This window comes from Salmo salar, chromosome 03, assembly GCF_965601325.2.
Source record: "Salmo salar chromosome 03, fSalSal1, whole genome shotgun sequence".
In the NCBI taxonomy this organism is placed as follows: Eukaryota; Metazoa; Chordata; class Actinopteri; order Salmoniformes; family Salmonidae; genus Salmo; species Salmo salar.
In genome coordinates this window covers 62,378,615-62,432,500 of record NC_138293.1, presented here as the reverse complement: position 1 = coordinate 62,432,500, position 53,886 = coordinate 62,378,615, and the positions used below count along the sequence as shown (strand labels likewise).

Sequence of the window (53,886 nt, the reverse complement as noted above, 5' to 3'; positions counted from 1 at the left end):
GTAGTGCTATCTGCTGGGGTGTCTGTGGTAGTGCTATCTGCTGGGGTGTCTGTGGTAGTGTTATCTGCGGTGGTGTCTGTGGTAGTGCTATCTGCTGGGGTGTCTGTGGTAGTGCTATCTGCTGGGGTGTCTGTGGTAGTGTTATCTGCTGGGGTGTCTGTGGTAGTGCTATCTGCTGGGGTGTCTGTGGTAGTGCTATCTGCTGGGGTGTCAGTGTTTCACCAAGGTGAGAGAAAGGAGAGGAGACAGCTATACAGGAGGCAGGTAAACTGGATCTGGAAATAACATTGTGAGAAATGTAGTGAGGATGAGAAAAATGCCAGGTAGCAAACAAGCTCACATTACAGCCTGCATGTCCTCCTCCGAGAAATGATTGCTGTATTTATTTTTGCTGTTGCATTAAATCTCTCTGGTATTCTGTCACTATGTCAGTGAGGTGGTCAGGAGAAAGAAAACATTTGGAGAGGAGAGAGACAAATGTTTGTTGAGGTGTATCATTAATCTGAAACGAGGTGAGGAGGAGAGAGCGATGGAGATGGATAGAAATGGTCTTTGTAAACAGAAGAAAAGAAGAGTGAAAGTAATGGATAGAAGGAGAGGGTGAGAAGCAGAGAGGTTGTCTGGAGTATTTGAAGAGTAGACTGATAAATTAGGACAGAGAGAAAAAGGTAATTGACAGCGAGACAGAAAAAGGGCTTGATGTGTATTGTTCACAGATTTCAAAGTGTTTTTGACACCCTGGGTTGACTCCTCCTGTCAAATGTTGAAATTGCCCCAAACGTAAAATTGAGAAGGTTAAGGTTTGGGATAGGGTTAAAACATAAAGTTTAAGCACGGGTCTCCGCTGGGCCCCAAATTGATTCGGAAGAGCAGGAGGAGGCGAGTTTGATAAGGACTTTTTAACATGTTTTTCATGTCTTAAAATGTTTTACTTTTGTTAAATAATTTATACACATTTTAAATGGCTTTTACAGAATTGGATGTTTTACATAAAAAAGTACTCTTATTTATGGTTGTTTTATTGGTTTTAACAATATATACTTTTTAACAAACTTATTTGTAATATTCAAATGCTGTGTTTTATTCTTTTATGCTGTTTTTATGTGTATAAAATTATGTGCAAAAATATATGACCTGTTTTAAAGGAAATTAAACAATAAAATTCCAAATGGTTAAGGTAAGGGTTAATGTTTGGGTTAGGGTTAAAACAAACATTTTTAAAACAAGTGTCCACCACTGGGATTAAACACACAACCATCTGATCCAGAGTGATAGGATCACACCGTCCGCCACCGCTATCCACAACTGCCATAGCAATAACCCAAGCCTACCTAATGGTAATAGTGCTCACTGTTGCCCCTAGTGGCTGGGTTTAAAAGGCATTTCCTGACGACCTCAGGACATGGATAGACGTCCAATTTCGAAGTCACTCTTGAGCAATCTGCATGGTACGCTACAGCCCCACGAGGAGGCTGAGGCTGAAGTTCATGTTTCATTAATACAGCGCAGCATGCAGGGAGAGAGGAGGCCGGGTCACCTCAGTTAAATTAGAGGAAATGTGTTGAACAAATTCTATGCAGGGTAATAATGACAGACCTGAGACCTCCAACAACTAACCCTGCCCCAGGACACCACCACTACTGATCCTGAACCAGTCTGTATCAGACCTCCAACAACTAACCCTGCCCCTGGACACCCCCACTACTGATCCTGAACCAGTCTGTATCAGACCTACAACACCTAACACGGTCCCTGGACACCACCACTACTGATCCTGGACCAGTCTGTATCAGACCTACAACACGTAACACGGTCCCTGGACACCACCACTACTGATCCTGGACCAGTCTGTATCAGACCTACAACACCTAACACTGTCCCTGGACACCAGCACTACTAATCCTGGTCCAGGGACAAACCTCAACGAACTAGGGTTAGGGTTAAGGGCTTAGGGTTATGGCTATGGTGAGGGTCGAGCTGGGGTGTGGACAAAAAAACTGACTGAGCTGATCTGTATCCTTACACTGAAAACAATTGACATAGATTACACTTAATACTTGTCTTTCGTTATCTGATCGTCACTGGATCAATTCAGTAGGTAGGTTGATCTTGAACTTATCAAAGGTCGTGACAGACCAAAAAAAAGCCACCAAACTGAAACCACAACACACCGAGCCCAGTCACATCCAGGCAGGATGTCTGATATAACCTGTGACTTGTGTCCATCTAAGGTATGACTTTCCCCCTGGCTACTGGCCTTGGTGTGACTCCTGCTGTTCACAGCAACAGCGGGAGTAAAAGTCAAAGGGACAGTCTGCCATGAGACATTTGTGTTTCTGTCTGTCTGTCTGTCACACAATACTACCACCACCACATACTCTAACATAACATTGTTAGACTGCAAATATATATATCTACTGTCTACAGAGTATAGGGTGTCTGTGTGGCTGGTACGGAAATAGACAAAATAACGTATGCACTATAATCTGATCTGTTTGTTATACAGTTTCAGTGTTGCTGTGTAGCTGTGCTGTGCCTCTCCCTGTGCGACACTGAAATTGGTCCCTGCGGCGTGTGCTTGGAAGTCCGGTGTCACAGCCATTTCATTCCCTTTGTCCCTTGCGGCTTGTCTCTCCTCCATAAAGTTAATATATCCTGCTGATATTTCTCTTTGATCAGAAATAGATGCACGACAGGACCAGGGGAGAGGGGAGGAAGAGCCACGATCAAAAGATACAACTATCCCTTTCTTCCACTCACTGAGATGAGATCTGATTACTTTCACTGACAGATTCACTTATTGGAGAATTAAATTATGGTTGCATGTGTGCATGTATTTGTGCGCGCGCGCATGTGTGTGTGCATGTGTGTGAGAGAGAGAGAGCAAAAGAGAGAGAGAGATACAGGATTGTGAGAAATACACATACTGCATTGCATGAGAGCACTGCATTGGATGTGTTACTGTGTGGGTGAAATATGGGGATAGCCTAATGGTATGTTGTACAGGAAGAACTAATTATAGTTCTGTCAGCAGGTGTCAGCCATACAGGCCTGTTTGTGTATGTGTGTATGTGTGTGTATGCCAGTGTTTGTGTGTGTACGTGTGTGTGTGTTTATGCCTGGGTGTGCCTGTGTGTGTAACCTCTGATTACCTGCTATATTTAGAATAGAAACTAATTTTACTAGCGTTTCATTGTTGCGTTTGCTTTGAATCTCTGACAATTACCAACTACAGTTGGTAGTTGTTGTTTCCATTGTCTATTTATTGTGCTTCCTCCTTTTCTGAGAATGGAAGAAGAGGAAATTGCGACAAGGACTATTAGCTGCACCATGGAGGACTGTAGTTGATAATTGCCCATTTTAAAAGGACTCATGAGCACCAACACGTGAAGTTCATAGGAGCATGTCAAATCTGGTGTCAAATGAAAGCTAAGAGTACATATTTTTGAGAAATTAAGGCATACACACATTAAACCTCCTAAAGTCGAAGAAATCCAATTAGCATAATACAAAAAATCCCCATAAAAATCCATCCGTTTAAGCTAGAGATATCTGTTTTTTTGCATTGGATGCGTCTCAATCCACTGCATCCTCCTATGTCGCACTTCCGCATCTGTGATGAAAGGTGACAGAGCTAGAGCAGTGTTGATCAGACCATGAGGCATCCCGAAAACCGGTCTTCTCACAAAGCGTCTGAATGGTGGCCTACAAACAACTATGACCCCTCTGTGCAAAGGTGAGACTCTCACAGACATGTACATGCCAGTTATTTTGCTCTAGGACCCCCACAGGCATCACAAGACTTGTCTGAAGTTCCCCCGGTACCAGTTGAAAAAATGAATGGAAGTACACTACTTCCAATTATTTTATATGGCTGTATATATATTTTTTTTTTTGTGCGCGGGATACTTCAAGGGGTCTTAAAATTCAAAATCAAATAGCAAAATGATCCTTGGTATGACCTTCTTAAAACAATTCCACAAAGCTTAGTAGAACCCCACCCCCTTCCAAAAAAATCAGTCATGGAATTTCAGCAGTTGAATTGTCTACAATGGGAAATCATAGTAGTCACAAACCACAATTGGGTTCACAAGTTTGGACAACACAGTACAGTAGAGTAGAGAAAAGTAGAGTTTAGTTCAGTACAGTACTGAACTATCACAATTTTGTTATTGTGGAATTTCCCAGTTGTATTGAGTTGAATGGCTGTGTTTGACACTCAATTCCATTTAAGAGACAGCAGAGAGAGAGAGAGAGAGAGAGAGAGAGAGAGAGAGAGAGAGAGAGAGAGAGAGAGAGAGAGAGAGAGAGAGAGAGAGACGGGGCACTGCTTTTTTAGTCTCTAATCACTCACTATAATAAACTAGAGAGAAGGAGAGAGGAAATGTACTATACTGTATAAGCACAAGATAATAACGATGACACAACACTACTGAAGTCCCAGAGAGATGGACACTTTGACTTTAACCTTGTAGGTCTAATGAGTGTGTTGTGTGACCGTGTACATGTGTTTGCAGTTACGTGTCTCCGTATGTGTATTGGAGAAAGTTGTATCAGTTAATACCTTCTCCTCCCTTTTAGCTCTGTCCTCTCACTCCTCTCACTCCTTATCTTGTCCTCTGGCGTTTGATCTGCTCTCCCTCCTCCTCTGTTCCATTTTCACGGGCCCCTTTCTTTGGTGATGAAACGTTTCTTCTGGTGAATGCAGAGCCCTGTGATCAAGTCAGTGTCCTCAAGTCCTCCATTTTGTCAGTGTCCTCAAGTTCTCCACAAACACACACACACACACACACACACACACACACACACACACACACACACACACACACACACACACACACACACACTCTCTAAAGCAACAGTGTGGAGGCTGAGAGAATTGGAGCAAATGGGAAAGGATAAAAAGGTGAAAAGAGAGTGTTAAAGACAAACAACATGCCACACCACACCAGATGATGCGCGATCCGCCAGTTTGTCCAGGCTCTCCAGCATCTAGGACAGGACAGAACAGACACAAGCACACAAACAAGCTATTCGTCTGTCCAGTCAGTCAGTGCCAAAAGGTTGTCAGACAGTGATGGTAATTACTGCATGAGGCTTTTTGAATAACGATTTCAGACATTTATTCAGGGGCCACAAGCAATGTGTGTCACCCTGAGGACCAGTCTGTCTGTGTGGGGCTGGCCAATACTAACACCACCGTGCAATGTCTCAGACACAACCAGATTCATAAAGCCCGATAATTGCCACTCGCTGTCTGTTTAGTACCTTTAGAGTCACACATTAGCCGAGTTGAGCCTGAACAGCATCAGGAGATGAGCTATTATTAATGAATAATTTCATATTCAGTGCCCTCTCTCCTCTCCTCTCCTCTCACACCCTCCTCCCCTCCTGCTCCCCCTACTCCTCCCCCTCTTCTCATCACCTAATGTGTTGGGGTGAATATAGATGAAGGCTTAACGGAGAACTCCTTTCAATAACTCCGATCACAAGTCCCATCAAGAGAAGGACCATATTAACTATGAACAAGAGGGAGTGAGTCAGTAGTTCACAGTCAACAGTGATGAATCAGAGAAATAGAGGGAGAAGGGAAGAGAGAGAGAGAGGAAGGGAGAAAGAAGGAGGCTGATGTGAAGGAGAGAAACAGACATTGAGAGAGAAGAGAGAGAGACTGAATGAGACAAAGTGAGGGATAATATGCGTGAGAGTGTGTCTGTGAGTGTCTGTTTGTTCGAGACCAGGGGCGCAACTTTCACTTGGGACAGGGGTGGGGACACATTCCCGAAATTGCATTTTTGTCCCCCCCCCACAGTTTTATCATTGGAATGTGATACAACATGAGTCAATTGTATGCTTTAGGACCATGCGGACGCCACCTCCAAGTGGTCAGGTAGGCTGTTTGGAGTGTTTATCCTACTGAACAAAAAATATATATGTCCCCCACACTTCTAAAACCAAAGTTGCACCCCTGTACGAGACAGTGTGGGAGGGATTGAATAACATCAGTGTGAGAGACAGGCAGACAGAGACAGAAAACAGAGGAGAGAGGTGGAATTGTTTAACTACAAGTTTCTGTCCAGTCATCCCCCACAGCAGAGTAGCACAGTTCATCAGTTGGAGGAGGACACAGAGGGCCTTGACTCACAACAGATGGGAAGCAGGCGTCACAGTAAAGTGCTTATAGAAGCTGGTGAGTCAATGATGATGAATTACTACTGTAGTGGTGGCTCTTCTGGGTCAGGACAGAAACTTACACTGAGTGTACAAGACATTAAAGGAAAACTCCACCCAAAAACTATATTTTGGTATTTGTTTCATTAGTCCATTTTTGACATTGTTCCAAAATGTTTTGCTTATCAGCAATCAAGTTTTCAAGAAATGTAACTTTCAAAATACAGAAGTCAACCCTATATGATGCATTTTGGGGATGATTTCTGTATTTATAATGTTTTTTGTAGTTTAACTTCTTTGGGATAGGGGGCGGTATTTTCACGGCCGGATAGAAAACGTACCCGATTTAATCTGGTTACTACTCCTGCCCAGAAACTAGAATATGCATATAATTAGTAGATTTGGATAGAAAACACTCTAAAGTTTCTAAAACTGTTTGAATGGTGTCTGTGAGTATAACAGAACTCATATGGCAGGCCAAAACCTGAGAAGATTCCATACAGGAAGTGCCCTGTCTGACAATTTGTTGTCCTTCTGTTGCATCTCTATCAACATTACAGCATCTGTGCTGTAACGTGACACTTTCTAAGGCTTCCATTGGCTCTCTAAAACCGCCTGAAAGTGGAATGGCGATGGTGTGTCTGCTGTCTCTGGGCAAAGTACAGCAGCAGAGTTTGTAAGTGGTCAGCCTGGGGACAGTGAGACTGAGATGCGCGTTCACGAGACTTCTCCATTTTTTTCTTTCAGCCTTTGAATGAATACAACGTTGCCAGGTTGGAATATTATTGCTATTTTACGAGAAAAATAGCATAAAAATTGATTTTAAACAGCATTTGACATGCTTCTAAGTACGGTAATGGAATATTTTGAATTTTTTTGTCACGAAATGCACTCGCGCGTTACCCTTCGGATAGTGACCTGAACGCACGAACAAAACGGAGGTATTTGGATATAACTATGGATTATTTGGAACCAAAACAACATTTGTTGTTGAAGTAGAAGTCCTGGGAGTGCATTCTGACAAAGAACAGCAAAGGTAATCCAATTTTTCTAATAGTAAATCTGAGTTTAGGTGACCCCGAAGTTGGCGGATGTCAAAATAGCTAGCCGTGATGGCCGAGCTATGTACTCAGAATATTGCAAAATGTGCTTTCGCCGAAAAGCTATTTTAAAATCGGACATAGCGATTGCATAAAGGAGTTCTGTATCTATAATTCTTAAAATAATTGTTATGTATTTTGTCAACATTTATCATGAGTAATTTAGTCAATTCACCGGAAGTTTTTGGTGGGTATGCTAGTTCTGAACATCACATGCTAATGTAAAAAGCTGGTTTTTGATATAAATATGAACTTGATTGAACAAAACATGCATGTATTGTATAACATAATGTCCTAGGAGTGTCATCTGATGAAGATCATTAAAGGTTAGTGCTGCATTTAGCTGTGGTTTGTGTTTATGTGACATATATGCTTGCTTGGAAAATGGCTGTGTGATTATTTGTGTCTATGTACTCTCCTAACATAATCTAATGTTTTGCTTTCGCTGTAAAGCCTTTTTGAAATCGGACAATGTGGTTAGATTAACGAGAGTCTTATCTTTAAAATGGTGTAAAATAGGTGATTGTTTGAGAAAATTGAATTGTGGTATTTTAGTTGGTTTTGTATTTCGCGCCGTGCGATGCCATTGGCTGTTGGGTAGGGGTTCCGCAGGCAGAACGGGGTTCCGCTAGCGGAACGTCTGTCCTCAACAGGTTAACCCCTTTTTCTCCCCAATTTCGTGATATCCAATTAGAATCTTGTCTCATCGCCGCAACTCCTCAACGGAGTTGCGAAGGTCGAGTCATGTGTTCTCCGAAATTTGACCCTCCAAACCAAGTTTCTTAAAACCTGTTGGGGATAGGGGGCAGTATTTTCACGGCCGGAGAAAAAACGTACCGATTTAAACTGGTTACTACTCTTACCCAGAAATGAGAATATGCATATAATTGGTAGAGTTGGATAGAAAACACTCTGAAGTTTCTAAAACTGTTTGAATGGTGTCTGTGAGTATAACAGAACTCATATGGCAGTCAAAACCCTGAGACAAATCCTAACAGGAAGTGGTAATCTGATGTGTGGAATCACTTTCAAGTCTTTGCCATTGAAACACACAGGGACTTATTAATCATTTAGCACTTCCTAAGGCTTCCAATAGATGTCAACAGTCTTTACAAAGTGGTTTGAGTCTTCTCCGGTAAAAACTGACTGAACGAGAAGCCTGGAAAGTTTGTCATAGAGGGAGGGCCATTACTATTATGACGCATGTGCCCGTGGGTACTCTCTCATTCCAAAACGTTTAGTAAGACAATGCAATCGTCCGCCTTGAATATTATTGAAGTTCTAATTGAAAAAGGCCCTAAAGATTTATGTTATACAACGTTTGACATGTTTGAACGAACGTAAATAAAAAAAAATGTGCACATTCGTGACGACAAGTCCCGCGCGCCTCGTACATTATGAGTAGCCTTCGGAACGCGCTAACAAGAAGGAGCTATTGGGACATAAATTATTAACTTTTTCGAACAAAACTACATTTGTTGTGGACCTGGGATTCCTGGAAGTGCCTTCTGATGAAGATAATCAAAGGTAAGTGAATATTTACAATAGTATATTTGATTTTAGATGAGTCCAAGATGGCGCTAACCTGTATCGCCTAGCCTATTTTTCTGAGCATAGCACCTCGTTTATTGCAAAGTCTGATTTCCCAGTAAAGTTATTTTTAAATCTGGCAATGCGGTTGCATTCACGAGATGTTAATCTATAATTCTTTGAATGACAATATTATATTTGACCAATGTTTTTGAATAGTAATTTTGTAAATTGTTGCGCTGATTCACCGGAAGCATTTGAGGGAAAATATTTTCTGAACGTCACGCGCCGATGTAAAATGCTGTTTTTATATATAAATATGAACTTTATCGAACAAAAAATGCATGTATTGTGTAACATGATGTCCTAGGAGTGTCATCTGATTAAGATTGTCAAAGGTTAGTGCTGCATTTAGCTGTGTTTTGGGTATTTGTGATGCATGCTAGTTGCTTTGAAAATGGCAGTGTGATTATTTTTGGCAGGGTACTCTCCTAACATAATCTAATGTTTTGCTTTTGCTGTAAAGCCTTTTTGAAATCGGACAACGTGGTTCGATTCAGGAGAGGTGTATCTATAAAATGGTGTAGAATAGTCATATGTTTGAGAAATTGAAGTTATAGCATTTATGAGGTATTTGTATTTCGCGCGACGCGATTCCACTGGCTGTTGATTAGGGTGGGACGCAAACGTCCCACGTTTCCCAGACAGGTTAACACCCGCTGGCTTAACTCTGAAGCATTAATGTGTCAGAGGAAACAACGTTCAACTGATGACCGCAGTCAGCCTGCAGTTTCCCGGCCCACCAAAAGGAGTTGCTAGAGTGCAATGAGCCAAGTAAAGCCCTCTCCTAACCCGGACGACCCTGGGCCAATTGTGCGCTGCCCTATGGGACTCCCGGTCACAGCCGATGTGACACAGCCTGGGAATTAACCCGGGTCTGTAGTGACACCTCGAGCACTGCGATGCAGTACCTTAGACCATTGCGCCACTTGGGAGGCCAATTTCTGTATTTTGAAAGTTACATATCTTGAAAACTTGATTGCTCACAAGCCAAAGAGTTTGGACTAATGAAACAAATACCAAAATATTGTTTTTGGGTGTGTAACGCTTGTCGTTTGTAGTTGAAGGAGAAGTGGACCAAAACGCAGCGTGGTAAGTGTTCATGATATTTATTTTCAAGAAACACTCAAACAAAATAACGAAAATGCACAGTTCCGTCAGGCACATAATCTAAACAGAAAATAACTACCCACAAAACACAGGTGGGAAAAGGCTGCCTAAGTATGATTCCCAATCAGAGACAACGATAGACAGCTGCCTCTGATTGGGAACCCTACTCGGTCAAAACAAAGAAATATACAACATAGAATGCCCACCCCACATCACACCCTGACCTAACAAATAGAGGAATAAAACATCTCTCTAAGGCCAGGGAGTGACAGTACCCCCCCCAAAGGTGCGGACTCCCGGCCGCAAACCTGAACCTATAGGGGAGGGTCCGGGTGGGCATCTACCCTTGGTGGCGGCTCCGGTTCGGGGCGTAGACCCCGCTCCGCCCGCTGATCCCTCCACTTTTGTGTAACCGGACCATGGATCATCGCTGGAGGCTCTGAACTGGGAACCCCCACCGGGGCTTCTGGACTGTCGACCGCCGCCGGAGACTCCGGACCGCGGACCGTCGCCGGAGGCTCCTGACCGGGGACCGTCGCCGCAGGCTCCTGACCGGGGACCGTCGCCGCAGGCTCCTGACCGGGGACCGTCGCCGCAGGCTCCTGACCGGGGACCGTCGCCGCAAGCTCCTGACCGGGGACCGTCGCCGCAGGCTCCGGACCGGGGACCGTCGCTGCAGGCTCCATGCCATGGATCGTCGCTACAGGCTCCGCGCCATGGATCTTTACTGGAGGCTCCGTGCCATGGATCATCACTGAAGGCTTCGTGCCATGGATCATCACTACAGGCTCCGGGCCATGGATTATCACTGGAGGCTTTGTGCCATGGATCATCACTGGAGGCTTCGGACCATGGATCATCACTGGAGGCTTCGTACGTGAAGCCGGAAAAGGTCTCACCGGACTGGGGAGACGCACTGGAGACCGGGTGCGTAGAGCTGGCGCAGGATATACTGGGCTGTGGAGGCGCACTGGAGGTCTGAAGCGTAGGGCTGGCACAACCTGTCCTGGCTGGATGCTCACTTTAGCCCGGCAAGTGCGGGGCGCTGGCACAGAACGAACTGGGCTGTGAAGGCGCACTGGCGACACAGTGCGTAGAGCTGGCGCACGATATCCTGGACTGAGGAGGCGTACTGAAGGCCAGGAGCGCTGAGTCGGCACAATCCGTCCTGGCTGAATGCCCACTCTAGCACGGCAAATGCGTTGCGCAGGCACAGAGCGCACCGGGCTATGAATGCGCACTGAAGATATAGTGTGCATCACAGCATAACAAGATGCCTGACTGGTCACATGCTCCCCACTGTCACAGGCGTCATTGAAGGTGGACCAAAATGCAGTGGGTATATTGATCATCTTCTTTACTTTATTAAAGAAAAAAACACTTAAACAAAACAAACGACGAAAACAGTCCAGTAAGGTGCACAGACTATACTAGGAACAACCACCCACAAAACACAAGAGAAAACTAACCCAACTAAATATGGCCTCCAATTAGAGGCAACAACAACCAGCTGCCTCTAATTGGAGGTCCTAACAAAACCCCAACATAGAAATAGAAAAACTAGATAAACACATAGAAATAGAAAATGTAGAAAATAAACCAAAAAACCCGAACCACACAAAACAAACACCCCCTGCCACGCCCTGACCAAACTACAATAACAAATAACCCCTTTTACTGGTCAGGACGTGACACCCACGGTAAGCACGGGGAGTTGGCTCAGGTCTCAACCCTGACTCCGCCAATCTCCCCGTGTGCCCCCCCAAATTTTGGGGGGGGGGATCTGCCTCATCGGGCTTCCGTTGTTGCCGTGCTAGTTCCGCATAGCGTCGCTGTTCGGCTCTCGCTGCCTCTATTTCCTCCTTCGGACGGCGATACTCCCCGTCCTGCCTCCAGGGTCCTTTCCCGTCTAGGATCTCCTCCCAGGTCCATTCCTCCTGACCACGCTGCTTGGTCCTTTGGTGGTGGGTAGGTCTGTAACGCTTGTCGTTTGTAGTTGAAGGAGAAGTGGATCAGAACGCAGCGTGGTAAGTTCAAGAAACACTCAAACAAAATAACAAAAGGGAAAAACGAAAACACACAGTTCTGTCAGGCAGGCACATAAGCTAAACAGAAAATAACTACCCACAAAACACAGGTGGGAAAAGGCTGCCTAAGTATGATTCCCAATCAGAGACAACGATAGACAGCTGACTCTGATTGGGAACCCTACTCGGTCAAAACAAAGAAATATACAACATAGAATGCCCACCCCACCCCACATCACACGCTGACCTAACAAATAGAGGAATAAAACATCTCTCTAAGGTCAGGGCGTGACAGGGTGGGAATTTTCCTTTAAGAACAACTGCCCTTTCCATGACATACACTGACCAGGTGAATCCAGGTGAAAGCTATGGTCTCTCCCTCTCCCTCCCCTCCTGGAGGACCTGAGCCCTGGGACCATGTCTCAGGACTACCTGGCCTGATGACTCCTTGCTGTCCCCAGTCCACCTGGTCATGCTGCTGCTCTGCCTGCGGCTATGGAACCCTGACCTGTTCACCGGATGTGCTACCCTGTCCCGGACCTGCGGTTTTCAACTCTCTCTCACTACCGCACCTGCTTCTCGAACTCTGAATGCTCGGCTATGAAAAGCCAACTGACATTTACTCCTGAGGTGCTGACCTGTTGCCCCCTCTACAACCACTGTGATTATTATTATTTGACCCTGCTGGCCATCTATGAACGTTTGAACATCTTGGCCATGTACTGTTATAATCTCCACCCGGCACAGCCAGAAGAGGACTGGCCACCCTTCAGAGCCTGGCCCCTCTCTAGGTTTCTTCCTAGGTTCCTGCCTTTCTAGGGGGTTTTTCCTAGCCAACATGCGTCTACATCTGCATTGCTTGCTGTTCGGGGTTTTAGGCTGGGATTCTGTATTGTACTTAGGTTTATATGTTTTATATATGTTTTATTACATTTAACCTTTATTTAACTTGCCAAGTAAGTTAAGAACAAACTCTTATTTACAATGACTGCCTACTTTGTGACATCGGCTGATCTAAAAAGGGCTTTATAAATTAATTTGATTGATTGATTATTAATGTCACTTGTTAAATCCACTTCAATCAGTGTAGATGAAGGGGAGGAGACAGGTTAAAGAAGGATTTCTAAGCTTGAGACATGGATTGTGTGTGTGTGCCATTCAGACGGTGAATGGGCAAGACAAAAGATTTAAGTGCCTTTGAATGGAGTATGGTAGTAGGTTTTTCATGCTCAACAGTTTCCCATGTGTATCAAGAATGGTCCACCAACCAAAGGACATCCAGACAAATTGACACAACTGTGGGAAGCATTGGAGTCAACATGGGCCAGCATCCCTGTGGAAGGCTTTCGACACCTTGTAGAGTCCATGGCCCGACATATTGAGACTGTTCTGAGGCCCAAAAAACTCTACAATATTAGGTGTTCTTAACTCAGTGTATGTTTTCACCTTAGGTGTAGTAAACTATCTTGGCCTTAAGATCAGGTTTTGCACAGGCCAGCGAACTTTCTATAGATAGCCTTCCATGCAGCCTTCTATCTACCTTAGTAGGGTTCCCAGGCTAGCTTTGCCCTATCACGCTCACAGAAATCCGAAGATCAATTGGTACAGTGGACAGCCTGTTTATTCCCCTTGGGAGATGTGTCCTGCATACATGCCATTCATTCATTTTGGTTTGTAAGTTATGAACAAACATGAACCCATTAGGACTCCCAAAACCAGAGGATGTTTGACAGTCAGTGACATAACATAGAGCTTGTGATTAATTTCTTTTGAGGTGAGGATTTCACTCGTTCACACTTTATTTGGATTGTCTGGATTCTCCATCTGTAGATACTCTACAGATGGCCATACTATCAACAAACTATCTGTTGATAAGAAACTGCTTGCTAAGGTTAGGGTTAGGTTTAGAATAAGGGTTAGGGTAATGTTAAGGTTAGGGTTAGTAGATAGTTAGTTGAAATGTTACTGATAGTCTGTAGAGCATCTACAGATGGACTATCCAAATAAAGTGTTACCTTTCACTCTGATATGAAGCTTCCTCTGGCACCTCTCTCCCTCCCTCCGTCTCTTTCCACCCCCCCACTCTCTTCCTCCCTCTCTCTCTCTTTACCTCCACTTCTCTCCCTCTCTGGCCTGTCAGATCTCTTCCTTTCAGCAGCCTCGTTTTAAACTAGGAAATGACATCACAACCCCTGACTATTTGTGTTCCTTGTATAAGCGTCAAAATATTTAGCCCCTATATTTGTGTTTGTGTGTTTGTGACTGTGTGTGGGTGGGTGCCATTAAGTACTGTTTCACTCAGCATGCCTCCCTCCATGCTCTGCTCCTCATACACTAATTAGGCAGATGATGGCTACTACAGGCAGACAAGAGGACACCAAAAGACCCCTGCTGCTGTAATACGAGGGTGCACACACCACACATTCACACACATAGGCATGCACACACACACAAGCGCGGGCACACACACACACGCACACGCATGCACACATACGCACACACACACACACACACACACCACACACACTAGAGAAAGGCCAGATTGCAGTCATTGGCAGTCATAGAAGTAGGCCCCATTTCAGTAAAGCGTTTGTTATCCCTATACTTAAACAAGGAGTCTGGAAGTCCATTGTCTTTTCCAAACCCACTGGATTTCTGCACACTATCCTGCCCTGCAAAATGAAGTGTAGAGGTTATTTCACAAAAGAAGGAGATGTGTTGGAGGAGAACACAGTGCAGGTATTGTTGTACTTGTCGTGTATTTGAGGTTTAAAAAGGCTTCTGAAGTTTGGAATTTGATTTTCCCTTGTGAAATATGTATCAACCCATTTAACAATGACTATTTATTATAATCCACATAATAAATCACATTTCCTGTTGCTGCAGGATTATTTTCCTGCTGTAACAAACTGGCTCAAATTAAGATCCTACATCTGTAGAGTGGAAGCGAGTGACAATGATGGAGTGAGAGCGAAGAGAGAGCGAAGAGAGAGCGAAGAGAGAGCGAAGAGAGAGCGAAGAGAGAGCGAAGAGGACATGATGCTGGTATTAAAGAGTAAAGTGGCTAGACGAGGGAGAATGAGAGCAGAGACAGTTACTCACACAACACCAGTTTCCTTCAGGGTTAAAGATTTTTTTATTGAGGCATGTGTTCTTCCAATGATATTAACAAAGGCACACACACTAAACCGCACACACACTAAAACATACACTTACTGTGCAGAGCCTTGTTTCCCAGAGCCTTCATCTTGATAGAACTTTGTTACGATGTATCTTTAGTAGCCGAGGTGTTTTCCCAGAGCCTTCGTTAGTAACGGTTAGGGGTAGGTTTAGAAAAACCTTTGCAGGCCACTCGTGTCCAAGGTGCCCTTCTGCGTCACTTTATTCACAGATCTCTGCTAAACATAGATAGCCTAAACATCTTGATTCTATCTGTCTGACTGTGACAACTTCAAAACGAAGTTAACTACAAATACAAAGTTACCAAAGTATTTGTTACAAACAGGTCAAGGATACAATTATGCTTCAAATGAAAACCGAGACGACTGCTTTAAAAGACATATAGGCTACAGGGCCTATATAGGCTGTTTCAATCATACTGAAATTAACGTAATGTTCAATCAATTCAGTTCTATTTTTCTACAAGGCTACTATCTGTAATTTTTGCCTCAATGTGTTTCATGATGTGTGACAACACTTGGGACCACTGTGATTTAGTGCATTATTGTTGGGCATAACAAGCCGCATCAATAGCCTATTTGCAGCCATACTGTAGGTGGTAATATCTCATAGGAGGTGATCCATCGTCAGGATTGTGGGATAATTATAAAGTTAAGGTAAGATTTGAATGGAGAAAGCTGATTTGAGAGTGCTGCTTTTATTTTGATCTAATCAGTATCGACACATGGTCTAATGACGCAAACGTTATGCCTCGCTACATTCTTGTTTGGGAAACACTCTTACAAGAGCGACTGCACTTCCTAATTTGGCCTCGTTTTAGATTTGGTTCGTTAATAAATGCTAGCGGCCATGACTGAATTCAAACGTAAGTTGGTTTCGGGGTGTGGTTTAATGTGGGTGTCTTGTGTGTTCGCAGGTGGGAATAGTTAGCCAAATTATTTAGCCAATTAGCTTCAGCTGGCTGGTGTGCGATCGGGGCGAAGATTGGTTTGGCTTTGGACAGCCCATCTCTGGGGATAGTTAGGGATGTCATTGAATTACACAATGTAAATGGGACAATAATTGCATGTGCATATTTTTGGGTTGTCTCAGTAGCTCTTTCATGCAGCCAAATGACCTAGTGCCCTCATGAGTGGAATGTTATTCAGATTTTTCATCATTTCATAATTAATCAACATTATACATTTTTTTTAACTGCCGAAAATCTGGTGTTTGTATGTCAAACAGTTTTGTTATATTTCAGTATTCTGTGATGTAAATAAAGTGTAATATTGGGATACAAACTCAATATCTGACAAGGTCAAAGTGTCTTCCTATTTTAAAGTCCATAACCATGTGTGTGAGGTGGATACTTTTGTTTCAAAGTAGATTTGTTTCAGACTACCAAGAAACACTCTGTGTGACCCTGATTTAGCCCACTGCAGTAATAGGTTAAATGCTTTCAATACTTGTATATACATTTTTACAATTGGTTTGAGGCTTTTAAGTCATTGAAATTTGAAGCTATTAACGTTTTAATGTCCCAATATTGTGTAATTTACTGATGGTCCCTAACGTGCCCCATAGGGATATTGACCATGGGCATTATGATAAGGTCGAGTGCAGCGTCGCTTTGAATAGATGATTACTTGTGTGCTGCCAGCTGTGGGCATTTGGGCAGGATAATTTTTTTTTGGAAACACAGAAAACTGTTACTGTACCCTATCATCCCGCAAATCTCTGTTTTGGACAAGACTGACTTTATGACCAAAATTACAGAGGCAGTAGCTCTTTAACAAATTGGTTTGTAAATAACAACGCATCTGGTAAAATCATCGTAATGCTTAAGTTACATCGCAACTGGGAAATGAGGCCAGGGCCTGTACACAGAAATGCTACACGAAGAGCGAATCAAACAGGGTCCACAAAGGGTGACAGACTCTCAGTCTACATGAACCCTACCAGAAATGTACATCCTGTGTGAAGGAATAAGCTAACAAACAATTCCTCTAGCTGTATACCCAGTGACTGTACTGTGGTCTTGTTAGCTCCTGGTCTGGGACTGTGAGGACAAGAGAAGTCCTTGCTACACATAGGAACACATGGCCCCAACGGAAGGAAAAAACAATATTCATCACAGACTGTGACACATCATCCATCCACAGACACAGAGGATATAGACTCAAAGATGATCATATTACCATGCACTATGTGAGAAACAAAACATGAAATAATGGGTGCGTTCGTAAATTCACTCTGCCTATCTACTCTGATTTCAGAGCACTAGCGGTTCTGGGGGGGGGGGGGGGGGGCAGGGGGGGCTAGTGCCCCTGTGACAACAATGTTGGACCCCCTTGTGGCCCCCCTAAATGTGGAGTATGAAATAATTTTTACATTACACATTTTTGCTATCGTTCTTTTTTTACATCCGTTATTAGACAGTGGCAACGATGATGATTATGAACATGGTCTTTTGCCTGCTAATGCCTGCAATGCAGTAAAGAAAACGATATGACAACAATAACGTCTAATGTAACTGGCCCCTCTAACAGTACAACTGGCCCCAGCTTGGCCCCCCCAGTTGAAATGGTCTAGAACCGCCACTGTTTCAGAGCACTCTCGTCTGAGTGTGCCAGAGCGCAGAATAACTGATGAATTTACGAACGCTCAACACCCGTTGAATATGGCCGGTGTCAATAAACGTCGTCAAAGAAAGTGGAACTAAATTGTTGCCAGCAGCACAATTACATTCACCAACGCTCTGGATAACATAAAAACAGCCTAACCAGCTCTGCTAGGTCGAGTAAACTGGTCTGAGTGAGGTGCTCTCTCATTTCTTTCTGGAAGTAGCAAGCAAGTTAGCCAACATTAGCCAGCTAGCTTGGGTACTGGACTGCCTTTATGAGGTCTGAACGCTCGAATCAAGCCTCCTCCTCGGCCAGCTTGTCCAGTGTGAGCGCTGAACGCTCCGAGAGCAAAACGCTCTGAATTTACGGTCGGACAATCTGACCAACAATCTGAATTTACGAACGCCCAGAGCGCACTCTGGCACTCCAGATTGAATTTACTAACGCACCCAATATGTTCATCATCATCATACTACTTTTACTCTCCAGATGGCTTATTGTATATACTGTATTCTTATATTACAGGAAGCGGGAGGGGACATGTTATTAATGCCAACAGTGTGACAGCTACGTGCTGCAACTCAGCAAGTAGATAGATATCTGTCTAAATCAATAAATAATCAATACATTATGGAAACATTGAAATCCAACCCATTATCCTATCATTAAACTTGCTTACATCTACATGTACAATACAACAGTCCAGCTACCCCTCCCACTAGCAGTAAAAATGCCCAATAGTGTCGGAGACAGAGAGAAAGAGAGAGGGGAATGGAGAGCGAGAGACAGAGGGAAAGAGAGAGGGGAATGGAGAGAGAGAGAGAGAGAGAGAGAGAGAGAGAGAGAGAGAGAGAGAGAGAGACTGGCATTTGATCAATGTTGAATTGGTCAGCCATAGACAAAGAAACCTGCATACAGACACATTGATTTATGATGGTTCTACACCTGGGTCAACCTTTTGTCTACGTCTCTCCATATCCCTCGCTCCCTGTCCCTCAGACCAGCGGGACCATGTCCGGTTGTCACACTTACAAGGTCTGTTCATGTGGTTTTCCAGCCGACTGGCTCTTGGCTGTTGTTTGTTTACCAGTGGTGGACCAAACAGACGAGCCAAAAGACACGAACACACTTCCCAAGTCTTCCACGGCTCTTCAGTGCCCGTCTGCTAAATTGGCCAGAAAATTGAAACTAATTTAGAGCAGTTAAAAAAATTGTGTTGTTGCTCCATTTGTTTCTTTTTTTAGCAATGCCTCTATTCATAGATGTTTTCTACAGTCTAGGCTATTCAAACACTACTGAGAGAGAGAACAAAAAACATTGAAGTATTTATGTAAGTATTCACTGCCCCAATCTAATTTCATCTCTTGTATTTTTCATAAATAGGACAGAGAAAAACAAATCTTCTGAAGTCTTTGATTGATTCGCCAGCTGTACAATAGAATGACGGGGCTTAACGTCCATGACCTTCTGGAACCTTCCAAGTGCAAGGTCGAATGTCAGTGAGTCAGCCGGTGAGTCAGGATCTGAGAGAGTGTGTGTCGAAATAAACCTAGTTTGTCCTGTCCTCTGCTGGCTGTCTGGTCTGACCAGGGTGTACTCTGCCCAGTGTCGCCCGCCTGCCCGTCCATCCGTCCTTACAGAGCAGTTAAGTTTTGTGCCAGTCTAAATCAAGCTGATGTCAAATCCCAGCCAAGGGACCAATGTGATAGCTGAGAAAGATGGGAAGGAGAGTGAGAGACGAGAGAAAGAGAGATAGTGAAAGAGAGAGAGAGAGACCGAGAGCGACAGAAAGAGAGAAGGTGGACCAAACGAAAGGATGAGAGAAAATGCAAGCACCTACACCTACAACCATCACCAGTATCCCGAACATCTCACTGACACCGGCATTCAAACAAGTACATCCTTCAGCATGCAATTATCTCCTTCATTGTCACCTCTGAAATGAATTACTATGATCAGAGTAGGCGTCCATCTGTGATGATGTCATCAGGAGCGTGACACTTCTAGTTCATCAGAGAAAGAACAAATGTTTTCTTCCATGCAGTGTCCAGGAACATTACCCCCACACACAACACAAGTACATCCTCCTGACGAAGGTAACGTACTCTAATACTAGGTTCTGTTTGCTCCTAGCAGAACTCGGCTAGGTGTGTGCGCACGACTGTGCTCTCAAACGCCCTTAAAGACCTTCATTTGAAAACACTACAGTTGGCCAATTACAGACGAAAGGGCGTAGACGTCGGCTACCGAACTTCAACTTGCCCCAATACAAAATGTTGCGTGAGCGAACAGACAAAAAAAAACCTGCCGAACACCAAAACGAACAAAAAACGGCAAACATTTTAGTCATTATATATGCGCGAAACGGCGCGCCACGTTTTGACTGGATATTATGTGACGGCCTTAATCCTGCATTCTTCAGGCTCATGATATCCAGCCACAGAGGACAGTGAAAAAGAACTGGTCAAATCACACACAGAGAGACCAGACTCACCAGACAGAAAATAGTCTCAAAGTTCCTTCCTTCCTGAGGGAAGTTACTGGAGTCCACAGCAGCCAGTCCTTCAGTCCTAAAACTCTTACCCCTGTGGTGTGGACTAAAGACAAACCCAGTTCACTAATACACAAAGGTACATTACAGCAGGAAAACATGGGGCATTGGGGGCTTAGATAGTCCTCCACAACACCTAGGCCAACCCACTGTGGAAGGGAAACCAACCCTTTCAAGTCCGGGTTGTCAGCTACATTGGGGTGGAGGAGACAAGGTCAGCAAGGATAAGGCTGGGGCATCCTCCACATCACCTGGAATTCACAAGCTGAACTGTCCCTGCTCCCTACTCAGTTTAGCAGGGTGGTGGGCCTCACAATGGTGGTGTTGGAGGACCTCTGGACTGGCTAGTCCTCCTCAGGCCTTAAAGGGGTGTGTGGGGAGGTTACAGGGTGCTGGACAGAGAGAGACGGGGGGCTGGTGTTGAGACAGAGGTTAGATCTCCTCAATGGATTCAGCAGGGACCAGTCCTCTCTTCTTCCCACTGCTCAGCTTCAGGAAACCCTCACTGTCCTCACTCTTCCCCACACAGATCTGACAGAGAGGGAGAGAGACAGAGACGGAGAAAGAGAGGGGTGAGAGAGAGAGAGACAGACAGAGAGAGAGACAGAAAGAAAGAGAGAGAGGGAGGGAGGTAAAAATAAACAAGGGTGTTTAGGAAGGTTCAAATCAGGGGCGGAAATACCGGGGGGGACGGGGGGACACACGACCCCCCCATCCTGGGAAAAATATGATTTGTCCCCCCCAATATATCACTGAAACATAACTATGTAATTTAAATAATATTAATAATACGCAATGAAAGCAATTGTGCTGATTATAGACACTTAATAGCGCGTTTTTAAGTTTCAAAAGATTGCGACCCCCCCGCCCTTTGCCTCACAATGGTTTGATCCACTGCCAGTTCCTTAGCTTGCTACGTAACTGCCGTGAGGTTCATCCAGTCAATCGCGCACACACACACTAGCTGAATATGCAGAGCTAGCGCGCAAATATTAACTACTAAGCTAGCTAGTACCTATTCCATTTATGTGGCGTCGTCAAAGATGGAATCAGCAGGCAGATGATGTAAGTTAGTGCTTCAAAGTCCCTGTGATAAGGTTAGCGATAAACTGAAGTCCAAACTGAACAGAACTACACTCTCTTCTACCATTGTCTTAAATATATTTAATGGTCTCGTTGCAAAAGCTAAATTGTCGCAAGGGAACTTTTATTTATTTATTTTATTTCACCTTTATTTAACCCAGGTAGCAAAGATTATAGCAAACATCACTGAAACTGAATTGGTGCTCGCTAGCTTTGCAAATTCAGCTATTGTTGGAAGCCAGCCAATATGAAACAAACTATTAAAATTACAAAAGGTTTGCGCATATGTTGTGTAAATGGTGAACTCATACAGCTGTCAACTCTTGTCATTTTAATCCGTTTCACATTTGCTAGCTACCTTTTAGATCGAAGCCCATATAGAATGATTGAAGATGATAGAAGCCCATCTCCTACTGTAAATAACCTACACACTGTGTGTGTAGCCAGCCAGGTAGAAAAATGGCAGAAAAATAAAAGATGGACATCAGAGTATTTTTCAATACACCAAAACGCATAGTAAGAACCCTAGTAGCCTAATATCTCAAAGACTAGTTGATAAAATGTTCATAAGAAAGAAATGAAATTCTAATGGAAATGTTTCACAATGATGTCATTAGGCAGAGCAGGCAACAGATGGCACACAGACAGCAGAGTTGGGGACAGATATGCAGGGACAGACTGGCAGAGACAGGGAGTCTCAGGTAAGTTTGTTGAGTCTTTGTTTGGCAACATTATGAAAGGTTCTCAATTTTTTTGACTTGTAAAATAGGAACATAATTGGAAAATGCCATGGATACCCCCACTCTCAACTTAAACTGGTGACTGAACTAAGATTTGTTAAAGGCAATGGTATTGCTGTTGTGATTAGTTGTGTAGTTTGGGTACCGGTAGTTAGGAGTACGGCAAACACCTTATTTCTTTGGTTCCTCAATATACATTTACCATATTACAATGTAGGCTATGTGTTACAGCACTACTTTTGGTGTCCCCCTCAGGAATTGCTCTTGAGAAAATTTCATGTAATTGTCCCCTCCAAAGTGGATATCAGATTTTCGCCCCTGGTTCAAATAGAAAGCAGTGGAAGCAGACAAGAAATAGATCGTTTGGCACAACTACAGTGCAAAGGAAGAAAGACGAGACAAAATGAGTGTCTCACCTGATCCTCCTTCACTGGCATGTGGCCCATCCCTCGGCTGGCAGGGACAGGCTGGGTGACCCTCCACACCCTCTCCCCTGGGCGCACCCTCTGGACGAAGTTAGCAGGGAAGAAGCCCACCTTGTCTCCACTCTTTCCCTGTCACACAGATGACACATAGAGTAAATATGACATACATTCAAATAAATTCAGTTCTGTATCCACGGAGTTGGGTGTTCACAATTATGTTCTAATTTACTTTGTCTGGATGTGTATGATTTTCAGTGTTTTGTAAACCATCCCATAAAACAGAAACACTGTACCAGTGCTCTACGTATTAACTGAAGGGTTAATACGGAGCCTCGCTCCTCTCTGCGAGAGTCTGAACGCAACCATATCCAGAACATTGAGAGTGACTGAAGCTCATTACCGACTCAATAAAAAGCTCTTTCAGGTCGCAACGCTAGTTAAATTCATTATGTTTCCCTCTTAAAGCGATTTTCGGAGGAAATGATGTTTCTATTTTTGACTGTCTGGATGTTTACCCCTGTCGTTCTCCACCAACATCAAGGCGGTGACCCGATCCTGTAGGTTCATGCTCTACAACATTCGCAGAGTACGACCCTGCCTCACACAGGAAGCGGCGCAGGTCCTAATCCAGGCACTTGTCATCTCCCGTCTGGATTACTGCAACTCGCTGTTGGCTGGGCTCCCTGCCTGTGCCATTAAACCCCTACAACTCATCCAGAACGCCGCAGCCCGTCTGGTGTTCAACCTTCCCAAGTTCTCTCACGTCACCCCGCTCCTCCGCTCTCTCCACTGGCTTCCAGTCGAAGCTCGCATCCGCTACAAGACCATGGTGCTTGCCTACGGAGCTGTGAAGGGAACGGCACCTCCGTACCTTCAGGCTCTGATCAGGCCCTACACCCAAACAAGGGCACTGCGTTCATCCACCTCTGGCCTGCTCGCCTCCCTACCTCTGAGGAAGCACAGTTCCCGCTCAGCCCAGTCAAAACTGTTCGCTGCTCTGGCACCCCAATGGTGGAACAAGCTCCCTCACGACGCCAGGACAGCGGAGTCAATCACCACCTTCCGGAGACACCTGAAACCCCACCTCTTCAAGGAATACCTGGGATAGGATAAGGTAATCCTTCTAACCCCCCCCCCTTAAAAGATTTAGATGCACTATTGTAAAGTGGTTGTTCCACTGGATATTATAGGTGAATGCACCAATTTGTAAGTCGCTCTGGATAAGAGCGTCTGCTAAATGACTAAAATGTAAATGTAAAATGTTTAGGAGAGGCCAACAATATGGCAGGTGATACAGTTCATACTCACACGCCTAACTAACTAGCGCACGCACGCACACACCACACACAAACACACATTTACAGTGGTGTAGATCATTAATTGCCCACCTTCCACCACTCTTCATTAGAATCATCAGTGACCAGCACCCGATCACCAGGCCTGAGAGAGAGAAAGAAAGACAGAGAGGAAGATAAGGGAAGGGGGGTGGGGGGGAAGGAGGGAAGAGAAAAAGCATGGGGGGGGGGAGAGTACATTAAAGCCAGCATTGAAAAAAGAGAAGAGACTCATACAGGGAGAGGGTGTTCATGATTTCAAACTCTGTGTGGTGTATCTTTGTACACAGCATGCTACTGTTCACTTGGGATTAACTCCCCTCCCATGACTCATAGAGGTGGCGACTGGTATCCTAGCAGCAAAGAGTGTCGGTCCATAAACCGAAAGGTCGTTGGTTCAATTCCCTGAGCCGACTAGGTGAAAAATCAGTTGATGTGCCCTTGATCAAGGCACTTAACCCTAGTCGCTGTGGATAAGAGTGTCTGCTAAATGAATCAAATGTAGGTAAGGAACAGGTGACTTTGATTCCTACACACTAAAATGATGTTAAAAATAGCAGCAATCATTGGATGTGTAACTGACGAAATAGCACCAATCAGTGGCAAGCATGGTGTCTGACAAACGGTGACTTGTGTCTTGCTCTTTCTCCCTCTCAAACTTTCTCTCACTCACAGACGCACGCATGTATGCACGCACATATCTGTGTAAACACACACACACACACACACACACACACACAATTTACACATACAGAATAACTCACATACCCCCCTCCCAAAAAAAACACGCACACGCAGACATGCATGTACGACATAGAGCTGGCACAACGACCGTATAGGCGTGTAACCAACGGTTATGGACAAAGACCGACATGAAAACAAAATAACCGTCATAATCGTTTAAAGAAAAAACATTATTGTGATGATTTCTTTTTTTGTGTGGAGCTGTGGGCTGACTGAAGACGGGACGGCCGAGCATTCGTGCGGTTAAGTCCATATCTGCGGTAACACGGACTCTTAACAACGTGATGAAACTTTGTTTCTCCTTGCTGAAACAAGCAAGGTGTTGTAGCAAACGAGCCTTCAGCAGCCTAGGCAACTCCCCCTTCCCTTGCAATGGCTGTTTGATATTCTGATGCAACCATTTCCATGGTAATGTAGAATGTTCATTCAAATTATGTTGACTGATGTGGCTCATGCAATGGAATGAATTTTTTTGTAATGTCAGTTGAGTTGAATCAACAAATCACAGCACATATTGATGGGTACACTTCCTGCTTTTACTTCCACCCATTACGCCACCATGGACTTGAATGAGGATGCCCATTCTATTAATTCTATTTCTATGGCAACACATGCAGTCAGGAGCAGAGGAAAGGAGAAAATGTGTATATATTTTGTTTTGCCCAGGCTATTTGAACAGTTATTACGGTGACTGCGGTCATTTGGCTGGCCAGTTACCATCATCAAAAATTCCATGACCATCACAGCCCTATGCACAAGCACACATCACTCACAAATACATAAACATGAATCAGACTCATGTACACAGACTATCCAGTATCCACTGTCCTATATACAGAGCTACAGTACTGTACTGTCCTATATACACAGAGCTACTGTACCGTCCTGTATACAGAGCTAGTGTACTGTCCTATATACACAGAGTTACTGTACTGTCCTGTATACACAGAGCTCCTGTACTGTCCTGTATACAGAGTAGTGTACTGTCCTATATACACAGAGCTACTGTACTGTCCTGTATACACAGAGCTACTGTACTGTGCTGTATACACAGAGCTACTGTACTGTCCTGTATACACAGAGCTACTGTACTGTCCTGTATACAGAGCTAGTGTACTGTCCTGTATACACAGAGCGACTGTACTGTCCTATATACACAGAGCTACTGCACTGTCCTGTCTACACAGAGCTAGTGTACTGTCCTGTATACACAGAGCTAGTGTACTGTCCTGTCTACACAGAGCTAGTGTACTGTCCTGTATACACAGAGCTACTGTACTGTCCTATAGACACAGAGTTACTGTACTGTCCTGTATACACAGAGTTACTGTACTGTCTTATATACACAGAGCTACTGTACTGTCCTGTATACAGAGCTAGTGTACTGTCCTGTATACAAAGACCTACTGTACTGTCCTGTATACAGAGCTATTGTACTGTCCTGTATACACAGAGCTACTGTACTGTCCTATATACACAGAGCTACTGTACTGTCCTGTATACACAGAGCTACTGTACTGTCCTGTATACACAGAGCTACTGTACTGTCCTGTATACACAGAGCTACTGTACTGTCCTGTATACACAGAGCTACTGTACTGTCCTGTATACACAGAGCTACTGTACTGTCTTATATACACAGAGCTACTGTACTGTCCTGTATACACAGAGCTACTGTACTGTGCTGTATACACAGAGCTACTGTACTGTCCTGTATACACAGAGCTACTGTACTGTCCTGTATACAGAGCTAGTGTACTGTCCTGTATACACAGAGCTACTGTACTGTCCTATATACACAGAGCTACTGCACTGTCCTATATACACAGAGCTACTGTACTGTCCTGTATACAGAGCTACTGTACTGTCCCTTATACACAGAGCTACTGTACTGTCCTGTATACACAGAGCTACTGTACTGTCCTGTATACACAGAGCTAGTGTACTGTCCTGTATACACAGAGCTAGTGTACTGTCCTGTATACAAAGAGCTACTGTACTGTCCTATATACACAGAGCTACTGTACTGTCCTGTATACACAGAGTTACTGTACTGTCTTATATACACAGAGCTACTGTACGGTCCTGTATACACAGAGTTACTGTACTGTCTTATATACACAGAGTTACTGTACTGTCCTGTATACACAGAGTTACTGTACTGTCCTGTATACACAGAGTTACTGTACTGTCTTATATACACAGAGCTACTGTACTGTCCTGTATACACAGAGCTACTGTACTGTGCTGTATACACAGAGCTACTGTACTGTCCTGTATACACAGAGCTACTGTACTGTCCTGTATACAGAGCTAGTGTACTGTCCTGTATACACAGAGCTACTGTACTGTCCTATATACACAGAGCTACTGCACTGTCCTATATACACAGAGCTACTGTACTGTCCTGTATACAGAGCTACTGTACTGTCCCTTATACACAGAGCTACTGTACTGTCCTGTATACACAGAGCTACTGTACTGTCCTGTATACACAGAGCTAGTGTACTGTCCTGTATACACAGAGCTAGTGTACTGTCCTGTATACACAGAGCTAGTGTACTGTCCTGTATACAAAGAGCTACTGTACTGTCCTATATACACAGAGCTACTGTACTGTCCTGTATACACAGAGTTACTGTACTGTCTTATATACACAGAGCTACTGTACTGTCCTGTATACACAGAGTTACTGTACTGTCCTGTATACAGAGCTAGTGTACTGTCCTGTATACACAGAGCTACTGTACTGTCCTATACACACAGAGTTACTGTACTGTCCTGTATACACAGAGCTACTGTACTGTCCTGTATACACAGAGCTACTGTACTGTGCTGTATACACAGAGCTACTGTACTGTCCTGTATACACAGAGCTACTGTACTGTCCTTTATACACAGAGCTACTGTACTGTGCTGTATACACAGAGCTACTGTACTGTCCTGTATACAGAGCTAGTGTACTGTCCTGTATACACAGAGCTACTGTACTGTCCTGTATACAGAGCTAGTGTTCTGTCCTATATACACAGAGCTCCTGTACTGTCCTGTATACAGAGTAGTGTACTGTCCTATATACACAGAGCTACTGTACTGTCCTGTATACACAGAGCTACTGTACTGTCTTATATACACAGAGCTACTGTACTGTCCTGTATACACAGAGTTACTGTACTGTCCTGTATACACAGAGTTACTGTACTGTCTTATATACACAGAGCTACTGTACTGTTCTGTATACACAGAGCTACTGTACTGTGCTGTATACACAGAGCTACTGTACTGTCCTGTATACACAGAGCTACTGTACTGTCCTGTATACAGAGCTAGTGTACTGTCCTGTATACACAGAGCTACTGTACTGTCCTATATACACAGAGCTACTGCACTGTCCTATATACACAGAGCTACTGTACTGTCCTGTATACAGAGCTACTGTACTGTCCCTTATACACAGAGCTACTGTACTGTCCTGTATACACAGAGCTACTGTACTGTCCTGTATACACAGAGCTAGTGTACTGTCCTGTATACACAGAGCTAGTGTACTGTCCTGCATACAAAGAGCTACTGTACTGTCCTGTATACACAGAGCTACTGTACTGTCCTGTATACACAGAGTTACTGTACTGTCTTATATACACAGAGCTACTGTACTGTCCTGTATACACAGAGTTACTGTACTGTCTTATATACACAGAGTTACTGTACTGTCCTGTATACACAGAGTTACTGTACTGTCCTGTATACACAGAGTTACTGTACTGTCTTATATACACAGAGCTACTGTACTGTCCTGTATACAGAGCTAGTGTACTGTCCTGTATACACAGAGCTACTGTACTGTCCTGTATACAGAGCTAGTGTACTGTCCTGTATACACAGAGCTACTGTACTGTCCTATACACACAGAGTTACTGTACTGTCCTGCATACACAGAGCTACTGTACTGTCCTGTATACAGAGCTACTGTACTGTCCCTTATACACAGAGCTACTGTACTGTCCTGTATACACAGAGCTACTGTACTGTCCTGTATACACAGAGCTAGTGTACTGTCCTGTATACACAGAGCTAGTGTACTGTCCTGTATACAAAGAGCTACTGTACTGTCCTATATACACAGAGCTACTGTACTGTCCTGTATACACAGAGTTACTGTACTGTCTTATATACACAGAGCTACTGTACTGTCCTGTATACACAGAGTTACTGTACTGTCTTATATACACAGAGTTACTGTACTGTCCTGTATACACAGAGTTACTGTACTGTCCTGTATACACAGAGTTACTGTACTGTCTTATATACACAGAGCTACTGTACTGTCCTGTATACAGAGCTAGTGTACTGTCCTGTATACACAGAGCTAATGTACTGTCCTGTATACAGAGCTAGTGTACTGTCCTGTATACAAAGAGCTACTGTACTGTCCTATACACACAGAGTTACTGTACTAAGACCTACTGTACTGTCCTGTATACAGAGCTATTGTACTGTCCTGTATACACAGAGCTACTGTACTGTCCTATATACACAGAGTTACTGTACTGTCCTGTATACACAGAGCTACTGTACTGTCCTGTATACAGAGCTACTGTACTGTCCTGTATACAGAGCTACTGTACTGTCCTGTATACACAGAGCTACTGTACTGTCCTGTATACACAGAGCTACTGTACTGTCCTTTATACACAGAGCTACTGTACTGTGCTGTATACACAGAGCTACTGTACTGTCCTGTATACAGAGCTAGTGTACTGTCCTGTATAGACAGAGCTACTGTACTGTCCTGTATACAGAGCTAGTGTTCTGTCCTATATACACAGAGCTCCTGTACTGTCCTGTATACAGAGTAGTGTACTGTCCTATCTACACAGAGCTACTGTACTGTCCTGTATACACAGAGCTACTGTACTGTCGTATATACACAGAGCTACTGTACTGTCCTGTATACACAGAGTTACTGTACTGTCCTGTATACACAGAGTTACTGTACTATCTTATATACACAGAGCTACTGTACTGTCCTGTATACACAGAGCTACTGTACTGTGCTGTATACACAGAGCTACTGTACTGTCCTGTATACAGAGCTAGTGTACTGTCCTGTATACACAGAGCTACTGTACTGTCCTATATACACAGAGCTACTGCACTGTCCTATATACACAGAGCTACTGTACTGTCCTGTATACAGAGCTACTGTACTGTCCTGTATACACAGAGCTACTGTACTGTCCTGTATACACAGAGCTACTGTACTGTCCTGTATACACAGAGCTAGTGTACTGTCCTGTATACACAGAGCTGACTGTACTGTCCTATATACACAGAGCTACTGTACTGTCCTGTATACACAGAGTTACTGTACTGTCTTATATACACAGAGCTACTGTACTGTCCTGTATACACAGAGTTACTGTACTGTCTTATATACACAGAGTTACTGTACTGTCCTGTATACACAGAGTTACTGTACTGTCCGGTATACACAGAGTTACTGTACTGTCTTATATACACAGAGCTACTGTACTGTCCTGTATACAGAGCTAGTGTACTGTCCTGTATACACAGAGCTACTGTACTGTCCTGTATACAGAGCTAGTGTACTGTCCTGTATACACAGAGCTACTGTACTGTCCTATACACACAGAGTTACTGTACTGTCCTGTATACACAGAGCTACTGTACTGTCCTGTATACAGAGCTACTGTACTGTCCTGTATACACAGAGCTACTGTACTGTCCTGTATACACAGAGCTACTGTACTGTCCTGTATACACAGAGCTACTGTACTGTCCTTTATACACAGAGCTACTGTACTGTGCTGTATACACAGAGCTACTGTACTGTCCTGTATACAGAGCTAGTGTTCTGTCCTATATACACAGAGCTACTGTACTGTCCTGTATACACAGAGCTACTGTACTGTCCTGTATACACAGAGTTTCTGTACTGTCCTGTACACACAGAGCTACTGTACTGTCCTGTATACACAGAGTTACTGTACTGTCCTGTATACACAGAGTTACTGTACTGTCCTATATACACAGAGCTACTGTACTGTCCTGTATACACAGAGTTACTGTACTGTCCTATATACACAGAGCTACTGTACTGTCCTGTATACACATAGTTACTGTACTGTCCTGTATACACAGAGTTACTGTACTGCCCTATATACACAGAGCTACTGTACTGTCCTGTATACACAGAGCTACTGTACTGTCCTGTATACACAGAGCTACTGTACTGTCCTATATACACAGAGCTACTGTACTGTCCTGTATACACAGAGGTACTGTACTGTCCTGTATACAGAGCTAGTGTACTGTCCTCTATACACAGAGCTACTGTACTGTCCTGTATACAGAGCTAGAGTACTGTACTGTCCTATATACACAGAGCTACTGTACTGTCCTGTATACAGAGCTAGTGTACTGTCCTATATACACAGAGCTACTGTACTGTCCTGTATACAGAGCTAGTGTACTGTCCTGTATACACAGAGCTACTGTACTGTCCTGTATACAGAGCTAGTGTACTGTCCTATATACACAGAGCTACTGTACTGTCCTATATACAGAGCTAGTGTACTGTCCTGTATACAGAGCTACTGTACTGTCCTGTATACACAGAGCTACTGTACTATCCTGTATACAGAGCTAGTGTACTGTCCTGTATACACAGAGCTACTGTACTGTCCTGTATACAGAGCTAGTGTACTGTCCTATATACACAGAGCTACTGTACTGTCCTATATACAGAGCTAGTGTACTGTCCTGTATACAGAGCTAGTGTACTGTCCTATATACACAGAGCTACTGTACTGTCCTATACACAGAGCTACTGTACTGTCCTGTATACAGAGCTACTGTACTGTCCTGTATACACAGAGTTACTGTACTGTCTTATATACACAGAGCTACTGTACTGTCCTATATACACAGAGTTACTGTACTGTCCTGTATACACAGAGTTACTGTACTGTCCTGTATACAGAGCTACTCTACTGTCCTGTATACAGAGCTACTCTACTGTCCTGTATACACAGAGCTACTGTACTGTATACACAGAGCTACTGTACTGTCCTATATACACAGAGTTACTGTACTGTCCTGTATACACAGAGTTACTGTACTGTCCTGTATACAGAGCTACTCTACTGTCCTGTATACACAGAGCTACTGTACTGTCCTGTATACACAGAGCTACTGTACTGTCCTGTATACAGAGCTACTGTACTGTCCTGTATACACAGAGCTACTGTACTGTATACACAGAGCTAATGTAGTGTCCCCATTACACAAATGCTCTATATGAAGTCCCTTGGGTGTTTGCTCTGCTGCCCTATTTGATCGTCCTGGCTCTCTCTCTCACCACACACACACACACACACACCACACACACACACACACACACACACACACACACACACACACACACACACACACACACACACACACACACACACACACACACACACACACACACACACACACACACACACACACACACACACACACACCCGTGAGACACCAGATGGCTGTGAACCATCCCCATGGCGATGCACCTCTTTATTACCTGCATCAACAGCTCTCTTCTCTCCCTAACACACATCCTGACCTTTATACTCTTCTATCTTTCCTTCCTTCTCCTCTTCCTCTCACTCCCTTCTACCCTCTATCTGTTCTGCTGGCATTCTTTGCATCTCTTTTGTCTCTCCCTTCCCCCACCCCCCTGTTTTTTCCTCTCTCTCTGTGCTCATGTCTGTTTCAAGCTGTTCTCTCGATCTAGTCCCTCCACATTTCTCCTCATCCTTTCATCTCTAATTCATTTTCAGTGTCTTTATCGTTCAGCCCCCCCACCCTCCCCCCACCCCAAAGCGGACGGTGTGTATGTGTGGTCAGTAATTGTCATTGTGTTTTACCATTAGCAGGCTGCACCTCCTTAATGGTTCCTTCACATTGTCCCTTCTACAGATGGCAAGGATGTTTTAATCTTGAAGAAATGACAGATGCTGTAAAATACTGTGACGGACACACAAACAGACCCCATTCAATCACTCACTCTAGTCCGAGGTCGTGGTGCTCCTGAGGCAGGAACTTGTAGAGCGCTACATACGTGTGGATCGAGTGAACCTCAATACGTTTGGGAACCTGGATGGACACGGACAGGGAGAAGGAATACAGACGGAAAACGTTTTAGTTAAATATAGTGTCTCTGAACATAAGGTCAGCTAGCAGGAAAAGGACTGTGTGTGTGTGTGTGTACCTTCACACTGGTTTCCTCTACAGGCTCCTGGAGCTGCTCGCTGCCCCCACCCTCAGGTTCAGCCTTCTCGCTTTCACACTGAGGCAGATCTGACAGACAAGGAGATGGGTCACTCAGCCTGAACGATCAGGTCAGACAGCAAGCAAGGATGTACATACTCAAGACACACACACACATAAGTACATGAGGGCACACACAGGTGAACAGACACACACACACACACTCATTTTCTTACCCCCTGTCTCCTGTGGCATCTCCTCCTCCATGCTGTACTGCCTGTGCTCCCCCTCCTCTCCTTCACCCTGAGAAACAGAAAACAACAAATGGAAAAAGAGGGATTTAAGACCAAAAAAAACAGAGGAAAAGATGGAACCGAGTGAGAGAGGTCAAACTCGGGACACATCGAGACACTAAATGTGTTTCTGTAGTTTTCTACGTCAAACCCTTATTTTACCAGGTAAGTTGACTGAGAACAGATTCTCAGGCTCTGAGTCATAGAGATATACTGTAGCTAAGAATGCTAGTTTAAGTGAGGGAGAATTGCTGGGATTGCTAGAAACACAACAGGACAAGAGAAATAGGCTCACATGCAGGTGAACATGTGAAGATTGAATACAGGGTCACATGAAGGTGAAGTCCCCCTCTATAGAGTCACTAATTAACAGGCTGCGTGTCCCCGTGGTACAGGTGGTGACGTCATACCTGGCTGTGCGTGGGCGACTCGGACACGCTCCCGAAACTGGAGCGGCTCATCTGTGCCAGGGATGTCCCATAGCGCAGGGCTGCGTAAATAGGGTCCACCCCTCGCCCCCGGCCTGCCCCTGAAAACACACACAGATATTTAAACCTTTACAGGAACACACGCACAGACACGCACACGTGCAAGCAGACATGCACACGCACACGCACACCCACACCCACACGCACACACACACACACACACACACACACACACACACCTTGTAGAAGCAGCATCACAGATTGGGATCATAAGGTATAACTGCCATCATAACTGACTTTAAGGGAGGCCCAGCCCAGAGCTCTAAATATAGCTGTAATGACACAGTCCCAGACAGACAGTGACCTGCTGAAGATCTGACAGAGGGCACCAGTAAAGTCCAAGGCTCTTTACATGTTTGCACATTGTATTTTCAGGAAGTACACTGTCGTTTCAGTGTTCTGTGAGATGAAAGTCAAGCATTAGTGGTAAAGGCTGTATTGAGTTGATGTTTTCTCAGAGTTTCAGTCAGAGTGAGAATCAGTTGGGACTGGTTCTCTATTCCAGGTAGAGTTCCATCAATTTAAACCTAGATTTAACTAAACCAGTCATTTCCCTGCTCCACAGTCACTGTAACGGCAGCCAGATGGGCTGTTCTGTATTACCTGATGTGTGTAATGACAGGTGATAATCCAAGCCTGCCCTGGCTCAGACCCAAGGTGAGTCCCAAACAGCACCCTATTCCCTTTATAGTGCCCTACTTTTGACAGGGCCAATGGGATCGGGTCCCATTTTGGAACACAAGCCCAGACGTCAAAGTGACAGACCTGGGGTTATGGTGGTGGGAGGGAGGGGGCAGGTTAACGGAACACTGATGGATGGAAGGAGGAAGGAAACAGGGAAGAAGGAAAGGACAGCAGGTGGAATGAGAGCTGACCCTTATTCATAAAGATCTATTCTATAGGGTGAAAGACATTAATCACGTCCACTTCCTCGCAGGGCTAGCATAGGACACACACATGCAGATAGACACGTGCAGAATACACACACGTCTTCATGCACGACACCCCACACATGGCTGCAGATACACAAATCCACACACACACACACACACACACACACACACACACACACCACACACACACACACACACACACTTTCTTTACTGGGCATGCTCACCTTGGGTGGGCTGCACCTCTTTGACGACAGCCAGTTGTTCGTTGACCAGCATGGGAGAGCTGAAGTTCCGCTTGAAGGCCCCGACCCCAGACTAACACACACAGAGGAGGGAGAATAATATGGATTTTCTGTTTACATTCATTCATTTTTATAGCCTGTAGTTATGGGTTTATATTCAGCCAATTTATAGAATTACATTACAGTAATTGAAGTAGAGAGAGAGGACGAGATAGGGCAGACTTAGCAGCAACAGTCTGACCAACAGTTGCCAAAAGTCAATACACGAGTATCCTGCGAGAAATAAGATTGCTAACATCCCTGTGTTTTCTCTGGCTTCATTTTAAATCAATTAAACCTGCTGCCGGGGTCTCAACACGCACAACCATGCGCGGGCACACACACACACACACACACACACACACACACACACACACACACACACACACACACACACACACACACACACACACACACACACACACATATTGAAACGCTCACACAAGCACACAGCCTACCTACACTTTCACAACTGCACACAGAACACACAAACAATTTCACACTGAATTAGGCACGGGCACTGTTTCAATGGAGATATTGATTTCCCTGTGTGCTGACATTGAGATGAGCTATCAGCATTGTTATAATGCAGGGGAAGAGTTACAGGGATGAATGGTGTTCCTTTGTTCCTTCCAAAGATATTCTGGCTTATCGTAGAGAATCCTCCCATATCTCACTATCACTCTCTTCCCCCTCCCTCTATTCCTCTCTCTCTCCCTCCCTCCCTCTATCCCCCTCCCTCCCTCCCTCCCTCCCTCCCTCCCTCCCTCTCTCTCTCCCTCCCTCTCTCCCTCTCTCTCCCTCTCCCTCCCTCTCTCTATCCCTCTCTCTCTCCCTCCCTCCCTCCCTCTCCCTCTCTCTCTCTCTCCCTCCCTCCCTCCCTCCCTCCCTCCCTCCTCCCTCCCTCCCTCCCTCCCTCCCTCTCTCTCTCTCTCTCTCTCTCTCTCTCCCTCCCTCCCTCCCTCCCTCTCTCTCTCTCTCTCTCTCTCTCTCCCTCCCTCCCTCCCTCCCCCCCCTCCCCTCCCTCCTCCCTCTCTCTCTCTCTCTCTCTCTCTCTCTCCCTCCCTCTCTCTCTCTCTCTCCCTCCCTCCCTCTATCACACACTCCCTCTCAACTTCTCAGTACAGTATTTTTTTCTACATCCAACAGCTCCTGAGTTCCTCAGTGAATTTCAAACAACGTTGTTCAGGGATCGGACTTCCCCTGCATACCAATGGCATCTATCTGGCGTCCTTGAAGGGATCAAGAGAGATCATGTGTGGTTTGAAACAGATAGGGAATATTTAGACAGGGAGAATTCAGACAGTGGAGCTTCTGCCATCTACCAGAGGGACCACTCTGACCACTGACATGGACAGGACCTAGAGAAGCACTGATTCAGCCTTGGGGCCAGTACTGCTGGGTTGCAGGGGGAGTGTGTGTGTGAAAGGGGCAGTGGGAAGGGGGGAGCGTGTGTGTGTGTATGTGTATGTGTATGTATGTGTGTATGTGTGTGTGTGTGTGTGTGTGTGTGTGTGTGTGTGTGTGTGTGTGTGTGTGTGTGTGTGTGTGTGTGTGTGTGTGTGTGTGTGTGTGTGTGTGTGTCCAGATCTGTAGACCAGGGCAGGGAACATACCTTTCCATTGCAGGGCTGCTGGGACAATTCTGAGGTGCACCACAGGTGAGCACCCATCTTACAGGTTTTACACCGAAGACCCTGTTTAGAGTTACCTACAGACAGACAGACAGACAGACAGACAGACAGACAGACAGACAGACAGACAGACAGACAGACAGACAGACAGACAGACAGACAGACAGACAGACAGACAGACAGACAGACAGACAGACAGACAGACAGACAGACAGACAGACAGACAGACAGACAGACAGACAGACAGAGAGAGAGAGAGAGAGAGGTAATGAGCAGATGAGCTCCTGCATTTTTCAGCATGTTCTTAAAAAAAGATAGATTTAGAGTTATATAAACTCAACAAAAAAATTGTCAGGAACATATACAGTATGCTACCCTCTACAACATAACCTTCACTCCAAATCAAAACTCAAAACCTACAACCTGTTTTTGGCCTGAATTACGGAATCACCTGGAAGGTTTACAACTACCAAAGATTATTATTCCTATACAGCAAATGTTCTGGAAAACAACAGAAACCTGAAAACACTATCCAACCTGGAACTGAGTGAGTAATGTATAGTCTGAAGATACAGTATATTTTATTTCCAAAAGCCAAGAATAAAAATACATTACATTACTTTATAAGGACTGAATGCTAAGTTAAGGCTGCCAAGCTTGATACAACTCTCCAACCAAATGGAGAGGCCTTAGAAGCTGCCTCCCGCTGTTCAGAGGTAATTAAAATACAGTATCCTGTGTATGTAAAGAATGATAAGACACAAAAATAGCACAAAATGAAGCTCCTTATGGAAAATCAAGAGACACTTTTTGCTGACTATTACAAAAATGGGAACATCAGCAACCTCATCTTCCACACAGGCCATCCCCTGGCATGGCACAGTGCTATATTAGCACACTACCCTTCTGTTAAGAGGGGGGTGTTACCGAAGGGGTGGAAACTCAGGATTAGAGGTCGACCGATTAATCGGAATGGCCGATTAATTTGGGCCAATTTCAAGTTTTCATAACAATCGGTAATCGGTATTTTTGGACACCGATTTGCCGATTTATTTACGCAAGTCAGTTAAGAACACATACTTATTTTCAATGACGGCCTAGGAACGGTGGGTTAACTGCCTTATTCCGGGGCATGGGGGGAAGAAAAAAAATCGGACGATTAATCGGCATCGGCTTTTTTGATCAGCCAATAATCGGTATCGGCGTTGAAAAATCATACTCGGTCGACCTCTACTCAGGATACTAGACAACGAGGACTCTGAGTCAGCTAATATAAATCTCTATAAGTCTGGAACAGTAATGGTACAGGGCAACACCCCCAAACAGTTTCAGCTGGACTTTCACCTAATCAAAGAATTAGCTCAGCAGGAGAAGCTCTCCCTTGAGAAAGATACCCCCACCCCGAGCGGGTCAGACCAGACCTCTTCATTATTTAACCCCACAGACGAGCAACCCCAAGCGGAAAGTCAACCTCCCAGCACAGAGTACTACTCCCTTATTGAAATGAAGGATACATTCACCCAGCTGGAGGTAAGGCAGGTGGAGCTGAAACATCAGTTGATTACACTCCAGTCAGCACAGACTCATACAACAGTCCAGCACAACAACACCCCCTTAACCAGACCCGGAGAGCTGGAGGTGGAGAGAGACATATCTGCACTCTGGACTGTGGTGAGACAACTTCAACAGGAGAGAAAGCAGGAGCAGGAGAAGAACGGAGCACTAGAGGAGAGGATCAGAGTGCTGGAGGAGAGGGTGAGGGGATGGCGTGTGAGAGAGAACAACCTACTAGAAAGGTGGCCACCCCCGCAGAGAAGCCAGCAGAACAGCCCACCTCAGCTCCCAACAAAAGTCTCAACACCACAGCAGAACAGTCCACCCCAGACCCTGACCATAGCGTCGACATCACAGCAGAACAGTCCACCCCAGACCCTGACCACGTCTACATCACAGCAGAACAGTCCACCCCAGACCCTGACCATAGCGTCTACATCACAGCAGAACAGTCCACCCCAGACCCTGACCACGTCTACATCACAGCAGAACAGTCCACCCCAGACCCTGACCATAGCGTCTACATCACAGCAGAACAGTCCACCCCAGACCCTGACCATAGTGTCTACATCACAGCAGAACAGTCCACCCCAGACCCTGACCATAGCGTCTACATCACAGCAGAACAGTCCACCCCAGACCCTGACCATAGTGTCTACATCACAGCAGAACAGTCCACCCCAGACCCTGACCATAGCGTTAACATCACAGCAGAACAGCCCACCCCAGACCCTGACCATAGCGTCTACATCACAGCAGAACAGTCCACCCCAGACCCTGACCATAGTGTCTACATCACAGCAGAACAGTCCACCCCAGACCCTGACCATAGTGTCTACATCACAGCAGAACAGTCCACCCCAGACCCTGACCATAGCGTCGACATCACAGCAGAACAGTCCACCCCAGACCCTGACCATAGTGTCTACATCACAGCAGAACAGTCCACCCCAGACCCTGACCATAGTGTCTACATCACAGCAGAACAGTCCACCCCAGACCCTGACCATAGTGTCTACATCACAGCAGAACAGTCCACCCCAGACCCTGACCATAGCGTCTACATCACAGCAGAACAGTCCACCCCAGACCCTGACCATAGCGTCTACATCACAGCAGAACAGTCCACCCCAGACCCTGACCATAGTGTCAACATCACAGCAGAACAGTCCACCCCAGACCCTGACCATAGTGTCTACATCACAGCAGAACAGTCCACCCCAGACCCTGACCACGTCTACATCACAGCAGAACAGTCCACCCCAGACCCTGACCATAGTGTCTACATCACAGCAGAACAGTCCACCCCAGACCCTGACCACGTCTACACCACAGCAGAACAGTCCACCCCAGACCCTGACCATAGCGTCTACATCACAGCAGAACAGTCCACCCCAGACCCTGACCATAGCGTCTACATCACAGCAGAACAGTCCACCCCAGACCCTGACCATAGCGTCTACATCACAGCAGAACAGTCCACCCCAGACCCTGACCATAGCGTTAACATCACAGCAGAACAGTCCACCCCAGACCCTGACCATAGCGTCTACATCACAGCAGAACAGTCCACCCCAGACCCTGACCATAGCGTCTACATCACAGCAGAACAGTCCACCCCAGACCCTGACCATAGTGTTAACACCACAGCAGAACAGTCCACACCAGACCCTGACCATAGTGTCTACATCACAGCAGAACAGTCCACCCCAGACCCTGACCATAACGTCTACATCACAGCAGAACAGTCCACCCCAGACCCTGACCATAGCGTCTACATCACAGCAGAACAGTCCACCCCAGACCCTGACCACGTCTACATCACAGCAGAACAGTCCACCCCAGACCCTGACCATAGCGTTAACATCACAGCAGAACAGTCCACCCCAGACCCTGACCATAGCGTCTACATCACAGCAGAACAGTCCACCCCAGACCCTGACCATAGCGTCTACATCACAGCAGAACAGTCCACCCCAGACCCTGACCATAGCGTCTACATCACAGCAGAACAGTCCACCCCAGACCCTGACCATAGTGTCTACATCACAGCAGAACAGTCCACCCCAGACCCTGACCATAGCGTCTACATCACAGCAGAACAGTCCACCCCAGACCCTGACCATAGCGTCTACATCACAGCAGAACAGTCCACCCCAGACCCTGACCATAGCGTCTACATCACAGCAGAACAGTCCACCCCAGACCCTGACCATAACGTCTACATCACAGCAGAACAGTCCACCCCAGACCCTGACCATAGCGTCTACATCACAGCAGAACAGTCCACCCCAGACCCTGACCATAGCGTCTACATCACAGCAGAACAGCCCACCCCAGACCCTGACCATAGCGTCGACATCACAGCAGAACAGACAAATGAAGAACCCCAAGCCCAGGGGATCTCACCCCCTCTGAGCACCCCCCCCTGTCAGCCACCCTGATAGCCCTCCTGACAACCCCCCCACACCCACTGAGGACATACACAAGACACAGATTGTACTCCTTATGGTCTCAAACGGGAAATATATACAAGAAAATAAACTTTTTCCAAAACACAGTGCGTCTAAACTCTGGTGTCCAAACACCCAGCGCGCCCTAGTCCTTCTGTCTGAGAACCAACTATGTTCACATAGCTACATAATAATACACACAGGCACAAGCGACCTGAGAACACAGCAGGAAAGGGTGGCCACAGCACTGAAGGGAGTGATTGAAAAAGCTTCATCTACTTTCCCCAATGCACAAGTGGTTATATCCACCCTGCTACCACGAAAAGACTTCCACCCTGCTACCATACAGTGGGTAAACGCAAGTATTTCTCGTGACTGTGCCTCAAAACCAAATGATTACCTGGCCCACCACTCCACCCTGGACTTGAACAGCCTTTATGACCAGGTCCACCTATAGAAGGCAGCAGTGCCCACCTTCGCCCGGACCCTAAAGGACATCGCTCTCAAACGCAGCCCCAACACTTCACACAGGAGCAACAGATCAATAGACACCCCGCCCAGACCAGCGAGACACCCCCCCCCCCCCGTCCTACACATAGAAGACCCACGCCGAGACCACATCCACATCCACCCCCCACCCCAACCAATCAAACCCACCCCCCAAGTCAACCATGCCACACCCTCAGACCTATGCCCCTCCTGCCCACCCCATGCACCCCACCCCCACAAAGAGGGCCTCAACATGGAAGTCACACATACGCCCAGGCAGTGAGCGGGCAAACAGGCCCAACCCCCACTCTTACACTAGCCCAAAGCAATGGCATGTACCAGATGCGCAGCATGCTCTGCTCACACTTACTGGCCTGTGGCCAAACTGCACGATCAACAACATTGGACACTTTATGGAACACAAAGCCTTCACTATCTCATCCTGGAATATCCAAGACCTGAGGTCATCTGCCTTTGGCCTAAAGACCAGGAACCTGGACTTAATCAAAGAAATCGGAAATACAGACATTGTCATCCTACAAGAAATCTGGTGTAGAGGACACGGACCCACTGGTTGCCCTCTAGGTTACAGAGAGCTGGTAGTCCCATCCACCAAACTACCAGGTGTGAAAAAGGGAAGGGACTCAGGGGGTATGCTAATTTGGTATAGAGCAGACCTAACTCACTCCATTAAATTAATCAAAACAGGAACATTTTACATTTGGCTTGAAATTCAAAAGGAAATTATCTTAACAGAGAAAAATGTCCTCCTGTGTGCTACCTATATCTCCCCACTAGAATCCCCATACTTTAATGAAGACAGCTTCTCCCTCCTGGAGGGGGAAATCAATAATTTCCAGGCCCAGGGAAATGTACTAGTCTGTAGCGACCTAAATGCCAGAACCGGACAAGAACCTGACATCCTCAGCACACAGGGGGACAAACACCTGCCTGGAGGTGACAGCATTCCCTCCCCCATATGCCCCCCAAGGCACAACTATGACAACATAACCAACAAAAACGGGTCACAACTCCTGCAGCTCTGTCACATGCTGGGTATGTACACAGTCAATGGTAGGCTTCGAGGAGACTCCTAAGCTAGGTACACCTATAGCTCATCTCTTGGCAGTAGTACTGTAGACTACTTTATCACTGACCTCAACCCAGGGTCTCTCAGAGCATTCACTGTCAGCGCACTGACACCCCTATCAGATCACAGCAAAATCAGTCTACTTGAACAGAGCAATACTCAATCATGAGGCATCAAAGCCAAAGGAACTGAGTAATATTAAGAAATGCTAGAGATGGAAGGAATGTAGTGTGGAAACCTACCAAAAACAATTAGGCAACAACAAATTCAATCCCTTTTAGACAACTTCCTGGACAAAACAGTCCACTGTAATAGTGAAGGTGTAAACTTGGCAGTAGAAATTCTAAACAGTATATTTGACTGAAGAAAATGAACAACAATGACAAATGGTTTGATGAAGAATGATAAAACATAAGAAATAAATTGAGAAACCTGTCCAACCAAAAACATAGAGATCCAGAAAACCTGAGTCTATGCCTTCACTATGGTGAATCGCTAAAACAATACAGAAATATCCTACAGAAAAAGAAGGAACAGCACGTCAGAAATCAGCTCAATGTAATTGAAGAATCCATAGACTCTAACCACTTCTGGGAAAATTGGAAAACATTAAACAAACAACAACACGAAGAATTATCTATCCAAAATGGAGATGTATGGGTAAACCATTTCTCCAATATTTTTGGCTCTATAACAAAGAACAAACAGCAAAAACATACACATGATCAAATACAAATCTTAGAATCAACTATTAAAGACTACCAGAACCCACTGGATTCTCCAATTACCTTTAATGAACTACAGGACAAAATAAAAACCCTCCAACCCAAAAAGGCCTGTGGTGTTGATGCTATCCTCAATGAAATGATCAAATATACAGACAACAAATTTCAATTGGCTATACTAAAACTCTTTAACATCATCCTTAGCTCTGGCATCTTCCCCACTATTTGGAACCAAGGACTGATCACCCCAATCCACAAAAGTGGAGACAAATTTGACCCCAATAACTACCGTGGGATATGCATCAACAGCAACCTTGGGAAAATCCTCTGCATTATCATTAACAGCAGACTTGTACATTTCCTCGGTGAAAACAATGTTCTGAGCAAATGTCAAATTGGCTTTTTACCAAATTATCGTACGACAGACCACGTATTCACCCTGCACACCCTAATTGACAAACAAACCAAAACAAAGGCAAAGTCTTCTCATGCTTTGTTGACTTAAAAAAGCCTCCGACTCAATTTGGCATGAGGGTCTGCTATACAAATTGATGGAAAGTGGTGTTGGGGGAAAAACATACGACATTATAAAATCCATGTACACAAACATGTTTTCGGTTAAAATAGGCAGAAAACACACACATTTCTTCCCACAGGGCCTTGGGGTGAGACAGGGATGCAGCTTAAGCCCCACTCTCTTCAACATATATATCAACGAATTGGCGAGGGCACTAGAACAGTCTGCAGCACCCGGCCTCACCCTACTAGACTCTGAAGTCAAATGTCTACTGTTTGCTGATGATCTGGTGCTTCTGTCACCAACCAAGGAGGGCCTACAGCAGCACCTAGATCTTCTGCACAGATTCTGCCAGACCTGGGCCCTGACAGTAAATCTCAGTAAGACAAAAATAATGGTGTTCCAAAAAAGGTCCAGTTGCCAGGACCACAAATACAAATTCCATCTAGACACTGTTGCCCTAAAGCACACAAAAAACTATACATACCTTGGCCTAAACATCAGCGCCACAGGTAACTTCCGCAAAGCAGTGAACGATCTGAGAGACAAGGCAAGAAGGGCCTTCTATGCCATCAAAAGGAACATAAAATTCGACATACCAATTACGATCTGGCTAAAAATACTTGAATCAGTTATAGAACACATTGCCCTTTATGATTGTGAGGTCTGGGGTCCGCTCACCAACCAAGAATTCACAAATGGGACAAACACCAAATTGAAACTCTGCATGCAGAATTCTGCAAAAATATCCTCCGTGTACAATGTAAAACACCAAATAATGCATGCAGAGCAGAATTAGGCCGATACCCGCTAATTATCAAAATCCAGAAAGAGCCGTTAAATTATACAACCACCTAAAAGGAAGCGATTCCCAAACCTTCCATAACAAAGCCATCACCTACAGAGAGATGAACCTGGAGAAGAGTCCCCTAAGCAAGCTGGTCCTGGGAGTCTTTTCACAAACACAAACAGACCCCACAGAGCCCCAGGACACCAACACAATTAGACCCAACCAAATCATGAGAAAACAAAAGGATAATTACTTGACACATTGGAAAGACTTAACAAAAGAAACTGTGCAAACTAGAATGCTATTTGGCCCAAAACAGAGAGTACACAGTGGCAGAATACCTGACCACTGTGACTGACCCAAACTTAAGAAAAGCTTTGACTATGTACAGACTCAGTGAGCATAGCCTTGCTATTGAGAAAGGCCGCCGTAGGCAGACCTGGCTCTCAAGAGAAGACAGGCTATGTGCACACTGCCCACAAAATGAGGTGGAAATTGAGCTGCACTTCCTAACCTCCTGCCAAATGTATGACCATATTAGAGACACATATTTCCCTCAGATTACACAGATCCACTAAGAATTCGAAAACATACCCAACTCCCATATCTACTGGGTGAAATACCACAATGTGTAATCACAGCAGCAAGATTTGCGACCTGTTGCCACAAGAAAAGGGCAACCAGTAAGGAACAAACACCTTTGTAAATACAACCCATATTTATGTTTATTTATTTTCCCTTTTGTACTTTAACCATTTGCACATCATTACAACTCTGTATATATATATGATGACATTTGTAATGTCTTTATTCTTTTGGAACTTCTGTGAGTGTAATGTTTACTGTTCATTTTTATTGCTTATTTCACTTTTGTATATTATCTACTTCACTTGCTTTGGCAATGTTAACATATGTTTCCCATGCCAATAAAGCCCCTTGAATTGAATTGAGAGAGAGAGGAGAGAGGGGGAGAGAGATGAGTGGTTAGAGAGAGAGAGAAAAGAGAGAGAGGGGGGAGATTGAGAGAGAGAGTGGTTAGAGAGAGAAAAGAGAGAGAGAGGGGGAGGTTGAGAAAGAGAGTGGTTAGAGAGAGAGAAAAGAGAGAGAGAGGGGGAGGTTGAGAGAGAGAGATGGGGGGTTGAGAGAGAGAGGGAGAGAGAGACAGAATGTAGAAATAAACAAGGTTGGCATGTGATCAAAGCAGGTTCCTGTTTGATGTAAATCTCATCTCAGTCATCCAGAGAGGGTTGATCAAGCACTGCCCTACTTCTATTGTGCTGGCACTGCCTGCTGAACTAAGCAGTGCATTATCAACAGTTCCTCTCAAAACATGGAGAGACTGACAACCAGCTGGAGGCATTTGGGTTCTATTTGGTTTTTAGTCACACCAATTCTCATCAAGCATTGTCTTAGGAACAAGCCTAGTTAGAGTGGAGAAATATTCTTTGTCCTTTTTCTTGATATAATTCGTTTTGCGTTTTTCTTTTATATGTTGGAGAGTGAGAAGACAATCCCTATGTCATTAAGCTGCATTGTTTTGAGTCATCCAAACAATTTATTTCCAGTTCAAGGTTTACTTATTCACTGGTGCCAAAACGAATGTTTAGAAGGATTTAGTCTAGAGCCCTATCCATAACAAAGACGTGGAAACACAAACCAAAAAATACATGAACTGATCTGAATCTTCTATTTGCTCAAGCTCAGTTCTGTTACAAACTGGGAGGGGGAGGAGAGACTGGGAGAGAAAGGAGAGACTGGGAGGGAGAAGAGAAACTGGGAGAGAGATGAGAGACAGAGAATAGAGATGAGAGACTGGGAGAGAGGGGGTGACTGGGAGAGAGAGAGGAGAAACTGGGAGAGAGAGATGAGAGACAGAGAGAAGAGAGACTGGGAGAAAGAGAGGAGACACAGAGAGAGGAGAGACAGAGAGAGGAGAGACAGAGAGAGAGAAGAGAGACTGGGAGAGAGAAGAGAGACTGGGAGAGAGGAGAGACAGAGAGAGAGAGAGGAGAGACTGGGAGAGAGAGGAGAGACAGAAGAGGAGAGACTGGGAGAAAGAGAGGAGAGACAGAGAGAGGAGAGACTGATAAGAGAGAGCGAGAGAGAAGACACAGAGAGGAGAAACTGGTAGAGGAGAGACTGGGAGAGGAGAGGACAGACTGGGAGTGAGAGGAGAGACAGAGAGAGCAGAGACTGGGAGAGGAGAGGACAGACTGGGAGTGAGAGGAGAAACAGAGAGAGAGAAGAAACAGAGAGATGAGAGACTGGGAGAGGACAGACTGGGAGAGAGAGGAGAGACAGAGAGAGGACAGTCTGGGAGAGGAGAGACTGGGAGAGAGAGGAGAGATTGGGAGAGAGGAGAGACAGAGAGAAAGAAGAGACAGAGAGAGGAGAGACTGGGAGAGGAGAGACTGGGAGAGAGAGAGGAGAGACAGAGAGGAGAGACTGGGAGAGGAGAGACTGGGAGAGGAGAGACAGAGAGAGGAGAGACAGAGAGAGGAGAGACTGGGAGAGGAGAGACTGGGAGAGGAGAGACTGGGAGAGGCGAGACAGAGAGAGGAAAGACAGAGTGAGGAGAGACTGATAAGAGACAGAGAGAGACAGAGAGAGGAGAGACTGGGAGAGAGAGGAGAGACAGAGAGAGGAGAGACAGAGAGAGCATAGACTGATAAGAGACTAAGAGAGAGAGACAGAGAGAGGAGAGACTGGGAGAGAGAGAGAGGAGAGACAGATAGAGGAGAGACAGAGAGAGGAGAGACTGGGAGAGGAGAGAGAGAGAGGAGAGACTGGGAGAGGAGAGAGAGAGGAGAGACTGGGGTAGGAGAGACAGAGAGAGGAGAGACTGGGAGAGAGAGAGGACAGACTTGGAGATAGGAGAGACTGGAAGAGAGAGAGGAGAGATTGGGAGAGAGAGGGAGAGACTGGAAGAGAGAGGAGAGACAGAGAGGAGCGAGGAGAGACTGGAAGAGACTGGAAGAGAGAGGAGAGACTGGGAGAAAGAGAGGACAGAGAGATTGGGAGAGCGAACGAGACTGGGAGAGAGAGGAGAGACTGGGAGAGAGAGAGGAGAGACTGGGAGAGAGAAAGGAGAGACTGGGAGAGAGAAAGGAGAGACTGGGAGAGAGAGGAGAGACTGGGAGACTGGGAGAGAGAGAGGAGAGACAGAGAGACTGAGAGAGAGAGGAGAGACTGGGAGAGAGAGAGGAGAGACAGAGAGACTGGGAGAGAGAGGAGAGACTGGGAGAGAGAGAGGAGAGACAGAGAGAGGAGAGACTGGGAGAGGAGAGACTGGGAGAGGAGAGACAGAGAGAGGAGAGACACAGAGAGGAGAGACTGGGAGAGGAGAGACTGGGAGAGGAGAGATTGGGAGAGGCGAGACAGAGAGAGGAAAGGCAGAGTGAGGAGAGACTGATAAGAGACTGAGAGAGAGAGAGAGAGAGAGAGGAGAGACTGGGAGAGAGAGAGGAAAGACAGAGAGAGGAGAGACTGGGAGAGAGAGAGGAAAGACAGAGAGAGGAGAGACTGGGAGAGAGAGAGGAAAGACAGAGAGAGGAGAGACTGGGAGAGGAGAGACAGAGAGAGGAGAGACAGAGAGAGGAGAGACTGATAAGAGACTAAGAGAGAGAGACAGACAGACTGGGAGAGAGAGAGGAGAGACTGGGAGAGAGAGGAGAGACTGGGAGAGAGAGAGGAGAGACAGAGAGACTGGGAGAGAGAGGAGAGACTGGGAGAGAGAGAGGAGAGACTGGGAGAGAGGAGAGACAGAGAGAGGATAGACTGGGAGAGGAGAGATTGGGAGAGGAGAGACAGAGAGAGGAGAGACAGAGATGAGAGACTGGGAGAGGAGAGACTGGGAGAGGCGAGACAGAGAGAGGAAAGACAGAGTGAGGAGAGACTGATAAGAGACTGAGAGAGAGAGAGAGGAGAGACTGGGAGAGAGAGAGGAAAGACAGAGAGAGGAGAGACTGGGAGAGGAGAGACAGAGAGAGGAGAGACAGAGAGAGGAGAGACTGATAAGAGACTAAGAGAGAGAGAGACAGACAGACTGGGAGAGAGAGAGGAGAGACGGAGAGGAGAGAGAGAGAGAGGAGAGACTGGGAGAGGAGAGAGAGAGAGGAGAGACTGGGAGAGGAGAGACAGAGAGAGGAGAGACAGAGAGAGGAGAGACTGGGAGAGGAGAGACTGGGAGAGGAGAGACTGGGAGAGGAGAGACAGAGAGAGGAGAGACAGAGAGAGAGGGAGGAGAGACAGAGAGAGGAGAGACTGGGAGAGAGAGAGGACAGACTGGGAGAGAGGAGAGACTGGAAGAGAGAGAGGACAGACAGAGAGAGAGGAGAGACAGAGATAGGAGAGACTGGAAGAGAGAGAGGAGAGACTGGGAGAGAGAGAGGAGAGACTGGAAGTGAGAGGAGAGACTGGAAGAGACTGGAAGAGAGAGGAGAGACTGGGAGAAAGAGAGGACAGAGAGATTGGGAGAGCGAACAAGACTGGGAGAGAGAGGAGAGACTGGGAGAGAGAGAGGAGAGAGAGGAGAGACTGGGAGAGAGAGAGAGGAGAGACAGAGAGACTGGGAGAGAGAGAGGAGAGACTGGGAGCGATGAGGTAGGCTACAGGACAGCTGGATCAGCTGATGCGTTGAAGAAAAAATGATGACGTAAGCAAACACAAGCAAAAACAAAGAGGAATAAAATAGCTTCTGCAATCAATCATGGTGACAGGAAGTAGATTTAGCAAAGAGGAAAAGAGTATGAGAATGTTAAGAGACCTCTACACACGCAGCAGCATATCAAATCAAGGGCACGTGAACACACAAACTAGACTTTCCCTCAGCTTCTCAATCCAATCATACTGTATGCTTTATGTCCAAAAACCAAGAATACACACACGAGCAGAGTGTAATACCATTTATGTGGTACCTCTGCTATTCTCCTGCATAAATTCCAATTATACAGTGAAGGAAAAAAGTATTTGATCCCCTGCTGATTTTGTACGTTTACCCACTGACAAAGAAATGATCAGTCTATAATTGTAATGGTAGGTTTATTTGAACAGTGAGAGACAGAATAACAACAAAACAATCCAGAAAAACGCATGTCAAAAATGTTATAAAATGATTTGCATTTTAATGAGGGAAATAAGTATTTGACCCCTCTGCAAAACATGACTTAGTACTTGGTGGCAAAACCCTTTCTGGCAATCACAGAGGTCAGATGTTTCTTGTAGTTGGCCACCAGGTTTGCACACATCTCAGGAGGGATTCTGTCCCACTCCTCTTTGCAGATCTTCTCCAAGTCATTAAGGTTTCGAGGCTGACGTTTGGCAACTCAAACCTTCAGCTCCCTCCACAAATTTTCTATGGGATTAAAGCCTGGAGACTGGCTAGGCCACTCCAGGACCTTAATGTGCTTCTTCTTGAGCCACTCCTTTGTTGCCTTGGCCGTGTGTTTTGGGTCATTGTCATGCTGGAATACCCATCCACGACGCATTTTCAATGCCCTGGCTGAGGGAAGGAGGTTCTCACCCAAGATTTGAACGTACATGGCCCCGTCCATCGTCCCTTTGATGCGGTGAAGTTGTCCTGTCCCCTTAGCAGAAAAACACCCCCAAAGCATAATGTTTCCACCTCCATGTTTGACGGTGGGGATGGTATTCTTGGGGTCATAGGCAGCATTCCTTCTCCTCCAAACACGGCGAGTTGAGTTGATGCCAAAGAGCTCCATTTTGGTCTCATCTGACCACAACACTTTCACCCAGTTGTCCTCTGAATCATTCAGATGTTCATTGGCAAACTTCAGACGGGCTTGTATATGTGCTTTCTTGAGCAGGGGGACCTTGCGGGCGCTGCAGGATTTCAGTCCTTCACGACGTAATGTGTTACCAATTGTTTTATTGGTGACTATGGTCCCAGCTGCCTTGAGATCATTGACAAGATCCTCCCGTGTAGTTCTGGGCTGATTCCTCACCATTCTCATGATCATTGCAACCCCACGAGGTGAGATCTTGCATGGAGCCCCAGGCCGAGGCAGATTGCCAGTTCTTTTGTGTTTCTTCCATTTGCGAATAATCGCACCAACTGTTGTCACCTTCTCACCAAGCTGCTTGGCGATGGTCTTGTAGCCCATTCCAGCCTTGTGTAGGTCTACAATCTTGTCCCTGACATCCTTGGAGAGCTCTTTGGTCTTGGCCATGGTGGGGAGTTTGGAATCTGATTGATTGATTGATTGCTTCTGTGGACCGGTGTCTTTTATACAGGTAACAAGCTGAGATTAGGAGCACTCCCTTTAAGAGTGTGCTCCTAATCTCAGCTTGTTACCTGTATAAAAGGCACCTGGGAGCCAGAAATCTTTCTGATTGAGAGGGGGTCAAATACTTATTACATTTACATTTTAGTAATTTAGCAGACGCTCTTATCCAGAGCGACTTACAGCAGTGAATGCATACCTTTCATTTCATGCATTTAAAAAAAAATAAAAAAATATGGTACTTTTTTTTTATTTCCCTCATTAAAATGCAAATCAATTTATAACATTTCTGACATGTGTTTTTCTGGATTTTTTTGTTGTTATTCTGTCTCTCACTGTTCAAATAAACCTACCATTAAAATTATAGACTGATCATTTCTTTGTCAGTGGGCAAACATACAAAATCAGCAGAGGATCAAATACTTTTTTCCCTCACTGTAATCCACCTAATGTTTGCTTCACTGTTATCAATATTACATTGTTATTGCTATTGAATAGGAATTAAATGATGTGAGTAACTAATTAAACCAGTCAATAGCTACCTAGTCAGGTGCTGCCTTTGAAATCTGTTCACTTAATAGTCAAGTGGATTCTAGTATAATGGACAGTGGCAGTGACCTCATAAAGTAATGAAACATACCAGCTAGAAATACAAGATCAAGTAACCAGGATAAATGGCTGAATGAAGCAACTAATCCTACATAGACACTGAGGCCTAAGGAGGCTGGTAGTGTTTAGAGGCCTGGGAGTAAAGTAGGCACCTTACCCACGATCAGGTGCTTGCAGAGCTGGCAGTGGGTGGGCTTGCGGAACACGTGCTCCTGGAAGCAGTGGGTCACCTGCGTCACGGGGCGGGCCGGGGGCGGGGCCTTGGAAGACAGCGAGGGGGAGGGGCTTAGAGACGGGGAGTGGGAGCAGAGGGAGGGGTTGGGGCTGAGTGACGGAGAGAGGGAGGGTGAGCGTTCACTGGCGAGGGGAGAGCCAGGGGGCGGGGAGGGGGGTGGCGGGTCGGTGATGAAGTCCGGGGGGAGACGGGTGTCACTGTAGGACTTCTGGAAGAAGTTCTCCACACTCTTACTGCGCATCAGGGTCTTAAAGGAGAGGGAGCGTTTCAGACGCTGGAGCTGCAAGGAGGGAAAGAGGAGAGAGGGGAGCATGAGGAGAACATTCACAACAGATATCAACACGTTAGGGATTTAACAGGTACAATAACATGTGCACGTACCAGTTGTTTCCCCTGAGAGGATGAACAAGCAATTTTCCATTGCCAAGTCGTTCCCATAGAACATGTAGTTCCATAAACAAGTGATGCTGACTCACCATTTCATGAAAAACCAACAGCACAAAAGGACATTAGCACTCACATGGAAAATAATAATTTGTGAAATGCCATTTAGTTGGGTTTCATGTAAGGTTGCTAGCCCGTAACCCATTGGGCACAGACGCCAATTCAAAGTCACGTCAAAGTAATTTTGTTGAAATGACATGGAAACAACGTTGACTCAACCAGTGTGTGCCCAGTGGGAAGGCTTTACGTTGAGGTTTGGATGTGTGTAAATAACATTTCCCTGGTTCGGCGGGAGAGAAGCTGATGAAGAGGACTGTTCCAGTTTACCCAGCAGCCTTATCACCAGCTATCAGCAGCCAATCTCCTGGCTCCTTATCTGATTCGGTACCTTCACAGGGCATATTGATGATGTCATCACACCAGCCTACCTCTGGCCCAGTGTCAGTGTGAGTGCTGGGCTTAAATGGTAAAAATACACACATATCACACACACCTATACAATGCAATGCACATATACACACACATACTTTCACACATACTGGGGCCAAGCTTTCTGCCATCCAGGACCTCTATACCAGGCGGTGTCAGAGGAAGGTCCTAAAATTGTCAAACTCCTGCCACCCTAGTCATAGACTGTTCTCTCTGCTACAGCACGGCAGGCGGTACCGGAGCGCCAAGTCTAGGTCCAAGAGGCTTCTAAACAGCTTCTACCCCCAAGCCATAAGACTCCTGAACATCTAATCAAATCTTTTACACTGCTGCTACTCTCTGTTATTATCTATGCATAGTCACTTTAATAACTCTACCTACATGTACATATTATCACAATTGCCTCGACTAACCGGTGCCCCCGCACATTGACTCTGTACCGGTACCCCCTGTATATGGCCTCGCTTTTGTTATTTCACTGCTGCTCTTTAATTATTTGTTACTTTTATTTATTTATTTTAGGTATTTTTCTTAAAACTGCATTGTTGGTTAAGGGCTTGTAAGTAAGTAGTATTTCACTGTAAGGCGCATGTGACAAATAACATTTGATTTGATTTGACATATACACACACAGGATTATTCACACAGCATCCTTACCCCACGTATTGTACATGACGTGACTATCATTCATTCCTTATCAGCTCTACTGACCAAGCTGTTCCTGCATGACTGATTAATGAACACGTGTCAAAGCCATCCCTCCTGTATCCTGTCTCTCTGTCTCTCCAACTTGCATTGATTACCTAAATAAATACATGTCCCTCAACTGACTGATGATCTCTCCAGGCACAGGTTGACGTTTATTGTTATGAATCTTGCACTGGAGGCAGAACTGAACAATTTCTGCTAGATGGGCCAGCTGCAAAGTCAAAATTGGCTATTAATGTAAAAATGTATGGAAAATAAAAATGTGTTTTTTACTTTTAATTCAAGGTTAGGGTAAGGCATTAAGATTAGCAGTGTGGTTAAGTTTAAAACCCGATTTTATGACTTTGACTGTGCTAGCTAGTGACCACCGCAGAGCTGCCTCCGAGGCAAGATTTATGACAATAAATGCCAACCTGCTCCTCAGACCAGAGATATTGATACATCATGTGAAGTTAGGTGTTATGGATGGTGCTGTGGTGATGTGTCTGTCACAGAGACACCATAGAGGTGACAGGAGGAAGAAGAGCTAGCTGAGAGAGAAGGGCGTTGTCCTCTCCTTTGTCTGAATCTAAAAGAACGGACCAGGGTAGTCAGACGGACCATTGATCCACCACAGACACAGCTCCCTGCACTCTGCGTGCGAATGCACGTACACACACACACACACACACACACACACACACACACACACACACACACACACACACACACACACACACACACACACACACACACACACACACACACACACACACACACACACACACTCGCTCTCTCTCTGCCCGCCGGTCTGCTGCGAGCGGAGGCTTACGCCTCTGTTTCTCAGGGAATAGGAGATGAAAACAGTTTGTCCAAGAGAGCGTGTGAGTCAGAAAGACAGATAGCTACCCAGTGTCCCTGTGTACGTGTTAATGAGCATAGAAGTGTGTGTGCGTGCACTGGTTTGTGTCGAGTGTGTGTTTCTCCCCGTGTCAAATCATTTGATTACAGCTGCTCATCTGAGTCGATGACGATTGGGAATTGAAGTGGAGAGGCGGATTGGCTTGACACACCTGTCAGCGCAGCGCTCCCGACG

General features: G+C 45.4%; 1 protein-coding gene across 1 annotated transcript; it reads right to left on the bottom strand.

Annotated features, from left to right (window-relative positions):
• Positions 1–18,274: 18,274 nt before the first annotated feature.
• On the bottom strand, positions 18,275–51,573 carry LOC106601007 (SH3 and cysteine-rich domain-containing protein 2). The gene is made up of 10 exons (XM_045715013.2): positions 51,153–51,573; positions 36,509–36,603; positions 34,837–34,927; positions 33,642–33,760; positions 33,175–33,241; positions 32,940–33,028; positions 32,736–32,824; positions 23,972–24,023; positions 22,575–22,712; positions 18,275–20,866 (listed from the first exon to the last, which is right to left on the bottom strand). Exons 1-10 carry the CDS (start codon positions 51,541–51,543, stop codon positions 20,768–20,770), a joined length of 1,230 nt encoding a protein of 409 aa, XP_045570969.2. The 5' UTR covers positions 51,544–51,573; the 3' UTR covers positions 18,275–20,767.
• Positions 51,574–53,886: the final 2,313 nt, after the last annotated feature.

Coding starts and splice junctions, on each gene's coding strand:
- LOC106601007 (XM_045715013.2), bottom strand. CDS start 51,543: ATGCTCCCCTCTCTCCTCTTTCCCTCCTTGCAGCTCCAGCGTCTGAAA. Junction 24,024..32,735: donor CACCACGACCTCGGACTAGA/GTGAGTGATTGA, acceptor TCTCTCTCTCAG/GCCTGGTGATCGGGTGCTGG. Junction 22,713..23,971: donor CTAATGAAGAGTGGTGGAAG/GTGGGCAATTAA, acceptor TCTGTGTGACAG/GGAAAGAGTGGAGACAAGGT.